At 40.0% G+C, this 71,810-nt stretch overlaps 3 protein-coding genes and 1 long non-coding RNA gene across 7 annotated transcripts; 1 reads left to right on the top strand and 3 right to left on the bottom strand.

Moving 5' to 3' along the window:
- Positions 1–625: 625 nt before the first annotated feature.
- LOC113176279 (uncharacterized) lies at positions 626–9,739 on the bottom strand. The gene is made up of 3 exons (XR_003300049.2): positions 9,610–9,739; positions 5,648–5,806; positions 626–868 (listed from the first exon to the last, which is right to left on the bottom strand). It is a non-coding gene; the product is annotated as an uncharacterized LOC113176279 (long non-coding RNA).
- A 14,588-nt stretch (positions 9,740–24,327) lies between these two features.
- On the top strand, positions 24,328–34,364 carry Zfp3 (ZFP3 zinc finger protein). Of its 3 annotated transcripts, none has more exons than XM_026380742.2 (3): positions 24,407–24,479; positions 30,732–30,910; positions 32,706–34,364. In XM_026380742.2, the coding sequence occupies exon 3, from the start codon at positions 32,714–32,716 to the stop codon at positions 34,220–34,222; it is 1,509 nt and encodes a 502-aa protein (XP_026236527.1). In that variant the 5' UTR covers positions 24,407–24,479; positions 30,732–30,910; positions 32,706–32,713; the 3' UTR covers positions 34,223–34,364. The 3 variants fall into 3 exon arrangements, with proteins under 3 accessions (XP_026236526.1, XP_026236527.1, XP_077657575.1); XM_077801449.1 differs by lacking the exon at positions 24,407–24,479 and adding an exon at positions 27,746–27,818; XM_026380741.2 differs by lacking the exon at positions 30,732–30,910 and having other exon boundaries at positions 24,328–24,479.
- Positions 34,365–34,458: 94 nt separating this feature from the next.
- On the bottom strand, positions 34,459–45,918 carry Znf232 (zinc finger protein 232). Of its 2 annotated transcripts, XM_026380739.2 has the most exons (5): positions 45,847–45,918; positions 44,400–44,874; positions 43,988–44,141; positions 41,242–41,728; positions 34,459–37,982 (listed from the first exon to the last, which is right to left on the bottom strand). In XM_026380739.2, the coding sequence occupies exons 2-5, from the start codon at positions 44,814–44,816 to the stop codon at positions 37,934–37,936; spliced, it is 1,107 nt and encodes a 368-aa protein (XP_026236524.2). In that variant the 5' UTR covers positions 44,817–44,874; positions 45,847–45,918; the 3' UTR covers positions 34,459–37,933. The 2 variants fall into 2 exon arrangements, with proteins under 2 accessions (XP_026236524.2, XP_026236523.2); XM_026380738.2 differs by lacking the exon at positions 34,459–37,982 and having other exon boundaries at positions 39,901–41,728.
- Positions 45,919–56,298: 10,380 nt separating this feature from the next.
- Positions 56,299–61,690, bottom strand: Znf594 (zinc finger protein 594). The gene is given in 4 exon segments (XM_077801259.1): positions 56,299–56,306; positions 60,157–60,586; positions 60,746–61,074; positions 61,186–61,690. Coding segments are annotated over 4 exon segments (1,272 nt in total).
- Between the last annotated feature and the right edge of the window lie 10,120 nt (positions 61,691–71,810).

Raw genomic sequence — 71,810 nt, forward strand, 5'->3', positions numbered from 1 at the left:
TCATGCTGAATTGTGAAGCTAATGCAGAGAGTCCCTCTGCCTGTTTTTGTATCTCACCACCAATAAATTCTGTTTTAGAAACTTTTTCTATTTTAAGGTTCTGGGCTATGGCTACATTGATTTTCATAATTCCTACATGTGGCACCAGACGGAGGCATGCAGGGAAGGGGAGTCTTCCCAAGCCCTGCTTTCTCTCCAAGAGGGAAGAAACTACAGACACCCATCTTGGGTCATTTCCCAGGCACTGGCTGCAAAGTTTATCCTCTGTTTCCGAATGGGTCAGGGTGAAACAAGGAGGAGGCTGCCAGGCAGGCATCATCTTCTCAGGCTGTTGCTTATCTCCTTTTAAGGACATTTATTTTGTTTCTGTTCTGACAAATAAATAATAGGATTTCCCATGGAGGACTGGATCATCATAGAACCTTAAGATGGGGGGCATATTCCAGTTTTTTTGTATAGCTTTGCAAGAAGTAAGAGAAGGGAGAAGATGGGCTTGGAAAGCTTACCTGTGCATCCTTGAGCTGGTTTTGTATTTCACTTAAATAAATATTATACTTTATCCTGGTCACAGATGGCAGCTACCTAGGCTGAAAGTGGGTTCAGAATAATAACCACAGGGACTGGATTAAGATTATGTTTTACTATTCAAAGCAGCATTTCTGTGTGGGACTATTGAATCCAGCAATATAAGGAGGTTCAGAGGTTAGATATTTTTGAACTTGTGGCATTGGTCTACATCACTGAAAAAGACATCCCAAGAAGCGATTCTGGCTGGGCATGGTGGCACATGGCTGTAGTCCCAGCTATTCAGGAAGCACAGGCAGGAGGATCACTTGAGCTCAGGATTTCAAACCCCTGCCCCCAGTCCCTGCAAAAAAAAAAAAAAAAAAAAGCAATTCCGATACATTGTATATCCCATTAATATAAAATATCTAGAAGAGGCAAAGCTCTACAGATAGAAAGTAGAGATGCCCCCCCCACACACACACCCCAGGGATAGAAAGTGACTGACTACTAATGTGAACAATGTTTCTTTTTGGAATGATAAAAGTGTTCTAAAATTAAATATGGTAAGAATTACACCTTCAAAAAGCTATTAAATAAAAGGTCCTCCTCCTCCTGAAAAAAAAGCAATTCCAACTCTAAATAGAGTCAAGGGGGAAAATATCCAAACCCAAACCCAAGGTGAGTTTATAGACAAAGGCTGGGTAGTGATGGTGTTATTTTTTGTACCGAGGATTGAACCCAAGGGCGCTTAACCACTGAGCTACATCCCCAGCCCTTTTTTTTGAGACATGGTCTCACTAAGTTGCATAGGGCCTCACTAAATTGCTGAGACTGGCCTTGAACATGTGGTCCTCCTGCCTCAGCCCCTCGCCCCCAGTTGCTGGGATTATAGGCATGCACTTCCACACATGGCCCGACAGTGAATTTTGGGTTGCGAATGTAGATGATGATTACTTAGATATTCATTGTACTAGTCTCTGTATTTTGGTATGTTTGAAATTTTCCATAATAACAAGTGAATTTGAAAGAAACAAAACCACCTAAAAATACTGTAAAAAGTGAAAAGACAGAAAGGCAATGGAGAAGGTACAGGCCAACCATATCAGGCTACAAGTGTCCCTGTTTAGGTGGTGAAGGTCCTTGTGAACCCCAAGGAGGTTAAGCCCAAGATCCCAGAGGGTGTCAGCTGTCTATTACCCAGGGACTCGGGCCAGAGCCAAAGCTCCAATAAGGCCCAGCCTCCTCAGTTCCAGCTCTGTCTCTGGCTTTATAGTAAAGGCCTCTTCCTCCTTCCTCTCCCTCTTTTTTCTTCCTTCCTTCCCTTCTCCTCTCTCTCTCTCTCTCTCTCTCTCTCTCTCTCTCTCTCTCTCTCTCTCTCTTTCTCTCTCTCTCTCCCTTTCCTTCACTCCCTTCCCATCCCTCCCTCCCTTTTTATGTTTTCTTCCTTTCTTTCATGTTAATAGGAGTTTTCTCAATGTTTATATTGAAAAAAAATTAGAAGACAACACATACTTGTATTGGAAAAATTAAGAAATTCAACCTTGGACTCCAATATTTGGATTTTATGTGTCATAAAACTAAGAACAAAAAAGTTGGGAACCTGAACATTGTCAACTCAGTGGGCCCCTTTCCCAACAATGTCTGTGCGTAGTTACCCTTCACCCGATGAGCTACCCTTTCCGTTTCTGTGTTGAAATTCTCACGTGTCCAGGCTCAGAATGCCCCTCCAGCAAGCACAGATGAGAGGAGAAGAGACACAGCTTAGAGAAACATGGCCTGGAGGTGTGAGCACAATAAAGGCCACATTACAACATGGTGAGGGGGGGATGTGGGGAAGGATGATTTAACAAATAAATGTTCAAGGAAATACGAGGGCCCAAAAAACATATGGAAAAAGTGTTCTCCGTGACTATATCATCAAAGAAAAGCAAATGGAACACTAGTGGGATACCATTTGTTAACTGTGAAAAGAGAAAAAAAGATTACAAATATTTGATATGTTACAATGAAGTGAAAGAGTCTCCAACCCTGCTGGGATAAATGTGTAGATGAGAGGGGGGCAAAGAAGAGGAAGTGGGCTACTGGGGAGGTAAAAAATAACCAGGGCCCATTACAAAGGAGTTCTGATTTTGCCCTTGTTTCTGTTCTGGATTAATTCCCTCAAATAGAATTATTGGGTGAAAGGGTAATGACATGGTTAACCCTCTTGAGACAGAATGCCAAAATGTTTTCCCAAACACTAATACCGCTCAGTGGTAGTGTAGGAGGGAGCCTGTGCCAGCGTTCAAAATGAACTGTGGAAATTAAAAATAGAAAAAACAACCTGTGATCCATCTGCACAAAGTAAAACAGGACTGTGGGTATTTTAAGCAGACTCTGCAGGGCAGAGCAGAATCAGAGAAAGTCACGGGACTAGTCCTGATTGTGGGTTCAGATCCTGGTTTGGACACTCAACTGAACCATAAAGAAAGCTCCAACTTTCTTTCTTTCATTGAGTACAAAGTAGAGGCTTGGATTAGCTGCTTTTTTTCTTCATATGTATTTTCTTTAGTTGTAGGTGGACACAATACCTTTATTTATTTATTTATATTTATTTATTTTTTAATATTTATTTATTTATTTTTAAATTTTCGGCGGACACAACATCTTTGTTTGTATGTGGTCCTGAGGATCGAACCCGGGCCACAAGCATGCCTGGTGAGCGCACTACCGCTTGAGCCACATCCCCAGCCCTTTATTTATTTTTTTAAATGTGGTGCTGAGGATCAAACCCAGTGTCTCATGTGTGCCAGGTGAGTGCTGTACCACTGAGCCACAACCCCAGCCCTGGATTAGCAACTTTTTAAAAATATATTTTTTTATTTAATATTTTTTTAGTTGTAGTTGGACACAATACCTTTATTTAACTTATTTATTTTTATGTGGTGCTGAGGATTGAACCCAGGGTCTTGCTCATGCGAGGTGAGCGCTCTACCGCTGAGCTACAATCCCAACCCCTAGCAATTTTTTAATGTCTCTTGGGTATTCATTTTTATTTCTTTGTACAGGAACTTTATACATGCTAAGTACTACCACTGAGCTACACCCCCAGCCTGTGAATCACTATTTTATAACTCCATAATAATAGCTTCTTCATAGCTTTAAAAGGACTGGAGTATTTAACAAGGGAATCATTGTTGATATTTATTCATTACTAGGAGCCAGGACAAGTTGGTCCCTCATGGCAGGAGTCCTAAACAGAAGAAGTGCAGCAAACTCCATGATAACTAGACTGGTTCAATGGTACATGTAAGACATCCTTTGGGAACTCTCACAAATACTTAGGGTGTGTTAGTCAGCTTTTCATCACTGTGACAAGATGCTGGAGAAAATCAACTTGGAAAGATATATTTGGCCTTATGGTTTCAAAACTTTCAGTCTGAAGTTGGCTGGCTCCATCACTTTGGACCCAAGGCAAAGCAGAATATCATAGTGGCAGGGTATGGTGGAGAAAACCTGCTCACTTCATGTTACATAGGAAGAAGAGATAGAGAGAGGGAGAGAGAAAGAGAGAGGAAGAGCCTGGGGACAAGATTTAGTCCCCAAGCCTGGCATGGTGGAGCATGCCTGTAATCCCAGCAGCTTGAGAGTCTGAAGCAGGAGAATGGTGAGTTCTAAGTAAAATATAAAAAAGGGCTTGAGTTAAACAGCCATGGATTTAATCCCTGGTACCAAAAAAAAAAAAAAAAAAAAAAAAAACAAAAAACCATTCAGTCCCCAGGGGCATGCCCCTAAGGATTCACTCACTTCAATTAGGTCCCACCTGCAAAGTTTCCACCACCTCCGAATAAGGTCATCAAATATGAATTCATCAATGGATTAATCCACTGATAAAGTTAGAGGCTTCATCATTCATTATTTTCCCCAAATCCCCATTTTATACTGGGGTGTTATAGTTAAAGCTTTGTCCCAGGGTTTCATAAACTGACTTCCAGACCACTCACGGATAATCGAATCAAGCCTTTATTGAAGCACACCGGTGGCGGCTGACCAGAACATAAAGCTGTTCCCCTGATCAGCCCCGAACAATTGCAAGGGCACTCCTTATAAGCCTGAAAACTGCAAAAGGGATGTTCAGGGGGTCTAGCCAATGCAAGCAAGCCAGGTTACAGAAGTGGGACAGTGCAGTCAAGTGGCGGGAAGCCTAACCAATCACAGTTAGCGCAGTCACCCTAGTTACAGAAACAATGCCCCATTAGGTAGTTCCGTGTTCTTAAAGGTTTCTATAGCAAAAGGAAAAGAACATCTTGCTCCAGTCATGACTCTTCTACTTGGCATGGTTGTTTTACAGGATGAAGTCATGAAACAAAATGGAGTCACATTTGCTCCTACTATCACAGGGGACCAAGCAAGTTTTCAACACATGAACTTTTGGGGACATTCCAGATCCAAACCATAATACTTGGCAACTACATTGCCTGGATTTTTTGGGCTGACATGCTGGCCAGTGGGACAAGAGCCAAGGACACATGAGTTATGTCAACATGCCTCAAATCTAACTCACCTTGCCCAGCCCACCTTTTGCACCTGCCAGTGGCACCACTGTCCTTCCAGTCACCCTGGCTCCAACCTCAGTGACATTTTGACTCCTTGCCTCCTTTGTCTGGTTATAACAACAGCCAGCCAGCGCTAACAGCTGTTCATTCATTGGGTGCTCGGGAGCTCCTGCTTGCTCAGTCCACACTGATTTCTTTTCCCTTTTGTCAATCACTGTGGGTAGGCTCAGCCCAGCACTTGATTGCACTGTTCATTCGAGGTGGGAGCTCCCAAGGGTCTTGACTTACCTAGCGTGTAACATCTCCTAGGCAAGGGCACGATCTCACACCTCTCTGTGTCTTTCTCAGTCCCTACTTCACAGCCCTGTGGGTCGCCATAGGACCTCGTTCTCTATACTGTATCTGTGTATCTAAGTTAGTATGGGTCTGGATTTGTCTTCATCTTACATTTCAGGGGAGGGAAACAAAACAGTAATTGAGATAAACAAATAAAATATATTGTATGTTAGATGATGATAGTTGTTAAGAAAAAAAATTGGAAAGGGATTTAAAGTTTGTGACTAGAGAGAGAGAGAGGATGTTGAAATATTAAATGGGATGCTTACACTTTTGAGTAGAACATAAAGGAGGTTAAAGGGTTAGCCATCAGGCTTTGGAGGAAGAGAAAATAGGCCACAAATGTCCTCAGGCAGGAGCATGTCTCGTGCCATTTAGGAACGGGAAGAGAAGATGACCAAGATGGCTGTAAGTGCTGTACCTTCTTCCTGCATTAAAAAGAATAAGAAGGAGAAGGAGAAGAATTATTGAGTTTAAGACCTCAAGGATGGCCAGGTATGGTGGCACACACCTGTAATCCAGCAACTCAGGAGGCTAAGGCAGGAAGATTGAAGATTCAAAGTCAGCCTCAGCAATTTAGCAAGACTCTATCTCAAAATAAAAAAATAAGAAGGGCTATGAATGTTGCTCAGTTGGCGAAGCACCCCTGGGTTCAATCACCAGTAAAAAAGAAAAAAAAAAAAAGAACTCTCAAGGATGCCTTATTGTGACGTAGGTTTATCTTGGGCAGCCATTGGTCCTTCACATATAGCCTCTGTCTCTCACAGTGCCTCCAATTTACCATTGAGTGGAAACTTAAAAAGGATCTGTCTCTCCACAAGGGAATGCTGAGGGGTGGTGAACACCTATAGCCCCAGTTCCTGGAGAGGGTGAAGCAGGAAGATTGATTGAGCTCATGAGCTCCAGACCAATCTGGGTAACACAGAGAGACCTCATCATTAAAAAAAAAAAGAAAGAAAGAAAGAAAGAAAGAAAAAAGAAAAGAAAGAAAAGAAAAAAGAAAGGAAAGCACAATTCTACTTCACAGATGCTCCAAGTTATACCTCAAAAAACCCTTGAAAAATGGATTAAAAAATGTGGCACTTCTACACAATAGAATATTACTCAGCACTAAAAAATAACAAGATCATGGCATTTGCAGGGAGATGGATGGCATTAGAGCAGATTATGCTAAGTGAAGTTAGCCAATCCCCCAAAAAACAATGCCGAATGTCTTCTCTGATGTAAGGGGGTGACTCAAAATGGGGTAGGGAGGAAGAGCATGGGAAGAAGATTACTTCTAAATAGGGAAGAGAGGTGGGAGGGAAAGGGAGGGAGAAGGGGAATTGCATGGAAGATGGAAGGAGACCCTCATCCTTATACAAAATACATGTATGAAGATGTGAGAAAAAAAATAGCATCACCTTAGATTGGGTAGAGAGAAGTGATGGGAGGGGAGGGGAGGGGATGGGGGAAAAAGAAGGAAAGTGGAATGAAATAGACATTATTATTGCTGTGTGTATATGTGTGACTGCATGACCACTGTGATTTTGCAACCTGTACACTCAGAAAAATGAGAAATTATATCCCATCTGATTCAAATGTATGATATGTCAAGGTCATTGTACTGTCATGTGTAACTAATTAAAACAAATAAAAAATTAAAAAATATACTCAACAACATTATTCATAATAGCCAAAATGTGGAAACAGTTCAAGTGTCTGTCAGTGAATTAATGAATAAACAGTGCGGTATATCCATAGTGTGGGATAATATTTAGCTATAAAAATGAAGTTTTGATACACACTACAACATGGAGAAACCTCAGAAACATAGTACATGTGGAAGAAGCCACATGTTATACAATTTACATGATGTTTCTAGAATAGGCAAATCCATAAATACAGAAAGTAGATGTGTTGCCAAGAGATTGGAAGAAAGGAAACTTGGGAGAGGCTGGTATCAGGTATAAGGTTTCTGTTTGGGGTGATGGAAATATCCTTTAATTAGTGGTGATGGTTGATTAACATGGTGAATGAACTAAAAACCACTGAAGTATATACTTTCAAATGGTGAATTTTATGTTATGTGAATTATGACCCAATAAAAAATGCAATTTAAAAAAGAAAAAAATAACCCTTGAAAATAAACTGTAAAAAAAAGTAACAAATGCAAATATTTACTAGTAACAAACTAGAATCAGATAATAAATAGAAAAAGCATTTGCATTCATGATAGCAACAAAAAAGGACTACAAAATAGCAAAGAATATATATATATTTTTCTTTTCTGTAGTGCTGGAATTGAACTCAGGGCTTACACAAGCACTCTATCTCTGGTCCACATCCCCAGCCTTTCCTGTTTTTTGGTGCATTTTTTTTTTTTTTTTTTTTTTGAGACAGGATCTTACTCAAGCTAGACTGGAATTTGTGATCTTCTTGCTTCATCCTCCGGAGCAGCTGGAATTACAAGCATGTGCCAATGTGCCTGGCCCATCAAATAATTTAAATAAGAGGATATATACAGTTGACTGTCCATCCTTGTGCGTTTTGAATCCTCAGGTTCAACCAATTGTGGGTCAAAAATATTTTGGGAAAAATTGCCTCTGTCTGCAATTTGGACAGATTTTTTTTAGTTGTCAATAGACCTTTATTTTATATATATGTGGTGCTGAGAATTGATCCCAGGGTCTCACACATGGTAGGCAAGTGCTCTACCACTGAGCCACAACCCCAGCCCCAGGAACTCCATTTTTAATAGAGATCACCATAACACAAGTGCTGCTGACATTGTAGCCAAAGAGCCGATGGTTAAAGACGGGGTGACTGAAAACAGGTGAAAAGCTAAGATCTGCTGCTGAAGAGAGGGAACAAGCATATCTATTAAGTACATGCTTCAGTCAACAAATATTTATGGAGCGCTTGTTCCATGCCAGACACTGTTCTAAGCTCTAAAAAGATAGCGGTGAGAGAGGAAAACACCACCGCAGATAAAAGTTCTTGCCCTCAGTGAACATTCTAATGCAGGGTGGGGGGGTGGGCAATGAATGAAACACGTAAGTAAAACATAATATGACAGATGGCAATATATGGAGAAAAATAAAGCAAGAAAAGAGTATAGGGGAAACAGTGGGGAGATTATGATTTCAAAAAAATGAGTCCTCTGAGTTTCCTTGCTCTGTTGTAGCCATCTGTCTATCTAAATTCATGTCTTCATCTATCTCCTTCCCAGATTTCAGGAATTAAAAAAAAATAACTGGTACATTTTTATAGCACAGAATTCAGAACAAAGGGTATCAGCACCCGATCTTCCCCACTAGAGGAAGGATCCTGAATTCTTCCAGAGACAATCTGTGCATCTTCAAGCAAATATGTGGGATTTCTCTGTCTTTTTCCCCCTCTTTATTTTAGCACAGTACTGTTCTGAAAACACTATTCTGAACCTTGCACTTTTTAAAAAAAGACAGTTCCATATTGGTATTTAAAAACAATTTTTTTTTGTGCCAGGTATTGAACCCAGGGGTGCTCGACCACTAAATCATATTTCTGCACCACCACCACCACCCCGCCTTTTGAAATAGAGTCTTGTTAAATTGCTTAGGGTCTTGCTAAGTTGCTAATGCTGGCTTTGAACTTGAAATCCTCCTGCCTCAGCCTCCCCAGCCACTGGGATTACAAGTATGCGCCATTGTGTCTGGCTCCATATCTGTTTTTTGCGGGGAACTGGGGAGGATGCTGGGGATTGATTAAACCCAGGGCCTATTGATGCTAAATATCTACTGTACCACTAACCTACTTCCCCAGCCCCAGCCTCCTCATTCTAAATCATTCTTTATCCATTTTATGGATATATGATAATTTATTAAACTACTTCCTCATGGATACATTTAGACTGTTTTGAAGTATTTGGTATTATGATCAAGTTTTTACTAAAAGACTTTGTACATATGTAATTTTACACACAATAAAATCTATCTGTAGAACACATTGTTAGAAGTGAAATTGCTCAGTCAAAGGGTGCATGCATTTATCCTTTGGAAAGATTTTCTCTCCTGGGATTTGTACCAATTTGAATTCCTCCAGCAATGAAAAAGTGCTCATTTCCCTACTTCCCTCAACAACAAAGTTTTACCAATTCTTTACCAGTGAGCTAGATGAAAATGTGACACATGTACCCCTGACATCACAATTTATATTAAATGCATTCATCTGCTTAGGTAGTCACAACAAAATACCATAGACATTCTCTCACAGTTTTTGGAGGCTGGAAAGTCCAACATCAAGGTTCCAGTCAACATGAAGATTCCACTCAATTTGGTTTCTGCTCAGGGCTCTCTTCCTGGCTTGCAGTGGCTGCCTTCTCTCTGTGACCTCAAATGGACTTTCCTCAGTGTCTGAGGAGAGAGAAATAGATATCTGCTGACTCTTCCAGTTCTCTAGTATGTCTTCTTATAATCCTAATCATATTGGATAAGGGCCCTACTCTTATGACCTTGTTTAACCTTAGTTCTAGCTAATTACTCTGAATTCAGCTACCATGGACTTTAGGCCTTCAACATATAAATTTTGGGGAGACACATTCATTTGGTAACACCATACTCTCTATTAGAGATTTTATTCTGGAGAAGACTCATATAAATTCAATAAATGTGAGAGCATTTTCAAAGGGAATTTAGAGCCATTAGCCATTGTTGAAATTATAATGGAGAGAAATCTTGCAAATGTAAGGAATGTGAGAACACTTTTTTAAAAAAATTTTAACCAAGGATTGAACCAGGATTGGTTAACCACTGAGCCACACCCAAAGCCTTTTTATTTTTTATCCTGAGGCAGAATCTCACTTAAGTTTCTAAGGGCCTCACTAAATTGCTGAGGCTGGCCTTGAATTTACAATCCTCCTGCCTTAGCATCCCCAGCCACTGGGATTACAGGTGTCCTCAGCCAGGAACACCTCACAGGTGTTGATCTCAACACCGACATCAGAGAATTCACAGCAGAGAAAATTCATGGGAAGAATGATTGTATAAAAACTTTCTGGGGGAGCTCATGCATTATTTAGTATCAGAGGATCTATTTGGGAGAAGACTCTATGAGTGCATCAGGAGTCCTTAGCTACAGCTTGGGTCTTATTGAGCAACAAAGAATCCTGGGGGAAAAACATTATGGATGTGAGGAGTATGGGGAACCATTTAGACATATTTCAGCCTTTCCAGCCTGGAGACTTCATGCTGGGAGAGACACCTTTGACTATGATTACAGGAAATCCTTTCATCAGAGTTTGCATCTTATTCCACATCACTGAATCCACTCAGGAGAGAAACCCTGTAATTTATTGAATGTGGCAAAACCTTTAATCAGAGCTTGACTCTTATTCCACATCAAATAATTAACTCCGGTGATAAACCCTGCGAATGTCATAGATGTTGGAAGTCCTTCAATTATAGCTCATACTTTTTTTGATCCCAGAGAATTCACGTTGGTGAGAAAGTGTGTGAATGTTATAAATAAGGAAATGCTGTCTGGCCTAGGTCAATCTCTATGACAATATCAAAGAATTCATTTCATAGAAGAATCCTACGGCTGTCAGTAATGACAGGGAAGATACCTCTAGCTCCTACTTGAGAATCTACCTTGCAAAAAAAGAGATGATGTAAATTTGAGCAACTCAAATGTATTTGTTATTTATTTTGTGATGTAAAGCCATTGGCTCAGCTGTGTATGCACCTCCTGCATTCACACATGTGCATTTTTTTATTGTGGTAAAATACACATAATAGAAAATTTATTATCTCAAAATCTTTTTTCTCTTTTGAAGCACTGGGAATTGAACATAGAGCTCTACCATTGAGCTATACCCCCAGCCCTTTTTGCTTTTTATTTTGAAACAGGGGTCTCACTAAATTGCCCAGGCTGGCCTTGAACTTGCCATCCTCCTGCCTCAGCTTCCCAAGTAGCTAGGATTATAGATGTGCCTGTCATCCATCTACCCTGCCTGTCTTCCATTCTTTCTTCTTTTTCTTTTTTTAATGTTTATTTTTTAGTTGTAGTTGGACACAATACCTTTATTTTATTTATTTATTTTTATGTGGTACTGAAGATCGAACTCATGTGCTAGGTGAGCACTGTACCACTGAGCTACAACCCCAGCCCCCATTCTTTCTTCTTAAAACTTGAACACACATACACTTCTTCTAGGAATAATTGTTCAAATGATAAACTTGGAGGGAAGGTTATCTTCTTTCCTTTCTTGTATATCAGAAGTGCACACAAGTGCCACGCCTTATGGAAAAGAAGTTGTACAGTTCCTGGAAATTAGTGGAATTTTTCATGCATCTTTGTTCTGAAACAATCCAGTTCTAGTAGGTGAGAACTTGCCCCAAAGTGGCTATGAGACTGAAGAAATAGAAGCAGATGGTTTGCACATAGTCCAATTTATTTTGGAGATTTACTGATAGAAGCATAGCCCTGGGTGGCAGCAAGACCAGTTGGACTCCCACAATTTAGGCCAGAAAGAGGGGCATATTTATTTATGGATTAGGACAAAAAGTGACGTCATCCTGGCTGGAATGTACTTGATTCATTTTAAAATGATACCAATGAGTCACTGACAGGCATATTGATACAGATCTATAATCCCAGCGACTCACAAGACTGAGGCAGGAGGATTGCAACTTCCAGGCTAGCCTGGGCAATTTAGCAAGACTCTGTTTCAAAATCAAAAACAAAAGGCTGGGAATGTTGCTCAGTAGAAGAGCACCCTGTCTTCAATCCCCAGTACACGAAAGAAGGGAAGAAAGGAAGGAAGTAAAGAAAAGAAAAAAGGGAGAAAGAGGAAAAAAATCAAAGTCAGGCATATTCCCAGAGAGCTCGAGTCTGGTTGTAAAGCTCCATATACCTCTCTAATGGTTTTGTCTATTGTAGTTTGCTGAGAAACTATGTAGGAAAAACAGACTAGAGTAATCATGGTGGTTATGACTCAAGATGGTTGCAATCATGTTAATCTGAATCCATACATTCTCACACAACATAAGCAGTTCTATGGTGTATAAGGACCTGAGCTCCTAGTATCTCTTAAAGTCATTTCCTGTCCAGAATCAGGGAAGTGGAAGGTAACTTTGAAATCATTCAAACTCCATAGAACTTACTGGTAAGTTTTCTGCTACCAAGATGCAGAAAGATGTTAATGGAAAGAATAATTCAGAGATATTAGGGCTGGGGATACAGCTCAGTTGGTAGAGTGCTTGCCTCACATGCACAAGGCCCTGGGTTCAATCCCCAGAACCAAAAAAAAAGAAGAAGAATTCAGAGATGCTGCAGGAAAAAAATCCTCATGCCTCTGAAGTTTGGAAGGGTTACTGGTACAAATGTGGGAGATGAATGCTTACTATTGGAGCTTATTTTAGTTATTTTCTGGTATTTAAAGTGAATTGAGGGCTGGGGATGTGGCTCAAGCGGTAGCGCGCTCGCCTGGCATGCGTGCAGCCCGGGTTCGATCCTCAGCACCACATACAAACAAAGATGTTGTATCCACTGAGAACTAAAAAATAAATATTAAAAAATTCTCTCTCTCTTTAAGAGAAAAAAAAAATAAAGTGAATTGAACTACCTTTGGGATGGTGCACTGTAAAGAGAAGTTTGTGAAGACATATTATTTTGCTTGAGTTAAGGCTCAACCATGTCCTAGGACAAGACTCCCATGCTACTTCTGGTACCTTCCCATTCCTTCTCAATACACACAAAATCAAAGGATATGGGTTCCCATCCAGAAACTCTTTCAAGACAGGAGAATCACAAGTTCAAGGCCAGCCTCAGCAATTTAGCGAGGCCCTGAGCAACTTAGTGAGACCCTGTCTCAAAACAAAAAATAAGGGCTGAGGATATAGCTCAGTTCTTAGAGTGCTTGCCTCACAGGCACAGGGCCCTGGGTTCAATCCCCAGCACAAAAAAAAAAAAAAAAAAAAAAAAAAAGAGAGAGAGAGAGACTGGGGATGTGGCTTAGTGGTTAAGTGCCCTGTCCAATCCCTGGTACCAAAACTGAACAAACAAAAACCAAAAACAAAAGACAGACTATAGGACCAGCACTGGAGTGAGGTAAGGCCTACCTAGGGCACAAAATTGTTTTCCACATTTTTTAATTGGTGCATTGTAGTTGTGCTTAGTGTTGGGATTTGTTATTATATATTCATATATGCACACAATATAGCGATATAATTTGGCCAATGTCACTCCCCAGCATTTACCCCCTTCCTTCCCTCCTCCCACCCCTTAGTCCATTTCCTCTATTGATCTCTCTTAGATTTTCATGAGATTGTGGACACCTTTCTTTTTCTTTTTTTCCCACCAGTTGCTGAATACAACCCTTGAGAGAAAACATAAAACCCTTGACCTTCTGAGTTCAACTTATTTTGCTTAACATGATGGTCTCTAGCTCTAGTTCCATCCATTTTCCTGCAAAAGACATAATTTCATTTTTATTTTTGGCTCAATAAAACTCCATTGTATGTATACACCATATTTTCTTAATCCATTGACCCATTGATAGACATTTAGGTTGGTTCCATAGTTTGACTATTGTGAATTGTGTTGCTAATTGTGCTAACATGGGCATGTCTGTATCTCAGGTGCAAAATTTAAGGAGGCACTCCTTTTTGCATATCCCTGAGAGTGAGGACCACCTTAAAGATTGTGAGTCTGTGCCCTAATTGCCCTATCCTAATCTTGGTTTTGGACAGAAGCTCTGAAGCCTGGATTACTTGCTGAAGAAAATGGAAATGGTCTCTGGCTCTTGCGGATCTTGGAATTGCTGGATCAGGGAGAAAGGGATGGAAGGAGGACACAAGGGAAATGCTTGGGAGGAAGTTGGTCAAGGGAAGACTCAATCACAGAGGTACAGCTGGATCTCCCATCTTCAGGGTACCAGTAATGAGCCTTCCTGTATTAATCCATTCATTCATTGAATATCCATGATATTAGACACATTTCTAGTGTTAGAAATGTTTTGGTCAGACTCTTTTCATGGAAGGAGTGAGGTCTTTAGAAGCTACTCAGATAAATAGAGTTTTATTATAAAAGTACTTTGCAGTAAAGAGTTAACTCAGTAGCCCTGGGCTGTCCAAACACTGACTCTTCCAAAGATCTTCAGGACTAGCCCTTGGTTGGTTCCTGGGAGATATCTCTTAAGCCTTTAGACTATCCCTCCTGATAAGGGTGCCTCTCTATGCCTAGTTTATGATAACAATAGAATGTGTCATAAGTACCTGTTTTAGTATAACTAGGAGTTCTGGCCAGGCTGTATTATTTAACTTTTGGAAGGGTCTGAAGACTGAATAGCTAATATCTATCTTGTGGGTACTCCATATTTATGTGACTAACCTCTGATAAAAATCCTGAACTCTAAGGCTTGGGTGAGCTTTTCCTGGTTGGCCATAATTTGTATGTGCTGCCACACATTGTTACAGGAGAATAAAATGTGGTCTGTGTGGTTTCTCTGAGAGATGACAACCAGTGTTTAGTTCCTCCTGGACTCCATCCTATGGGGCTTTTTCCTATGTGAATTAATCTGTATTCCTTTCATTGTAATAAACTGCAATCCTGAGTATGGCCGTAAGTATTCTGAATTCAGTGAGTTCTTCTGATGAGCCAATTAACTTGAGGGTGGTCTTGGGGACCCCAGCATAGGCAATCATGCAAAAGAACCTGGGAAAAGTTGATCAGGCAGACTTTGGGACATTTTGTAGCTACAGCAGCTCAAAGGACTTCAATTGCAGGAATTTGCAAGTCTTCACCTTAGTCCTCCACTTGACTTCCCCATCTTTCAGACAGCACTGAAAGAAGACTCAAATTCATAGTATGTTTATCTTTATCACCATTGTCCCCCTCTTATTCTACTTGAGATGCTACTGGGTCTTTAAAGACTCAGGAGTTGTCTTTGTATCTGTCACCATCTTCTCTATGTGATTTTAAAAAATTCTTTCCATCTATATTTCTTTTTCTACAAAGGTATTTTTAAAAAACCCAGATTCTTAAAATGCTGTATTAGACTGTGTTTGGCAATGAGTAACAGAGATCCAAAATAACAGTGGCTTACACACAATTTCATTTTATTTTTCCTCTCCCAAAGAAGACCAGAGGCAGAGAATTCAGAGTTTCTAGGGAGCCCTAATAGTCACCTTGGATCTAGGCTGCATCTAACTTGCACTCTAACATCCTTAGACTGCAGCCTTTATCTTCAGGTTCAAGCTGGAGCTCCCGTCTTCATAATCATGATCCAGGAAGGAAATGGAAGAAGTTCCCTGCCATCTGGCTCTCCAGGAATTCCCTATAAGCTGCCATTTCCATTCATATTCCACAGGTCAAGGCTTAGCCATATGGTCACCCTCAGCTCAAGGAAGGGCAGGAATTGTACTTTTTTTTTTTTGGAAATGGACAAAATACCTTTATTTTTTGTTTATTTTTATGTGGTGCTATGGATTGAACCCAAATTGCCATATTCCCAATGAAACCTCCAGGATTCAAAGAGGGGTAGGCCATTGCCAGTCTCTGCCACAGTTGTGTTCATATTTTCTTTCCTGTTTCCATCACAACCATGCTTCACTGTCTCCTTTACAAACAAAAATGGTCTATCTGATTTGGGATATCAATTATGATGTTACTTATTATAGAACATATACTTAAATACTGTTACGCTGCATACATGTTTTAACATGTCCCTCGATATAGAAATAATTAGAAAAAAATCTAGAGGGCTAGGGGTATGGCTCAGTGGCAGAGTGCTTGCCTAGTATGAGTGAGGAACTGAATTTGATCTCCAACATTGCAAACAAACAAACAAACAAAACACTAGAGGAGGCAAACTAATCCGCATATTGAATTTATTATTCTTATTTATTTTTTGAGATGGGGTCTGGCTATGTTACTGAGGTTGCTCTCCATCTCCTAGCTCAAGTGATCCTTCTGCTTCAGCTGCCCAAGCAGCTGGCACAAATATACCACCCTGCTTGGCTTGTATATTGGATTTTATGGATTCTATAAATTGTAAGCACCTGGTTTAAGACACCTCAACTAGTAACAGATGCATCAGGTGGACAGGTGCCCTGAGACTTAACTTTTTCAGCTTCCTTCTCATCCACTTCTCCAGCCACAGATTCTTATTTGTAGACTCCTGGCGCCCCCTACTGCCCAGAAAGGAAACTCTCTTTATCACGCCGCACGGACAGGATATTTAAACCTACAAAGATATCTTTTTTTTTTTTTTTAATTTTTTAATATTTATTTTTTAGTTCTCGGCGGACACAACATCTTTGTTGGTATGTGGTGCTGAGGATCGAACCCGGGCCGCACGCATGCCAGACGAGCACGCTACCGCTTGAGCCACATCCCCAGCCCCATACAAAGATATCTTTAGCTTTCGAGATTAAGTTTACTTAATTCCTCTTCAGATACTCTTTTGCACACAAATAGCCTTTCTTTCTGCCATTTCCTTCCAACTCCTGCCTGCCTGCCACTTTTGGGAAATCTCTTTGTCCCCTCAGTTATAGCAGCGGTAGCTGCAATGGCAATTGCCAGTGAACACAGGCTAGCGCCTGGTTCGTGCTAGGTGCTTGTCATGGAGCATCTCATTTAATTCTCACAAAAGCTCTATATACTAATAGTATTCCCATTTTTCAGGAGAAGAAACTGAGACTCAAAACTCAGGTTACCTTCCCAGGTACACAGAGCAAATAGGTGATAGAAACCCAAGCACAGTTCAGGGCTGTCCTCAAAACCCTTTACAGGGACTTCTTAACCTTGTAAAACTCCTCCCCCTCTCTTTTTAGAGATGGAGCCTTGATATATGTTGCCCACATTGGCCTCTGTCTCTTGGACTCAAGTTATCCTCTTGCCTCAACTTCCCAAGTATATGGGACTACAGACACATAGCACCATGTACCACCATGCCCAGATTGGAAAGCTTTTTTTTTTTTTTTTTGAGGTGTTGGAGTTGAACCCTGGGCCTCCCCCATGCTGGGTAAATGCTCTATCACTGAACTATACCCTTAGCCTGGAAAACTCTTTTTAAAAGTACCAATACTTGACTTGTCCCCAATTTTTAATGTAATGGATCTGGGGTAAAGCACCGAGCATGAGAATCAGGGCTAATCTAAGCTGTACTGCTAACTTTAGTGGTGAGCCAGAGAGAACCCTGGCTCAAAAAATATATGTTGAAGCCCTAATCCTCAGTATGACTGTAGCTGGAGATAGAACCTTTAAAAAGGTGACTAGTGTTAAATGAGGTTATAAGGCTGAGGCCCCAATCCAATATGACAGGTGTCCCTATAAGAAGTGCAAGAGACACCAGGAGGGTGCACACATGGAGAAAAGGCTGTGTGAGACCACAGTGAGAATGTAGCCAGTTGCAAGCAAAGGAGAGGGGCCTCAGGAGTAACCAAATCTTCTGACAACTTGGTCTGGGACCTCCATCCTCCAGAACTGTGAGGAAATTAATTTTCTGTTGTTTAAATCACTTAACCATGGGGTTGGGGTTGGGGTTCAGTGGTAGAGTGCTCACCTGGCATGTGTGAGGCACTGGGTTTGATCCTCAGCATCACAAAAAATAAGTAAAATAAAGATATTGTGCCCAACTACAACTAAAAAAATAAATATTAAAAAAATTAAATAAAGGTATTATGTCCATCTACAATTTAAAAAAATTTAAAGAAATTACTCAACCTGTGGTACTTTTCTATGGTACTTTGCATGGACACCTTTTTTTAAAGCTTTCCAGGTAATTCTTAGGTGCACCTAGCCTGAGAATCAGGGCAAATCTAAGATGCTCTGCTAATTTTGGTGGTGAGCCAAAGAGAACCCTAAGAGAAAAGGCAGCCTAGGAATCTGGGGTGCAAAAGGACGAATAACCTTCAGATATTTTGAAAGAATGCACAAGGTCCTCTCAATAACTCCATCTGCCCCCTCATTTCCTTTTATCCTCCATTCTATTTATTCAACCTCAGCACTTGAGATAAATCAAATATTTTTTATGCATCCCCCACTTTTTTGTTTTATGGTTAATATTGCCAGACCATTGTTTTATATTGTTCATTGCAAGGACATGCTATTTTATTTGCTACTGGTTGAATACATTTTTGTAAGTTGTTGGGAGAACTTACTCAACATTCACAACAATATTCTAAGGGTAAATAACTAAGGTTTCAAACAACCAAAATTTCTTTTAGATTCAAACAACCAAATTTCACTTCATTTCATTTATCTCTCTCCTACCTCCTTTCCTTCCTTCCTGGAGATTGAACCCAGGGGTGCTCAACTACTGAGGTACATCCCTACTCATTTTTTATCTTGAGACAGGGTTCATTAAGTTGCCCAGTCTGGTCTTGAACTTGGGATCCTCCTGCCTCAGCCTCCCAAATTTCTGATAGGGATGTGCCACCATGTTCAGCTCCAAATGACCAATTTGAAAGTGGGATTTGTGAGTACATCCTGTATGTATGTAGGGTTAAGGATATCTGTATACTATGTGTCTCAGCACATGTTCACTGAAATAGTCATCATTAATTCTCTTTAGTGTGGATTTCATCATTTTGGGCTTGTTACTTGGATATTAAATTGAATTCAAATGTATAGGTTTGTGTCTATAAATTTAGATTTAGTGATTTCCAAAATGCATCAGAATCATGGGGGATCAAAATATATATAACTCTGCCCGCATCCTGGACCTTCTAAATCAGTCTCCTGAGGTGGGTCCCTGGGTTCTAGAATCTGTAGCCTGCTCACTGGTGGCCTGGCTTAATCTGTGTGGTATTACTGAAAGCATTTTATGTGATGTTCAGTAATTTTAAAGCATATGATATATAACATTTTATACACAGATGTGAAATAAAGCCAATCCCCTAAATTAAAACAAGTTTCCTCCCTCACCACCTTATGTTGGAGAGAGTACCTGCTGGGCAAGTACTCTATTGCACAGCTACACCCTCAGCCCCACACAAAATATAAGAGTCACATCTGAAAGCATGTGAGAAAATTGTAAATGATTCACAGTATTCACTATAAAATCAATAAATAAATGCCACCTGCTTTGTGAGTTTCATGAGAATGTGGTAGTTGTTTTCATCTACTTCTGAATCACCTATGGTGAGGTGGATTTGTTGTCATTTTAAAATGTACTATTATGTCAAGGAAAATCCAAGAAAAAGCCTAAAGAGACAAAAGTGTAATGTAGTATTCTGAATGGGATCCTGGAACAGAAAAAAGACATTAGGTAAAAACTAAGGAAATCTGAGAGGTGTAGACTTTAGTTAATATCAAATATCAATATTGGCTCATTAACAAATATACTCTTTTTTTAAGAGACACATGAAAAGATATTTATTGTCACTAATCATCTGGAAAATGGAAATCAAGACTCCAGTGAAATATCATCTCACATGTTAGAGTGGCTATTATCAGAAAAACAAAAGGTCATTCTTGGTGACGATGTAGAATAATTGGAACCCTTGTACACTGTTGATTGGAATTTAAAATGGTATAGTTTCTTTGGAGAAAAGTATGTAATTCCTCAAAAATTAAATATAGAACTATCACATAATCTAGGAACCTTAATTCTAAGCATTTATCCAAAAGAATGAGATCAGTATCTTGAAGAGATATCTGTACACCCATGTACATGGCCATACTATTCACAATAGCCAAGATGTGAAAACAACCAAAATGTTCACCAGTAGCTGAATGAATAAAGAAAATGTGATAGATACATGCAAAGGTATGCTATTCAACCTTGAAAACAAGGAGGTCCTGCAATATGTAATACCATGGATAATCTTGAGGATTTTACACTAAATGAAGTAAGCCAGTCACAGAAGGAAAAGCACTGTGTGATTCCATTCATATGTGGCATCTAAAATACTCAAAATTATAGAAGCAAGCAATAGTATGGTGATTTACATGGGCTGGAAGAGAAATAAATGGGAAATTGCTATTCAAAGACTATAAACTAGGAGTTATGCAAGATGAAAAAATTCTAGAGAACATAAGCACAATGTGCTTATAGATAACAATACTGTATGTATACATAAAACCCTGTTAAGAGGGCAAATCTCGTGTTAAATATTCTTGCCAAAATTTAAAAACTCAAAATATTATTGCCAAATTTGTCAAGTTGATGAAATGAAAATCCATAAATCCAAGAAATTAAATGTAATTAAGAATTACAATAAAAATTACACCCTGGGACATTATAAGCAAACCAATGAACACTAAAGAGAGAAACTATTTTCAAAAATAGCTGAAAGAAAGAGTGTATTAAAGTAGAAGAGTAATAAAAGTGATGGTTAGGTTTTTTTTTATCAGAAAGGGGGGACAAATGAGAACATCAAGCCAGTCTATCATCAGAATGACAAATTTAAAGGATTGAAAGGAAATACAAAGCCCATCAACCCATATTTATATACCGAGCAAAAATATCAAATATCAATATTGGCTCATTAACAAATATACTCTTTTAAAAAATATTTATTTACTTTTTAGTTGTAGTTTCACATAATTCCTTTATTTATATGTGGTGCTGAGGATTGAACCCAGGGCCTTGCACATGCTAGGCAAGCATTCTACCGCTGAGCCACAACCCCAGCCCTCAAATACACTCATTTAAAATGTTGCCAGGATTTGAATATAGTTTGCTGCCCCCAAATTCATGTTGAAATTTAATCCCCATTATGAGACTTTAAGAGGTAGAACAAGGAATGACCCTTAAGAAGGATGTAACTCAGTATCTGAGTGCAAGGTCCTGGGTTCAATACCCAGCAACACACATATATATTTATGTGTGTGCTGGTGCCTTACATTAGATCATCCTCAGTCCTGCATTATGTGCCTGTGGGAGAAGGGATTTTGAAAGACTCCAAGGTTCATAAGGTAGGTGCAAACCTTTTGGTCATTTCTTCCAGAATCTTAACAGTGGCTTACACTTATAATACTGTTAAATCCAAGAGGACTGATTGCTGATACCAATAGTTTAGTACCTCTTGGAATATGGGCCATAGGTGACTGAAAATATAATTATGAACAGCACTAGGCCTAAATCAGAGTTGCAAACTAATTTGGGAAATGATGTGGTTATAGCATAAGGAAGGAGTACTGTCAGTTCTTCTAGCTCTCCTTCCCACACCTTCCACAGACAGAGGGAACAGAATGCAAAAGAACAGTATGTGTTTTATCTGTCATGTACCTGTCTATTAATTTAGAAGGGTAGTCAAATTTCCTACCTACACTTTTTTTTTCAGAAAGAACAAAACTGCTAATACTTAACTATAAACTAAATCCATGGAAGTCCTGATCCTGTTAATAAACAAATATCAGCCCCCACCCACTCCTACTTATCTTCATACACACTGAAAATGGGCACAGCATTTGTGGACCATATGCCCTGGTCTCTTTCCCTCAGTAGAATCCTATTGCTACAGATGGCTCCTAAATTGGCTAGCATAATACAGCAGATGGTGGGCAGGGGAGTACTCAGAAGGAGACAACATATCCTTTTCCTTTCTAACCAACATACAAAGACTGATCAAGTGAAGCAAGTCAATGTCTGGGTTAATGATTCACCTGAAAACCCTGAAGGGCTTGTTATACAGACTCTGGGCTCTAACTCAAGAGTGCCTGATTCAGAACTATGGGCAGAGCCCAAGAATCTACATTTCTAAGAAGTTCCCAGGTGATACTAATGCTGCTGGTTCAGAAATCACACTTTAAGTACTAACCGATGCCATTGATTTTCAGTGCTGGTTGTATGTTATAGTTGTCTGCAAAGTCCAAAACAAAACAAACCCATGCTCAGATCATATTTTGGGTCAATTTTAACAAAATCTACTTGGGAGGCACCAAACCTTGGTATTTTTAAAGATTCTCAGGTGATTCCATTATGCTGCCACCATTTTTTTTTTTTAGTTATACGTGAACAGAATGTCTTTATTTTTTTAATTGATTTTTATGTGGTGCTAAGGATGGAACCCAGTGCCTCATACATCATGCTAGGCAAGCACTCTGCCACTGAGCTACAGCCCAGCCCTGATTTAGACTCCTAAAGCAGATGCTCACTAATGCAGGTGTGCTAGGAAAAAAAGCCAATAGAACCAGTTTTCTTGGTTCTGTGGCAGAATGTTTTTGTAGTCTGGGCATTTTTCCTTTGGAATAACATAGCTGGCAATGATCATGATGGTAATTGATTTCTCTTGGATCATGACTTAGAGTAAGGTTTGAGCAGAGTGAAGAAGATTAAAACAGCAACTGGGGAAAATGGTAGACAAAGTGGTAGGGAAACAAAAAATTATTTTTAGGTGTAAGTCAAAGACCTTTGGAAAGCAGATATCATAAAAACTATTTTAGGGCTCTTTAATATAATCTTCCCACTCATTGTTAGCAGCCTGGGCAAGGAAGCTAGACATTTTGACTGAATCGAGGTCAACAAACTTCCCAGGCAGTTGAAGATAGTAAGGAAAGGTAGTTAAGGATATTGGTGCAAGAGTGGCTAAAGTGAGGGACCCTGGAATCTAGTGCTTAAGTCCGAGGATGAACTCAAGAGAAAGTTTTCCTGTTTTTTTTTTTTTTTTTTTTTTTTTTTGTTGTTGTTTGTTTTATTTTGAGACAGGGCCTTGCTAAGTTGCTGAGACTGGCTTTGAACTTGCAATCTTCCTGCCTCAGCCTCCTGAGCCTGTGGGATTACAGGCTTGCACCACCGTATACAACCTCCTTTCTGCTATTTCATGTGCTGAATATATAACATAATATTCCTTTCCGATGGTAGAAACTCCTTTTCCTATTTCACAGATTTGTGATGGGGCAAACACAGAAGTACGTCTTCACCGGTGGGACAGATAGGAGTCCTAGGCTTGGCTAATTCCAATATCCTTTTCCCCTGATTTGTCTAAGGGAGAGCATCAGATCCAAACAGGACCAATCATATGCTTCCCGCAGGGCTGGTGTTGAGGCAACATTCTTGGGGATGAAAGGCTCCTTCAATGTAGTGAGCTTTGAACTGAAATCTGAAAAACAAGAAGCTTGTTGTACAAGGTTACAGAGAAAGAGCAGAGGAAGTGAGAAACATAAGAGGCAAGAAGGGGCCAAGCTTGTTCAAGGTAGATATATATGAAGACCAAAGTAGATATATATGAAGGCCAATTCTCGCTGCTTAACAGCTCTCTCCCCTCCTTTTTTTTTTTTCTTTTTGAGCAGGGTAAAGGGGATTGAACTCAGGGGCACTTGACCACAGAGGCACATCCTCAGCCCTTTTTTTGTATTTTGGTTAGAGACAGGGTCTCACTGAGTTGCTTAGCAAAGCAACTGCTGAGGCTGGCTTTGAACTCGCGATCCTACTGTCTCAGCTTCCCGAGCTGCTGGGATTACAGGCGTGCGCCACCGCGCCTGGCTCCCCTTCTAGTAAAACCTAGGTAACTCACTCAGCTTCCAGATTTATGTCCAAACGTCCCTCCCTCAAGCCCTCCCAAACCTCAGAGGTCTCCCCTACGCTCCCAGCTGGAAATCGGCCCATTGCTAGGACCTAGCGGACTGTGTTTACCAGACCCCCGGAACCCGGGATAGGGAGTGATGAGAGAGGCCTGTGGGTTGGAGGAGCTAAACTGGCCGCGCAAACCGTCCTAACAAGGAGGTGAAGCGGATTCCCAACTCTACCAGCTCACAGAAGCACTTTGGGGAGCGACACCAGGGCGCAGAGCGGCCGCTCACCAGGCGGAAGTTGATCCCTGGAGCCGTTCTAGGAAACCCGGAGGACCCAGCTCGTCAGTGATCGTGGGACTGAAAGTGGGCATCGCCTTTGCCTGGTGCACAGGGACGTTCCAAGGAGACAACTCAGGAGGCGGCTGCGGAGTGGGGCTTGGGTTAGGGTGAGGACCCGCCGAAGGCAAAGCTGGAAAAGGCACGGAGGCGTTGGCGTGCTGACCACCTGTTCCTCCGGCGAGTGCTCAGCGCTGCGATAGGCTGGAGTGTCGCCCGGGTACCGGAAGTGGCCGATGCCCGTCGCCAGTGACACCAAGACAACAACTGCAGGTTCTGCGCTAGCTGCCGAGCGGCACCGGGAGCCGGAGCGGAGTGAACGTGGGGCGGTAGCGGCCAGCGGTGAGATCTCATTCCGTCACGGCTGGGAGGAGGACCACGCTGGGCTCCCTCCCCACTCCCCAGCCCGCGAGCCGAGCGGGAGCCCGGGGTTTAGGCCCGTTCCTGACTCGGGTTTGCTGTGACCTTGGACTTAATGGCTCTCCCGGGGCCTCCATTTCCCCACTTGCACACCGAGAGGGTGGGGCCTGGGCACTGACTGGAATTGTCCCAGTTCTGGTTCGATGCCTGTCAAACCGCGGGAACGGGAGAAGCCGGGTCAGAGGTGGGGACCCGTGGGAACTGTGCTTTTCCCAGACATTCCTTCGCCAAGTAAACCGCTGGGATGAAATGGCGGGCAAAAATTAAGGCCCCTTTGGTAGACGGTGCCCTGTGCTGGCTGACAGGGTATTGGTTAGTTATGTAAAGGAGATGGCATTGAGCATAGAGTTAATCGAGCCCTCTTGATTGTCAATACCAGAGGGAGTCCAGAGAGCTAGGACAACAGTGCCTTATGTTAAATATCCAGACTGGGAGAAGGAACTTATTTTTACAAATGGTTATTGAGACCAGCTATGTGTCAGACACTGTCCTAGGCTCTTTAAGCATGAAGAGAATGAAATCTCCAGTTAGCCCCCAAGAATGTCAAAAGATGCACTGTGTAGATAAAACACTTAAACAAATTAATTTACCAGGTATCTGAAATGTGCTAAGCATTGGGAATACCCACGAATAGAATGTTATCCTTGCTCATGGTCTAGAAAACAGACATGAAAGTAATAATACAGTGGGGGTAACTGCTACAAGATGAAGGAGTATCTGTTTGTTTTAAAATCTGGGGTCAGGAAGACAATGGAAGGAACTGTGTGTGCTTCAGCTGAATCTCGAAGATGTTTGTTAAGTGAACAAGGTGGGCAATAGTATTACAGGAAATGGGAATAATTTGTTCTCAAAGGCAAAGAAACTTTAAAGATTGGGGAAATGTTAGAACTGCAAGTCACTGAGCATAGCTGCAGCTTCCAGCTGTTTTCAGAGAATGAGGAATAGGAGAGGGGGAAGGGAAACAGGCCTGATCACAGGGGCATTATGAGCTATTAGAAGAAATTTTTATTCTGGAGGCCTTGGGAGGAATAAACAGGAGGTGACATGGAAATTATAGTGAACAAAGAGTTAAGAAAAGGGCCAGTGAAATGCTGGTTCAGAGGACCAAGAGAGAGCCTCCTTCCTGCAGATGCTAGTGAAGATTGGGGAGGAGATAGTCCTTGTACTAGATATTGAGTATTGGTGAACTTGCCTTTCTGAAGTTAAAGGAAAACATTTGTATCAGTTAAGGTTATTATTTTGTTTGTAAGTAACAACATACAACTCAAGCTGATTTAAAAATATGCAAGTATAGCCAGGCATGGTGGCACCCACCTGTAATCCCAGCAGCTCAGGAGGCTGAGGCAGGAGGATTGAAAGTTCAAAGCCAGCCTCAGCAATTTATTGAGGCCCTAAGCAATTTAAGAGACCCTGTCTCAAAATAAAAAGGGCGGATGTGTGGCTCAGTGGTCAAGTGTCCTTGGGTCCCATCTCTAGTACCAAAAAATAAAAATATGCAAGTATATAAACTCTTATGAACTGGAGGTCAAGAAGTATGGCAGTTTCAGGCCCAACTTAACCCAGTGGCCTTCCTCTTAGTTCAACATGCCTTCATCTATAAGCTGATAGTGTGATGGCAACAACGGGTCCAGGCCACAATATATAGCAGTCTCTTCCTGTGGTTCTGTCAGGATGGCAGAAACAATTTCCAGAAGCTCCCAGCAAACTTCCTCAAAATATCATTGATCCAGATGAAGGCATATGTCTATTCCTGAACCAGGAATTCCTGAATCCTGCTGTTTTGGAACCAATTATTTCAAGGTGGTTGGTACCTATCTGGGTAAATTCATTTGGGGTGCACTCCTGGAGGTCTTGGGTGAGGTAAAATCTCCTGAAAAGAGAATAAGGCCACTGGAAACTTTCTTGCTCTATTATCCCACAAAGTAATTTTGATAAGATTGTATCCTCTTATACATTTGTATGTTGATATCCAAAATGTTTCCATTTATTATCATAAATTTTAATCATTGCAAAGGATATTATTTTTGGTGGATTATACATTTTGATATTTAAAAATAAAACCTTATGTCAGCTTCCAAGATAACATTCCCTTGTTTTCATGTGCTTCTAACAATATTCATTTTTTCTGTAACCGTTTAGCATTCCACTCCTCTCTCTACCACACCCATTCCCTTCATTTGCCTTCCTGTCTCACATAGTTATCTCAACTATGTCCTGGCTAACATTCCCAAGTTCCTCACTCTCTCAGTCTTCCACTACACATATCTTCCCAGATTCCTAGTATGTTCCCAAGATGCCAAAAGTTCTGCTGGGAAAATTCAAGAGAGCAAGCCAATTGGCTCCTCTTATACTGATGCTCCAGGAGATTGTGAGGGTTAAACAAAATGATGTCTGTAAGTTGCTCAGCACACAGCACATAGTAAGTATTCTTCACTCTCCACATCAAATTGTCAGTGCATTCTTGCTTATCTCTTTTTACCTTGCACATGCTATATTGAAGTAAAAAATGTTCTTTCTTATTCTGCCCATTCTTCCTGATCTCTGAAGCTTTGCTTGCCCATTTTCTTCTCAGAATGCTACAGTTGCAATACATTTCAAACTGAGGTACACAAACACTTTTTATAATATCTATGGGCCTGTGGATTGTGATTGGAAACCAATTTCTAGATTGTTGACTTCAGTTTGTATCCTCGCCTAAAACCAACCTTCTTGAGAACTACTGGCCTATGGCCTGCAGACTTCTCTTTCTCAACTCGTCTTTTACAATTGCTCTTTTCATCTTTTATAAAAGGAAGACACACCTCTCACCCATCTCCTCTTAAAAATCTCTGGTGTGCCATACAAAGGTATAATTTGTTGAGAGATGATTCTTAGACCTTTTATAGGGCGAGCTCCAATCCTTGCTTTCAACAAAAATTTAAAAAGACCTACTCAGGTTCTCAGTTGATAAATTACTTAATAATGTTTTACTACAAATCACAGTGTGGTTTTTGATACATAAGTTCAAAGAATTAACTGATATTGCTATCAAAGAGATTGTTGTAAACTGATTTAGGCAATTTGGGCAATATCAGGTCTGGGCACAATAACTAGGGTAAAGATGATAAACAATAGAAATGTGGTTTTTCAAATTTCTTTCTTTCTTTCTTTCCTAGAAATGTACTTTTAACTCAGAAAAGACTATTTAGAGCTGGGCATGGTAGTGCACGCTTGTAATCCCAGCAACCTGGGAGGCTGAGGCAGGAGGATCACAAGTTCAAGGTCAGTCTTAGCAACTTAGGGAGGCCCTCAGCGATTTATTGAGACCCTGTCTTAAAAAAAAAAAATAAAAAAGGGCTGAGGATATGGCTTAGTGGTTAAGCAGCCCTGGGTTCAATCCCTGACACACACATACACAAAGAGAGAGAAGAGTATCTAGTCAATTGTATTTTATCTGTCCTGTCTGTTCTCAGGAATTTAAGGTAGGGGAAGGACAATCAAGAGGAAGGCAGGACCTCAGCAACTTAGTGAGACCCTGTCTCAAAATAAAAAGTAAATGGTAAAGTGACACTGGGTTAATTTCCCAGTACAAAACATAAACAAATAAAATGAAATAAAGAGGAAGGTAGGGAGCTGGCAGTAATGATTATAATCGTGATACTTCCCATAGACCAAACATTGGGTAGAGATAAATGAACCTTATTAAGAGTGGGACAACTTTAGTCATTAAGACTAGAACTAGCTGGGGATCAGAATCCTCTGGGCATAATTGTTAAAAGTACTTTGGTTTCCCTAGAGATTCTTATTGAGAGATCAAGGGGAAGGATCTGGAAGTCAGTATTTTTAACAAGTTTTCCAGTTGATTCTTTCATAGCTAGTCTATTTTCAAGCCAAGAAGAAGCTTTATTTAAGAAGCATTTATCTAACCAGATCTTCCTACCATGATTGCAGGCCTACTAAACAATTTCCAGTGTGTGTGTGTGTGTGTGTGTGTGTGTGTGTGTGTGTGTGTGTGTATCTCCTCATACAGATTTTCATCTAGGCAGAAAGGAGCTTTTGAACTTTTATTTCTCACTGTTAGGCATCTGGTGCATGTATCAGTATTTTGTGCATGAAGTTTTCTGAGACTGTTGTCCTAGGGTTCAGGAAAAAACAAATTTAGATCTGCAGAGTTAAGGACCCTCTTCTAAACTCTGGTAACACAGTGAAGGTCTGCCTGTCATCCCTCAAATTGAGGACCAAGGGTAATCAACCTCCATTCCTCAGGTGGTATCTGAATCTTCAGAAGCAGTAATTTCAGATTTAGAAAAGTAATCAGTAACAGAAAAACTGGAAATTCTATTTGGGAATATGAATTTACCTATGAGAAATGGAGTATTTCCATATGAAGATGAGGTCTTTGCTTCTGGGAAAATCAATAAAAAAAAGACTAGCTTTGATTTGTATATGATACCTACAAAACATTAACAAATGACACTAGTATTGTGTTGCTGTCAGAATTCAAAGTAAAAGAATGGTCAGATGCTCAGATTTAGTTGTGTAAGACTTTAGAATTTGAATTTTGAATTTGGTTTTGAAGTTGGGGTAGATATGTATCTAACTTCTATTATATCTAGTTTTACTACAAATAAGTGATTTTCTATATGGTATGGTGCAGATATAGGTTCTACAAATGCTGACTTTGTAAAGAACTTTGTAAAGATGAGAGCTGGGCATGGTGGCACACACCTGTAACCCTAGTGGCTCTGGAGGTCGAAGCAGGAGGATTGCAAGTTCAAAGATAGCCTCCACAACTTAGTGAGAGCCTGTCTCAAAATACAAAATAAAAAGGACTGGGGATGTGATTCAGTGATTTAGCTCCCCTTGGTTCAATCCCTCTTGGATGGGGACTAGAATATGGAAAATAAGCCATCATAGGAGATATAAAGGTAAGAAGGAAAGGCCAGAGAGGTGTTGGAAGTAGATAGGGACTGAAATACTAGCTTGTGGAATTTGTTCTTAGTGGCTGTTAGAAATTTATTTAAGACAATAATTCCCAACTCAGATGTTACCATGGATGAATAAGATAGCTGAATTGTCTATAATGGATCTTTATAATTTTACAGATGCATATTTATAATTTTTAAAGATTTCAACAAAAAGGATTCCTAATCTTGGTGTCATTGCCATCTGTTTAATTACTATCCCTCAAATTAAGGGAGGTCTGGGTTCAATCTTATATTCTTTTCTTTTTCTTACACTTGTATCTAATTAAACACCAAATCTTCCAGAATTTGACCTCTTAAATATTTCTTCAGTCTTTTCTATGACTATTGCCCTAGGTAGATCTCATCTCCTCTTGTCTTAATGACTGCAACAGCCTTCAAACTGATTTGCCTATGCCAAGACCTAGAAGCATCACCATCCTTTCTACTTCAGCTACTAAATGACCACTAGTGCACATCTACTTGATAAGCTCATTTGACCAGAGACACTTCTTAGAAAAAAAAATTCCATGACTTTGCACTGTCTAAAGTATGAAGTTCTATACCTGCCTTTCTTCCCATAAATATCACCTTCCACAATTAACACTTTTATTGATGGGAAGATTGTACTCCCCAAATTTGCCATGATGCCCAAATACACTGCCCTAAGCAAAGGGCCACTTCAGTATTAGCTCCAGTTTGCTTATCATCTGAGCAAAGTTCAGGCTCATTTATCTATTATTTGCACTCCACTGCTGTGATGGGGACAGCTAAATTCCCAGGATATTTTTATTAGAAATAAGTTTGACTTCGTAAAATAATGTTTTCTATCTGGGTGTGGTGGCACACACCTGTAATCCTAGTGACTTAGTAGTCTGAGACAGAAAGATTGCATATTTGAGGTCAGCCTCAGCAACTTAATGAGAACCTGTCTAAAAATAAAAAATAAAAAGGACTGGGGATATACAGCTCAGTAGTAAAGTGCCTCTGGGTTCAATCCCCAGTATGAAAAAAAAAATAATAATAATAATAATAGTGTTAAAGATTAAAAAATGGCTTAAGCAAGGCAAAAGTTAGTCATTTAGATAAAAAAAGTTCACAGGCAAGCATTCCAGGATTAATATGGCAGCTGTGAGAGTCATCAGAGATCCAGGTCCCTTCCAGTTCTGATCCCCAATCCTATGTATATTGGTGTACTCATGGTCTAACCTGGCACTCCATCACTCCTCAGGAACAGCAATGGAAGAAGACAGTGAAGAAATGCATCCAATCAACCTTAAGAAGATTTCCCAGTAGCCTCGTGTGCTTTAATTTGCATCTCACTATCATTGGCCAGAATTTGTCATGTGGTCAGAGTCAGCCGCAATAAAAGCTGGGAAATGTATTTTTAAAACTATGCTCATTACCTCTGTAAGTAAATTCATTATTCTGTTATGAGGAGATGGAGAAGAATACATATTGGGATAGGCAATTAAATATTTTTGCCATAGATTTTTGGAAATTTAAAAAAATCTACTCTTTAATTAATCTATAAAAATATTAAGAAAATTCTGTAAAAGGGCTGATTTTATGATTATTCATTTTGTGGTTACTTAATTTGTAAAGATCAATATCTTTGCCATATGTAAAAATAATAACTAATTTCAGAATATAAAAAAAACTCACTAAATGAAAAGACAGAATGGATATAAAACATTCAGGATAAGTTTGGAATTTCTTTTCTTTCTTTTCTTTTCTTTTTTCTTTTTTTTTTTGTACTGGGGATTGAACTATGTCCCCTGTCCTTTTTTATTTTTTAATTTGAGATAGGGTCTCATTAAATTGCTTAGGGCCTTGCTAAGTTTCTGAGGCTGGTCTCAAACTTGCCATCCTCTGATCTTAGCCTCCCAAGTCACTGGATTATAGGCTTGTGCCACCTGTACCCAAATTTGGAAATTTTACAAAAGTATACTAAAATTTACTTGAAAAAGTATGAGACTAGATAAGAAATATCTGAAAAAGAAGGCTAATGAGAGAGAACTTTCTCTAACATATATAAAATTTTTTAAAATAAAGCTTAATAATTTAAACAGTTTGGTATTGGAGAAGAAATAATTTAGTAAAACTGAACAGAATATAGACATTGATCCAGAGCTGGGCACAGTGGTACACACTTGTAATCCCACCAACCTGGGAGGCGGAGGCAGGAGAATTGCTAATTCTAGGCCAGCCATGGCAATTTAGCAAGACCCTGTCTCACAATAAAAAATTAAAAGGGCTGGGGATGGAGCTCAGTGGTAAAGTGCCCCCTGGATTCAATCCTCAGTACCATAAAAAAAGCCCCAAATATATATACACACTTATACTATGGTACAAGTGTCATTTTATTTTTATTTATTTATTTATTTATTTTTTTAATACCTTTATTTTTTTATTTTTATGTGGTGCTGAGGATTGAACCTAGGGCCCTGTACATGCTAGGCAAGCACTCTACCACTGAGCCACAACCCCAGCCCAACAAGTGTCATTTTAAATCAGTAGGAAAAATAATTATTTAGTAAATGGTATTGATATGATTCACTAGCCATCTGGAGAAAATTTAAGCTAGAACCTTACTTCATCCAAATGTAGGGAACTAGGGGTAGTTAGTTACTTATGTGCTAGTTATAGCTAAGTTACATTAACCTTTTGAATAAGTAACCCCAATATACACTATACCCTGCTCCACATAGCTGGTGATAAACACAGAACTGGACTAAGACCAGGTCATCTGACTGCTCATTTTGTGGTTACTTCATCTATAAATCCCAAAGTTATTTCTGTTGACATGGTATCCTTGTCCCTTTTCTTAAAATTTTCCATATACCCCATCTATGAATATGGCTATCATTTTTCCTAAATGTTTTCATTATCAACCTCATGTTCTATTCCAGTTCACTGTTAATGTTATAGAATATTTATCAGTATCTTTTTACCATCCATTTCTGATTTCTGTTTTTAAATCTTTGCCTCTGATAAGTTTTCTCTTCAGTCAGCATCTGCTTCTGAGCATGTCTATTATAATTCTAAATCTCTGTTTTCACCAACAGCATCCTGTCATTTCACCAAATGCCAAGACTGTTTTTGAGTGCTGTCAGCACTACATCAAAGCTCTGTCCCCCTGTGCTCATTAGCTTCATTTAAATATGAAACAGCTACTTCATATATTTATTTTCTTTCATTTCAGATTGTGAGATGGGGACTGAAAACAAAGCGGTGATTAAGGAAGAAATTTTTGAAGAATCTGAGCTGCATGGGCCAACATCAGAAAAACTTCCAAAAGTGGTTTACCAAGTTCGTGGGTTTGGAGCAGCTTGTGAAGAAGACATATTAGAGGGACATTCGAGAGAGTCCTCAGAAGACATTACACAACAGATGTCTCCCCAGGAGAGAGATTTTGCACCAGGGTTGATAATCTTTAAGAAATCACCCTCAAGTGAGAAAGACCAACAGGATAGTGAAAGTGAGAGAGGCTGCAGTCCTACTCCTAATCTGGTGACACATCAGGGAGATGCTACAGCAGGGAGTGTCAGTACATTTGCTACCTCTGGCCAGAATTTTATAGAGAATTTAGAACCTAACAGAATTCGGAGGACATCTATGGGGGAAAAGCCTCATTCATGTAAAGAATGTGGGAAAGCCTTTAATCAGAACTCACATCTCATCCAGCATATGAGAGTTCATAGTGGAGAAAAACCCTTTGAATGCAAAGAATGTGGAAAGACATTTGGAACTAACTCAAGCCTTCGAAGACACCTGAGGATTCATGCTGGAGAGAAACCCTTTGCTTGTAATGAATGTGGAAAGGCCTTCATCCAGAGTTCACATCTTATCCACCATCATAGGATTCACACCGGAGAGAGACCCTATAAATGTGAAGAATGTGGTAAAGCCTTCAGTCAGAATTCAGCCCTTATTCTACATCAGAGAATCCACACTGGAGAGAAACCTTATGAATGTAATGAGTGTGGGAAGACCTTTAGGGTTAGCTCACAGCTTATTCAGCATCAGAGAATTCATACTGAAGAAAGATACCATGAGTGCAACGAGTGTGGCAAAGCCTTCAAGCATAGCTCAGGCCTTATTAGACACCAGAAAATTCATACTGGAGAAAAACCCTATCTGTGTAATGAATGTGGGAAGGGCTTTGGTCAGAGTTCTGAACTTATTCGGCATCAAAGAATTCACACAGGAGACAAACCCTACGAATGTAACGAATGTGGGAAAACCTTTGGCCAGAACTCAGAGATTATTAGACACATTAGAATTCATACTGGTGAGAAGCCCTATGTATGTAAAGAATGTGGGAAGGCCTTTAGGGGGAATTCAGAACTTCTTAGACATGAGAGAATTCACACTGGAGAGAAACCCTATGAGTGTTTCGAGTGTGGGAAGGCCTTCAGGCGGACATCTCACCTTATTGTCCACCAGAGGATCCATACTGGAGAAAAACCCCATCAATGTAATGAGTGTGCAAGAACCTTTTGGGATAACTCTGAGCTGCTTCTCCACCAAAAAATTCATATTGGAGAAAAGCCTTATGAGTGTAGTGAGTGTGAGAAAACATTCAGCCAGCACTCCCAACTTACCATACATCAGAGAATTCACACTGGAGAGAAGCCTTATGAGTGTCAAGAGTGTCAGAAGACCTTCAGTCGGAGCTCTCACCTCCTCCGACATCAAAGCATTCATTGTATGGAATGACCTGCAAAATAGAAAAACTTTTTTGGGAAAGGCTAACGTCAGACTTATTTGTCATAATATTCACACATCCCAAATTCTCAGATGAAATGAAAAGAAAGAACCTCTCTTAATTTCAATAGTTGGTTGAAAAAGGATGAGGCACTTTTATGAACTATTCATTGAGAAGTTTTATGTACTGGGTTAAATCATAAAAGCTGTCTCAGGCCTTAATTCTCATTTGTCCCTTTTCCCTTCCCTTCTTTCCTTCTCCCCCAGTGGGTTATATAACATTAGGGGTCTGTATCTGCCATCTGCCCTACATGGTTGCTTTTCTAAAAAATGGGGGAACAGGATTCACCACCTCCTAAAAATTACAGAGTTGACTCATTGAATTTACGCCATGAAAAACATGTTAGAAAGTCATGACCTAGATGACACATCTCATTCTTGTGTCCACTGTTTAGCCTTGGAATAATTTAGCATGCTTCTATTAATAGCCTCAAAATCTCCCAGCTATGCTATCAAGTTCCCTTAGAAGATGGCAGCATTAATGAAAAAGCAGGAAGCTTGGGTCATTTCACATTTCCTGCTAGGTTTCCTCATTCATCTGAAGAGGGTATCATTGAAGGAGGAAACTGACAGTCCATTTACAGAATTGTAAGTGAAGGCCATAGGATCCAAAGGGACTGATTAGGCAAGGCCACAGGATAAACAGTTGAGGCCAGAATACTCAGCATGGGCAAAGGGTCTCCTTGGCAGCTATCCCCACTTCAGGGCTGCTCAGACTGACTGCTACAAGAATTCTGCTGCGTTTGCTTTTGGTCCCAGCTTCTGCTGCTGCTGCTGCTAAATAAGGAAGTATCAAAGAGAACTGTGTGGTTTCACATCTACTAGTCATCTGGCCACAGTAACGAGCTGGTTCACCTGACTAACCAGGCCTGGCTTTGCCAAAGCACGTTAACACTCATAACCTGGATCCCACTGCTGCTGGTTCTGATGGGCTGAAATATGATAGCTTCTTCTTGGTCTGATGGTCTTGAAATTTTCTGTTTTCAACATCTTTACATGTTTTTTGTATTCTATATGTCATTTCTTCTTTAAGAAGACACATCCTTCATTTTTCATGTCTTTTTCTATTTTTGGTACTGGGGATTGAATCCAGGGGCACTCAACCACTGAGCCATAACCCCAGCCTTTTTTGGTATTCTATTTAGGGATAGGTTCTCATTGAGTTGTTTAGGGCTGGCTCTGAACCTGCGATCCTCCTGCCTCAGCCTCCTGAGCCTCTGGGATTATAGGCATGCACCACTGCGCCCAACTCACGTCCAATTTTGAGGCAATGGGTGATAGTAGGAATTGCACTAATGGGGCATGGAGTCTGGTCTGAGAGTTAGACCTTGAATAAGGCACTTCACTTGCTGCTCTCTAATTTTATCTGTAAAATGAGGGGAGTTGAACTAAATGCTAAATGATCTCTGACACTTCTACCAACCCAATAATTTTTTGATTTTTTAAAAAAATCTAACTTTATAATCTTCATTGTTCTATTCTTCAATCACTATTAACACTAATACTAATCACCAATATTTATTGAGTATTTACTATGTGCCAGGCACACGCCTGACAGTACATTTTTATTTTCACAACATCTCTATGATGTGGATAACCTTTTTTTTTTCCCTCTTATGGTTTTGGGGATTGAACCCTAACCCTCATGTATACCAAGTAAGCAGCACTTTACCACTGAGTCACATCCCCAACCCTGATGTGGGTATTCTTTTAAAAAGAACACTTTATTGAAATATTATTTATATATATATACAATCACCTTTTATAATTTATTCAGTTGAATGATTTTTAATAATTTATAGAGCTGCCCAATCATCAATAATGTGGGTATTCTTGCCACAATTTATGAGAAGAGATAGCCAGGCAAGATGATGTATGCCTGTAGGCACACTTACAATTCCAGCTACTCTAGAGTTTGAAGCTGGAGGATTGTTAGTACAAAGTCATCCTGGGCAACTTAGGAAGGCACTTTCTCAAAATGTTAAAAAAAAAAAATAGTGAATGTAGCTTAGTGGTAGAGCTCTTACCTAGCATATGGCCTTAGGTTACTCTCCAGCACTGAGAGAAAAAAAAAAAGGGGGGGGGGCAGAGAGGAGATGTTAAGTAATTTACCTGTGCTCACACATCTAGTAAGTGCTAGTGTCAAGATTCTATCTCTGGTCTGATCTGTTCTCTTAATCACTGTGCTGTATTGCATATACTTATTTGAAACCATTTGCACATTTTTATTACTAATTACTACATAGATTTGAATATAATGAATTTGAATCATGTCCTTGGAAACAAGCTGGTCACAACCAAAATCCATTGGTGAGGACTGGCAGTGTAGCTCAGTGGTAGATCACTTGCTTAGCATTTGTGAAACCCTGGGTTAGATCCCGGCCCCACAGAAATAAACAAAACCTCCCCAAATCCACAAAGTGGGTTTATTCTGTACACCTATAGTGTCTCTCCAGGTTCACAGCCTTGGTTTGATAAAAGGGTTATACAAATAAACAGATGATTGCACAGTTCCCACATCGTTCCAGGTATCTCTGTTTCTAAATACCTAATTCTTAGCAGAAGTGTTTGTTTTGTAGTGCTGGGCACTTTCTAGGCAAATACTCTACCACTAAGCCACCATCCTGCTCAAGGTGAAATTCTTTGACTTAGCTCTTCCCTTAGATGATGATGGCTCCTTTGTTACTCAAGCTCAAATTGAGTTGTGTTGAGAACATCTTTCTCACACAAAACCTGGATGTCACCTAACTTCTGATTTTTGTGCTTGCATAATTTATTGCCACATTCATCTCTTGGCAAGTTCTGATACAGAACTTAGCACTCTTCAAGGTCTCCCCCTAAAGATTCTACCCATACCAACAAACACATGAGTAATAAGGATTCCATTGATGATGCTGTGTGAAAGGTGGAGAAAAGTTCACATTGTACATCCTTTCAGACACTTTTTTTCCACATTTTAAAAATTGGTGCATTATAGTTGTATATATTGATGGGATTTGTTGTTACATGTTCATCCCATCACACATTTTGTTCTCAGCAGTTCCTTCTTGGCTAAACGTAAAGTTTTTTTTTTTTCCTTTTTTCTTCTTTTTCTCTTTTCTGTCTTCCCTCTCAGGGAATCAGCCACCTCAGTTTCTTTCTTCTTGCCAGATACCCAGTCCATATACCCACACCCTCTGTACTTAGCTCAGTTACCTTAAACCCATCACTAAGGAAGGAAGAGAAGGCCCTTCAGTTAGCAATTCACTCATGTGAACGTAGTGACCAACTTTTTAAAAAATTTCTTTTTGTAGTTTTAGATGGGCAGCATGGCTTTATTTTATTTATTCATTTTTATACAGTGCTGAGGATCAAACCCAGTGCCTCACATGTCCTAGGCAAGCACTCTGCCACTGAGCTACAGTCCCAGCCCCAGTGACCAACTTTTGTTGTAACTGAGTGATTTCTTAAGATGGGGGAGGTCTCATGTCATCCTCAGGAGAATGTTCCAATTTGTTGTATAGTGCTTTCCCAAGAGGAATTCTGGTTAGTGAAGTCATCTCCATCTTGTTGTGTACACCATGCACACATCCTGTAACTTCATTTTCTGTCCTCTTCATCTGTCCCCCAGTCATCTCAGGAAGATTTCTCAATTTTTCTTGTTTGCCTTCCTCCTCCTTCAACTTACTTGGGAGTTAATATCTGACCATAAATGTGACTGGTTGTCATGATTCTGTGCAAGTACAATATGTAAAGGAAAAATCATGAATTAATTTTAGACCCATTAAAAAAAAAAAAGAAAACAGACTTCATATCTCAAAGTCCTACCTAAATACCCAGAAATATCCTCCAGAATTTTAGAAGCTATGTCTGTGTACATTTTCTTCCTTCCAGAACTCACTTTAGGTAAATAAAGTATGTCTATAATTTTCCTGTATGATGTCTAATGTTTATCATTACAAACTGCATTATATTTCATTATAGCCTTAATATGACTTTGTGTCAGTTTCATCCCCATCCTGTAAGTTTCACCTCTACTCAAGTACCCCAAGTTGCTGTGATGTTATTTTAGCTTCTGATTTTGCATACATTGTTCACTCTGTCCTTGACCTGTTGCTTTGTTTGATGAGTTCCTTTATCTTTTATGCTAGGACAAGAGTTACCTACTGTGTGTGTGTGTTTCTTCATCATTAACAATGTAAGATATTCTGGGTCATCTGGATGGTCCAGGTTTTTTTATACCTATTACTGAGATTTCAGGATTGCCTTTGCTAGTTGTCTACAATTCAATTGTATAAGTGTTCTAGTGACTTCTGGTCCAAGGCAAGTTACTAAGGCTGTTAAATCAAGAATCTTTTGAGAATCAGAAAAGCTCTCCCCAGAAAAATGTACATGCAAATTGAAATTTGTGAACCTTCTGTAACCCATTCTTGGGACTCCTATGGTCCTTTATGCATTCCTAAAAGTGAATTCTTGAATTAAAAAATTACCAAGTAACTTCCACAATAACTTCTGCTTGTCTCTTAGCTTTTGGAAAGAAATTGTCAAGATGAAGCCCTGGAAATGGGCGGCAGCCGGAGCCTCAGTAAAAGCCCAGTGAGAAGGGCAGGGACGATTCTCATCATAGCCTGAATAAGGAAGCCTCAGGGAGACGAGTCAGTATGCAATCATCCACCAATTGCTATAACGTGACAGCAAGGTGCAGGTGCCCTAGGAGCCAAGAGACTTGTGGGAACTTGAATAATCTGGTGGTGGTCAGCACTGTGAAGCACTGAGTTTGGACTGCAATTTCTCTCAGGTATTCTCTCAACAGTAGTTTCCTGTCAGGACATAGACCCAATGTTATGGTAAGTCCCTGTTAACTTTTCCCCCTACCTCCCAGCCCCTCACTCAGGGAAAGGACTGTTCCTTTTTCATTGTAAGTTCCAAATCACAGCATTTGAATTAGAATGAACATATAAATCTGTGAATACATGGATGGACAAGAAAGTAGGGGGGCAGGGTCTTACAAATTAGTGACCTGAATTCAGGCAATTTTTATCTCCTTTTTCCCTCACAGACCTCTTTACTCTGTTTATTTGATGCTGCCTGTTTTTAAGGTTGAGATCCCTGGGAAACACCTTGAAGTGGAGTGTGTGGTGGAAGTTTGCTTGGGAAAGCCTGGGAACACCCGAGAGCAAAGGGGCCACAGGATGGGCAGAGGGAGAAGTTCATAGTGATGTAGCTGCAACAGAGGCCTCCGGCAACCCCTCAAGAAGTGTGGGAAGATTTTTCAACAGTGTTTCCCAGTTCTCACTGCCGGCTCTCTATACCCTTGAATTACACGCTGGGAAGGGTTATAAGCTCTGCTGAGGCACTTCCCTTTTGTCTAGGACCCTCCTGGGAGAGTCGATGTCAGCAGGCAGCACTACAGACAGCTGGGAATCCTGGCAATGCACCCACCACACTGTAAAAACTATTATTAGCTTATGGTTCATACAAAAACAGGTCATGAGCTGGATTTGAATTTGACCCTTAAGAGATGTAGCTTGCTGACCACCTTGTTGTCTCAGTATGTTTATGTGTGAGAAAAAAAAAACTTGTATGGTGAAGCCAGGAAAGGTTTTTCCAAGGAAATAACATTTAAAGAGATCTAGATGAGAGCGTAACTGACATAATCATAAGGTGGAAAATATGCAGGGGGGGCAGAGAACAAAGATGGAGGTCCTGAGATGGACATGAGTTTAAAATATAGGCCAATGATCAATTTATTGACTCCTAGCTTCAATCCACCATTCTTTGTTCTGCTTTACTACAGCTGGACCTGTAAACATTTCCCCTTTGTCAGGTGGTACAATGGAAGGTTTTGATAATTAAGGGCATTAGACAAGAGTACAGCTGCCAGCAGCGTCCAGGAAATCCAGTGGCACACACTGATACCTCATCTAGTGGCTTCCTGCTCATCAGTCTTGGACTGCTACATCTCAGTGAATGTCAACCATTCATCCAGTGGGCCATAGCTAGTGCTGTTGGTAAATATTTAACCAACTGCATACCAAAAAATTGTTGATTATTGCATTTGCTGATTGTTGCATCACAGCTAATTTTAGTGCAGATTTAGGCAGTGATGTGCAAAATTGGCTCTTGCAAGCCTGTACAGACTGGCTCTAGTATGCCTCTGGATTAGTACAACCTATCCAGTGAGGTCTGAATTTAGTTTTGTGAGGTTGGAAGGGGAGCTTCTAAGTTTGCTTCCATTGGCCTTAGAGGTAGTAGCTGTTTCTCATTCCACTATTCCTATATCCTTTAGTAGATCATACCCTTTACTAGTTTATTCTTTATATTAAACTTTCCTTTTTCAAATTACTAGTGTGGATTCTGTCTCCTGCTTGGACGTTTGCAGATGTGACCCTCTCCAAGGAAGTAGACCAGTGTGCCCAGGACACTGAGCAGTTATGCTGTGCTAGCATTAGAACTTTACTGAAGTAGGCATTACTATCCTTATTTTATTGGTGGGCAGCTAAGAGTCTGGTTCAAGATCTGCCAGAGAGAAGCAGCAGCACAATTTGGCTATTACTTATAGCCAAAGGTATCCTATGGCTATGTTAATTTTAATAAAAGGACATGAATTAATAAAATCTTCAGTTGACACTACATGGACAGTTTTTCCTAAATCAAGAAAGACACAGGAAAAACTTTAAGATGCTTATAACTTTTATGAGATCTAGTCTTAAGTAGCTTAGACAAAAGTACAAGTCTGTCTGGAGACTTTATCATCTTCAATACACTGGGAAGGCTCTTTGCTAGCATGAACTCTCTGATGTCTAATAAGCTCTGAACTCCATCTGTAAGCTTTCCCACATCCTTTACATATAAAAGGTTTCTCTCCACTGTGAATTCTCAGGTGCTGACTAAGATATGAGCTTTGACTGAAGGCCTTCCCACACTCATTGCACTCATAGGGCTTCTCTCCTGAATGAATCCTCTGATGTTGAACAAGATGAGCACCCCACCTGAAGGCCTTTCCACATTGACTACATTCATAGGGTTTTTCTCCAGTATGAATTCTCTGATGCTGAATGAGGTTTGAGCTCTGATTGAAAGTTTTCCCACAGTCACTACACTTATAGGGTTTCTCTCCAGAATGAATTCTCTGGTGGATTACAAGATGTGAGTTATAAATGAAGGCTTTCCCACATTCACTACATTCATGGTCTTTCTTCCCTGTGGGAGTTTTCTTATTTGTGACAACCATCTGTCTGAAACTTTTCCCTTGAGCAGGGGACCACTTCCGTCTCTTTGCTTTGGAATTTTTTTGCTGCTGTTCTAAGGTGCCCTCAACTTCAGAGGTAGCTTCAAATGGAGAATTGTCAGTAGTGAGTTTTTCTGAGAACACTTGTGATTCCACTTTGGTAATGGACAGCTGTGGCAGTGATCCTTTGTCCTTGGGTTTTGGGCCATCTTCTGCAACAACTGATGGAAAATGTAAAAATACCTGTTCTGGATATATGGAGAAATGACACTTAGATTAGAACTTATATTTCTGGAAAGAAAATAAAAGGTTAAGAATATTCACTAAATAAAATCTTCAGCTGACACTAAATTAACAGTTTTTCCTAAATCAAGAAAGACACAGGAAAAACACTGGAAGGATATTTACTTAGATATTATCCATGGTTATCTCTTGGTGATGTAATTATGCATAGGAGAGGGTTTCTTTTTGTTTTCTCCCCCACCCACTCCTCACTTATCTGTCCCTCCAGATAATTTTTCATTTTTCCAGAATGAAATATTACAGTCTCATTTGCAAAATAAATTTCACCAGGCACAACGGTACACACCTATAATCCCAGCAGCTCAGGGGGCTGAGGCAAAAATCAAAGCCAGCCTCAGAAATTCAGCAAGACATTAAGCAACTTAGGAAACCCTGTCTCAAAAGACAAAAAAGGTTGGGGATATGGCTCAGTGGTTGAGTGCCCCTGGGTTCAATTTCCGGTACACACACACACACACACACAAAAAAAAAAAAAAAAAAAAAAAAAAGAAGAAGCAGGGTCTTTTTAGAATTTAGTCAAAAATAAGAAAAAAAAAAGTATTTTCAAGGAATTGGGGAGTGGTCAACTAATGTTGAGAAGGAAGGGAAAAACAAAGAAGAATCATTAGGATCAGGAGAAAGGGATGTTCCTAAAGACAGATAGACTGCCCTTCTCAGCTCTGTAAACTCATTCATTCTCCTACCCCATAATTCTTCAGCCACTAAGGAGGATCCTCACATAGCTGCATGGATCTCCTTGCAGGGAAGACTCATCAGCTCCCTGCCTCCTACAGCTTGGTGCTCTCTGCCTTTCTCTTTGATCTGCTCCTTAAAAAAGGAAGAAGAGGCCTGGGGTTGTAGCTCAGTGGTAGAGTGTTTCCCTACCATGTGTGAGGCACTGGGTTCAATTCTCAGCACTGCATATAAATAAATAAATTAAATAAAGGTCCATTAACAACTAAAAAAATTAATAAAAAGGAATAAGAGAGTGCTTTGCATTTTTGTTTTTAAATATCTGTATTAGTTATGTTATTTGTCTAACACTCCCTATGGTCTAAGGAATACAAAAAGCAATTGCTTTAAAATCACTAAAGATCATTTGATTTAAAAAATCCATTTTTTTCCAGATTAAATGCAGTGGTTAAAGAAATCTGAAATATGCTTGCTATTATAAAAAAGGCACATGATACCTAGCTTTTTAAAAGTTAAGTATCAAGCTGATACTGTTTAGTAAACAAAACAAAGAAGACAAGAAAGAGTCTGGAAGAAAGACAAGGAGGGAAGGGGAACTGGGAGATAAAACATACTTTAGCAGATTACTTTCCATTTCTTGTTTTTCCCTTTTGTTGTAGTAAAATTCAATTTTTTCACATGCTTGTTTGGTAGTGGGATTGTGGTGCTGAACCAAATATTGAATAGAACCAAATACTGATTAGCAACAATACATTCACATGATGCTACAGAGGTCAGCAAAGACAGTTTACAGTCCTGAGGCTCTAAGCTTTCTGTCTCCGTGTTTAGTGTTTGCATTAGAGAAAGAGGTGAGGATGTTTGTGGGCATGTATGCAGGCCAAGAAGAAAGTTTTTTCAATTAATCTGAAGGAAGAAGGTAAGTAGGTACAGACATAAAAGTTTCAAATAAGGCTTTTAGATGGTAGAGTGTACATGGCACATAAAGGTAATGACAGGCTGTGTCTCACATAAGAGTGCTTTATGGCTTAAAAAAATGTGTTGTGGGAGACATGGGGAAACCAAAAGAAAAGGATCTTAAGGCTAGACTCTAGTTCATGGCAGAGCTATTTTGAACTAGGTGTCAAGAGCAGTGGAGATAAGTCAGGCAGTGAGTAAAATATTTTGTGGTCCTGCTTTAGGGATCCTTAAAGCTGAGAAATACTAGCCAGCCTTATAGCCAGATAAAAATATAAATATGATTTAATTCACAGAGTTATCTTATGAGGTAGGTCTTTTTTTGTGTGTGTGTGGTGCTGGGGATGGAACTAAAAAGCTTCTCACATGCTAGGCAAGTGCTCTGCTATACAGCTACACCCCCAGCCCTAAGGTACCTTATTGTAATCCCAATTTTATAAGTGATGAGATAGGCTAAGTCTCTGACCTAGGAGGCAAGACTTGTGAGGCCATGATGAGCATAGAAAACATTTGAGGACCTATATGTCCTTTTTTATGTCATTTCCCCTCTTCCCTCCCCACAGAATTCTGCTTCTCACCACTCTCTGGCAAAGGCTGGGTCTCCTGAGATTCACACTTGAGCTGGGTCTCTTTAGGTTGGACCTGGATGCTTGGTTCCTCCTGGGCTGGTCCCAGAGATGCCTTCTTCTCCCACGGGTCTTCCTGTGCAGGTCCATCTGCAGGGCCTGGAACCTGGAGGTGATCAGGCACCACTCGGTTTATGGGGGACCAAAGCTTCCAAAGAGACTTTAGAGAGCCTCCTCAGAGTCAGCACAGGGAAAGGAAGAGGAGCTAGAGTCTCTTTCTCATTCAGAGCTTGAGGGTGGAAAAGACAGAGATAGAAACACATACTAACTGCTCTACCTTGGCAACTCCCCCTATTGCTGCCCCTCTGTCCAGCCTGAAAGTCATTGATCTGGTTCCCACAACAGATCAAATCCCCCTTCCCACCTGCAGTCCTGGTTCAAGTCCTTTCTCTAAATCTTCCAAGACAGTCACAGCCTCCTCTCCACTCTTTGGGTGATGTTCCCGCACCCAGGACCGGAGTTCCTCAGGCAGGATGGTCAGGAATTGTTCCAGTACCAGTAAATCCAGGATCTGCTCCTTGGTGTGTCTCTCTGGCCTTAGCCATTCACAACAGAGTACCCGTAGTCGGCTCAGGGCCTCCCTTGGACCAGGGGTCTCCTGGTAGCAGAGCTGCCTAAAGCGCTGACGGAAGATCTCTTGGCTACTAGAGTGGTTCCCAGGTAGCCTGGTCTCATATTCCCAAGACTGTTCCTCTTCTTTTGGCTTCAAAATAACAATCTTCTCTTGTTCCTGTGTATCCTGAAGGGCCAGAGTTTTAGCTGCTGTTAGTGGTACAGCCATAGTAGCCTGGACTAGCTCTGCAGAAAGCCCACACCAGCTGGAATCTTTCAAGGGCACCCTGTAACATAAGGAATCATTCATTTTTTTCATCCATTAAACACACACTCAACATCTACAAAGAGCCAAGCCCTGTACAATTCTCTTTCCTCTTTCTCCTTCAATCCTTGCTAGGATCCTGCTCCACTAAGTCACTGTCTTTGAGAAAGTTGCAATCTGGTAGAGACAGACATGTAAAATGTTTTTCTACAACTAGATAAATGCCATAACAAAAACTGTTCTGGGACCCACAGAAAGAAATAACTATGGGAAAGAAACCAAGTCTGAAACAAAACCCACATTTCCAGATTCAAAGTCCAGAGCTGAGCAGCTCTCTGTGCATGGTGTAGAAGAGGAAGACCCCTCCCAGATGGCCCCTCCACCCTTCCTCAAATTTCTGAGGTAGTACTACAGCAAAAGAAAAATGTAAAGTCCTTTTAAGGGTTAGATCACATATAAACGTTCAGGATTCCTGCAGGATTGTTATGGGACTTTTAGAAAGAACAGACTTAGGGGTATAATGTCCAGCGTCAGGATATCTAACAGGGCAAGAGATAGATGCACCCAGTGGCCACTAAAGCAGCATACACAGTTAATGCTGGCGGAAAAGACAAAGGCGTTCAAACGCACAACCAGCGTTCCAGAGTGATGCCTCAGCGATGCCAACGCCCAGCTGAACTCTGCCTGGCGTTGGCAGGTGCACACCCGAAAGCCCTGGGGAGAGGCTGTGGTCTACGCCAGTTATAACAAACCATCTCCACCCTTCAGTTTTCCCTCTGGGATCTCCAGAAAAGAGAAGAGGGACCCCAAGATCGCCCAGCAGGACCCTCCCTGACAAGTGACGCATAGCGAGGGTGGGTGGGGAACCAGACCCCTCTGCACAAAATCCCACGAAGCTGCCTGCGAGGTCTGTTCTCTGTAGGGCTGCCGCTATCTGCGGTGACCAAAAAAGCAACTGGAGTTGGATCTCCAAGTGCCCAAGGCCGAGACTCACCCTACAGAGGCGGGGCGTCCATCAGGCACTGCCGTGCACCGCGCAGTCCCAGCCCCAGCCGCAGCCGCGGCCGCAACCCCCAGCCCCAGCCCCAGCCCCAGCACCAGCTCCAGCTCCAGCCCCAGTTCCAGCCCCAGCTCCAGCTCCAGCTCCAGGTTTGCGCCTGCGCGTTTAGTAACGAGGCCTCCATCTCCCAGAAGCCTCCGCGCCGCCTGCGGCCTCTGGTAAACTCCGGCGTGAACTGACGCGAGTGGAGCAGGCTACAGACTTGCCTACAGTAAGCCTGGACTTGAGGCTGCCAGGCCCAGCGAACACCTCTTGCAGTCCCTGTGGAGGCGAAGGGGAGGTGGGGGTGGAGGCGGAAACCAGGGTACCAAATTTAGCGGTCTTCTATTCTCTGTGAATTGTAGTTTAAGGGGCAGTGTAGGGTGAGATAAATGACTGGGAAATTCTACCCTTGTGTATCGCCTGTTGCAACACTTGCTCCTCTGTTATGTTTTCCATTTAACTTCTTTCCAGACTTTTTCAGAGAGTCACAACCGAAGAAGGAGATCCCTTCAAGGAGAAAATATTTGCCAACCAACTACTACAAGTCCTTTGGGATAAAAAGCAATTCTTGGGACATAGGGTGGGAGTATGAGGGAGGAAAAAGAAAAATTCAAAGGTTCTAGGAAGGTAAGGTGACCATTATGAAAAGGAAAAGTACAGAGGACCAGATTAACTAGGGAAAAAAGTGCACTAGAATATGAGCAAGCCAGCAAAAATAAATAAATAAATAAATAAATAAATAGCTATTAGATCAAAAGAAGCGCAAAAGCAAAATTAGAAACCATCTAGAAGGCAATGCAAAGAATACTTAATGCTGAAATCTGTGGGACCTAGCAATAGCTAATCTTGAAAAAGACTTCATTTTCTCCTTTAGAAAGAAAGATATAAAAGAACTCAAAATTCATCTAAAGAAACTTTAAAAACATACTAAAATAAGGAAAATTTAAAAAGGAAGAGTGAATTAATAAAAATTACAGCTAATGGAATAGAAAAATTAAAAATAGTAGATGGAGAACCGGGAGTGGTGCACGCCTATAATCCCAGCTGCTCCGGAGACTGAAGCAGGAGATTTGAAAGTTCAGAGCCAGGCTAAGCAAGTTAACTAAGCCCTGAGCAATTTAGCGAGATCCTGTCTTAAAAATAAGGGGATATGGTTCTGGTTAAGCGCCCCTGAGTTCAATCCCTGGAATCTGCCCCGGCCCCAAAAAAAGTAGGAGTAAATTCAAATGCTGATTTTTTTTTTTTAAAGAGCATTAAAATAGATAAACGTCCCAGCGGCTGGGGAGGCTGAGGCAGGAGAATCGCAAGTTCAAAGGTAGCCTCAGCAAAAGCAGGTGCTAAGCAACTCAGTGGTCGAGTGTCGGTGAGTTGAATACACGGCCCCCTGGCACACAGAAAAATGATAAACATGTTTAGAGCCTGACCGAGGAGAAGCAAAATTGCAAACAATAGGAATGTATAAAGAGGAAAGAAAATGATAGTAGTATCATCCTCTTATAAATGGAATTTTCAATAAAAACTAGAAACTTATAAATTTGGACTTTTTTTTTCCCCCTTGCTTTGCTGGGGATTGAATTGGGTGCTCTACCACTGAGCTATATCTCCAACCCTTTTTTGTTGAAGTTGTTTTGAGACAGGGTCTTGCTAAATTGCTGTGCCTGGCTAAATTTGGACATTCGTCCCAGCATTCTTGGAACAAGAATCTATATGAAAATCTGAATCTGGGTTGGGGGTGAGGTGATATAAAAATGTAGTTTACTGTTGGCATGGTGGTGCTTGCTGGTAATCCAAGAGACCTGGGAGGCTGAGATAGGAGGATCACAAGTTTGAAGCCAGTCTCAGCAAATTAGGCCTTAAGCAACTTAGTGAGATTTTTTCTCAAAATAAAAAATAACTGGGAATGTAACTCAGTGGTAAAGTGTCCCTGGGTTCAATCCCCAGTCCGTCCCCCACCCCATGTAATTTCCTGTTTTCAAGAAGCTAAACATCCTGGCAGTTGGGAATGTGAGAAAACAAGAGTACATGGCAGATTTATAGTAGGGTAATATCTTCTTCGAAAACTGTGGGATTGGAGAAATGAAGAATTTTGGCTTATTCATTGAAACAAATTATGCTTCAGTGTTTGAAATTTTCTTAAAATGAATACTATAATAATAATTTTAAAAAATGTTAAGGCATTTCCCTTTGAAGAGCTGAGTGTTTGCCCAATAGAACCAGTTAGACATGTTACCTGGATTTAAATAAAAAGTTAGCAGTTTAAGTGATAGGGACTCCAAATGCTACAGGGGATTCGTAGGGCCTGAGATAGTGAACTGGACCTTAAATAGGTGGCTATTTAGGGAAAGTGATTAGACCAGATCTTGAGCTGAAGAGTTTTATGAAACAAGAGACAAGTTAGTATGGGACAGACGAGAGAGGGTGTAAATTCCAAATTAAGGCCTTTTAATTTAAGTAATAGGCAACCGTTGATTCTTTTTTCATTGTGAGTTTACATGTTTGTGTGTGAGAGATGATTAAGCAGTGTTTTAGGAAAAGCAAATAATTACATGGCTTAGAAAGACAAAGAGTTTCAAGGCTATTATAATACCAGGGCTCAAAGAGATCCTGCTGTACCTTCACTCAGGATTTAGAGGTACTGCCAGACATTCTGTATGGGTATAGTCTTCTTAATCACACATACACAAAACTAGTCATTGGATACCTTTCAGAAGTAATCTAGAGAAACCATTTTACCCAAGAGATAAACTCCTGAGACAGAAAAAAAACAGTCCTTCCAGACTTGTCTCCTGTTGTTAAAGGTACTCTTCACCATAAGGATTACCTCATGTTCAACCATACAGGACAAAGTCATATTGTCACGTCCTTCAACAGAACTTTAAGCTTGTTTTGTAATCTCATCAGCTTCAAAAGTAGGGGAAAAGTCCCTCTAAATGTTTCACCAGATTTAGAAACTGGAAGAAGAAGTGATTTGTCCTCTGGCTCTAACCAAGCAACATCAACTTATTCACCTGCTGTATTAGACATCCTCAACTGCTGTATTCAAACTAATCCTAAGCTTCAGAGATGGGTTGGAAGAAGGGAACTAGATAAATAATTCAGTAATGAAGGTCTGGGATGTGCTTGGTGAAAGTAACTTTGATAGAGTATTGGAAGAGGAACCCCAATGTGTGTGTGTGTGTGTGTGTGTGTGTATGTATGTGTGTGTGTATGTATGTGTGTGTGTGTGTGTGTGTGTATATATATATATATATATATATATATATATATATATATAGTAGATGGCCTCAATGCCTTTATTTTATTTGTTTATTTTTTATGTGGTACCAGCGTTTGAACCCAGTGCGTCATGCATACTAGGCAAGTGCTCTACCACTGAGCCACAACCCTGGCCCCCCCACAGACAACTTTTTAAAAAATATTTATTTATTTCTTTTTAGTTATAGGTGGACACAATACCTTTATTTTACTTTTATGTGGTGCTGAGGATCAAACCCAGAGCCTCATGCATGCCAGGCGAGGGTTCTACCTCTGAGCCACAACCCCAGTGCCTAGACACTCTTTAAATAAAAATTTGGCTACAAAAGGAGATGATATGAAGAGTGGGGAAATGGGGTCAAGGGAGGTGTGGTTGAATTGTGTATGTATTTAAGACAGAAGACATTTGGGCACAGTTTTTATACATTTGAGAAAGGGCAGTGGGAAAATACTGAAGATACTGAATAGAGTTGGGATAACTGAATAGAGGGAGGTCTTGGAGTAGGATGGGAAGAACAGGTAGAAAGATGATCCCCAAACAGGAAAAAGGGAACTTCTTTTGAGAAGGGAGCAAAGTTGGGGGTGAATGAATATGAGAGATGGGTCAGGGATAAGGATGGGAACAGAAAGTTGAAGATGTTTCTGTGTGAAAATGTTGAATTTTTTTTCCAGAAGTAAGAGATCAGGTGCTAAGATTAGGTGGTGAGTGGGTGGTTAGATGTGTAAGGAGAGAAGGAAGCTATTAAGTGGTTATTATAGAAAATGGAAAATATTGCTGACTAGAGATTGTGTTGAGTGCCCAAAGAGGTGCAGACACCTAGGTACTGTGGTTTTCCTTCCTTAACTCAGGTGCAGGTTCAACAAAGAACAACTAGGACTGTCCATGGTAAGTTTGTGTTTTAGTAAGGCACTGTGACTGAAAGACAATGTGGAAAAGTAAATGAGGCAAAAGTGCAGTTGACAAAAGAGTGGTTAAGTGTTGGACAGTGTTATCTAATAGGGAAAACTAGAAAGGGATGATGGGTAGGGTAAAGTGGGAAGGTCACTGGACTGGAAACCCTGATGAGTAAGAAGAAGGCAAAGATTAAATTACACATGATGCTGTGCTCCTTTGAAATAATTCAGATGATCCAGAGATACTTTTCCAATGTTCAATAATTTACCTTCAGATATGAAAAAGGTGAGATTTCCTCATTCTTGATCATTAACCTTCTCAAAAACCAGCTAAGCTGGAGCTGGGGCTTAGCGGTAGCACACTTGCCTGGCACGTGTGAGGCACTGGGTTTGATTCTCAGCACCACATATAAATAAATAAATAAAATAGAGGTCTATCAACAACTAAAAAATATATTAAAAAAAAGTTAAGCCACCAATAGCAATTAAAGTTCTCTTACTATCAAATTTGTGGGAGTTTATTGATCCAGTCTCTCAATATGTTAAAAAATATCTTAATCCTAGGGCTGAGGTTGAAGCTTAGTGGTAGAGCACTTGCCTAGCATGCGTGAGGCACTGGTTTCAATCCTCAGCACCACATAAAGTAAAATAAAGACATTGTGTCCACCTATAAAAAAAATTTTTATTTCTAGTCTCTCCAAGAAAATCTTTATTTAACTCTTCCATAGTAAAATTCTTAGGTAACTATTAAATTTGCTTCTTCAAGATACAGCATGGTGGGCTGGGGTTGTGGCTCAGTGGTAGAGCACCTGTCTTTCATGAGTGAGGCACTGGGTTCGATCCTCAGCACCATAAAAATAAATAAATAAATAAATAAAAAATAAAGATATTGTGTCCACCTACAAGTAAAAATATATATAAAAAAGTATAGCATCCTTGAAGATTGTATGAATTCTCCCTACCGCCTACCCAAAGCTGCCATTTATTAGATCAAGCCTCTTCTGAATTCAAGAAGGATCAGGAAATAGAGAATCTTTAATCTTCCAAGGATTCTGAAAGGAATATTTCCTCTCTTTTCCTTCAAAGTGCCTTAGATAATCACTGCATACAGGAAACACTGATAAAAATAGCTATGATTTTTTGAGTGTCTTCTTTGTGTTTAGAACTATTCCACTACTTAACAACATTGTTTCATTTAATCTTCACAGCAGCCCCAGAAGGGAGGCATCATTATCTTGATATATATATATATATATATATATATATATATATATATATATATATATATATGAAGTTTTTAAAAAATTTCTATTTATTTTTTTAGTCATACATGACGGTAGAATGCATTTTGATATATAATACATACATGGAATGTACATACATCAATCATATTGTCTATTCTATTCTGCTATCCTTCCTATCTTATCTTGATTTTATAAATGAGAAAATCAACTCAGAAACATTTTTAAAATCTGTCTAGGGGCTGGGTTTGTGGCTCAGTGGTAGAGCGCTTGCCTAGTATGTTCGAGGCCCTGGGTTCCATCCTCAGCACCACATATAAATAAATAAATAAATTAATTAAATAAAGATATTGTGTCCAACTACAACTAAAAAATAAATATTAAAAAAATCTGTCTAAATTACCCAGATTAAATGACAAAGCCTGGATTTTAGTATTTCAGATTTTTAAGTGCTATTATACTTTAAAATCCTACAGAAGAGATTTAATTACAACATCCACCCTCACATGGGAGACAGCTGGTCCTGTGAGTTTCTATACATTTCCTTTTCCTAATTAAATTAGCTACTTTTTGGGCTGGGGATGTGGCTCAAGCAGTAGTGCGCTCGCCTGGCATGCGTGCGACCCGGGTTCGATCCTTAGCACCACATACAAACAAAGATGTTGTGTCCGCTGAAAACTGAAAAATAAATATTGAAATATTCTCTCTCTCTCTCTCTCTCAAAAAAATAAATTAGCTACTTTTGTATCTAATTTTGAAGGAACAGTTCAAACTCCTTAGTCGACATATTGACCTCTATTCTTTTTTAAAAAATTTTTTTTAGTTGTTGATAGACTTTTATTTTATTTATTTATATGTGGTGCTGAGAATCAAACCCAATGCCTCACACATGCCAGGCAAGTGCTCTACTGCTGAGCTCCAGCCCCAGCCCCTTGACCTCTATTCTAATGGAAAGCCTCAGGTAGACTTTTGAATTAGACTCTCTCCCAGGAAGGACCACCTGCCCTAGAGTTCAGTATATCATACCCATCTTAGTATTCCCTGGTACAATTCATATTAAGGATAAAGATGGGAAAAGCTATTAGACTCCAGATGCTGCTAAATAGGAGTAAGGACACCATATATGCAAGTTTCTCCACGTGTAAGATTTTCCAGTGGTGTGGAATCTCTGGTGACAAAGTAAGGGGTGAAGTGTAATTAAAGAGTTACCCCTGTTAAGAGTTCTGATTTATTATGTGAGAAGCATTGAGGGAGGATATGTCTATACATTCTCTGAGGCTAAACTGAGTCAGATAAAAATTGTTCTTAGTAAGTTTGGAATTTTCCAAGTTGCTGTGATGGCTAAAGGTAGATACAACAGTAATTATATATAACAAACATCTGGGAGGCTGAGATAGGAGGATCATGAGTTCAAAGCCAGCCTCAGCAAAAAGCGAAGAGTTAAGCAACTCAGTGAGACCCTGTCTCTAAATAAAATACAAAAAAGGGTTGGGGATGTGGCTCAGTGATCAAGTGCTCCTGAGTTCAATCTCTGGTACCAAAATAATTATAATAAAAACAAAAAAATATTCAAACATCTTCATCATTACTATCTTCATATGGTTATGGTCAATGCTGTGTGGTTACTCTGATGATGTTAGACCTGAGCTCTGACTGAAAGGTTTCCCACACTCATTACATTCATAAACTTTCTCTTAAGTATGACTTTTCTGATGTCTGGGCTCCATCTGAAGGCTGGATCTTCAAAAAATGATAGCTATTTTTATAAGTGTTTCCCCACTCATTACATTCACAGGGCTTTTCATTGCATTCATAAAATTTCTTCCCACTGTGAATTCTTTGATGCTGAATAAGTTGGGAGCTCCCCATAAAGGCTTTCCCACATCCACTACATTTACAAGGCCTCTTGCCCCTGGGGTTTTCTGGTATTCTAATTAGAATTTAGCTTCATCTATAGATTTTCCTAGAGAGACTATTTTGACAGCTCATTTAATTTGTGACCCCCTTGTCAGTTTTTTCACCTTTTACATAATTTTTGTTGTTGTTTTGTTTTGGTGGTACTCGTGGAGTTTGAATGCAGGGTCTTGTGCATGCTAGGCAAGGGCTCTACCACTAAGCTAGATCCTTTCCTGCCAACTCCTTTTTTTGAGAGCCTATGTTGCTCAGACTGGCCTTGAACTCCTGAGCTCAAACCTTCCTGCTGCCTCAGCCTCCTAACTAGTACTATGGCGCATGTGTACCCAGCTTTCTGTTATGATCTTGATGAAGTATGAAGGCTATTTTCGTGGCCTGAACAATTTTGGATAGGTACACTCATAATAACATTTCTGGACATGGAAAGTGGAGACCCTATTCCTGAAACCAGGTAATTGGAACATAAGGTCCAGTTAGTGAGTCAGATAACAAAATTTACATTTCATCACTAAGTGAAATTGTGAATGTTTTCTCTTGGAACCAGAATATTTCTAAATGAACAATTTCAAAACTGTCACATTTTTCTAATATTCTTTTTTTTTAATTTTTTATTCGTTGATAGAACTTAGATTTATTTATTTATTTATATGTGGTGCTGAGAATTGAACCCAGTGCCTCACACATGCTAGGCCAGCACTGCCACTGAGCTACACCCCCAGCCCAATTTTCTAATATTCTTATCTCTGCCAATGCCCTGTCTCAAGCTTCTAACCTTAAATTATTCTTAAGTAATTTCCCTACTGCACTGAATAGTGTCCCACCAAATTCATGCTGCGTGACTTTGTTACCTAGTCTTATTTTGCCTCAGTTTCCTTATCAGTAAAAAGCACTGAAGAGATTTTGTGAGGATGAGTTAATATGTATAAAGTCCTTACGATAACATCTGGCTCACAGAACTCAATGAATAATACTTGAAATCTTGTTACTTGATTAATAACCTTGAAGATTATCAAGATAATCCTGCTCTTATTTAAACTGGAATTAGTTGTACATCACTTTCATCATATTAGTTACTGTTCAAATATCTTTAATTTGCCAGGGGCAGTGACACATGCCTGTAATTCTAGGAACTGGAGAGGCTGAAGCAGGAGGATCACAAGTTCAATACCAACTTAGCAATTTAGCAAGACTGTCTCAAAATTTAAAAAATAAATAAATAAAACAAAAAAGGATTGGGGATGGAGCTAAGTGATAAAATGCCTCTGGGTTCAATCCCCAGTACCCCAAAACCCCAAAACCAAAAACATTTAATTATCCCTAGTTATTACTGTATTATATCTTTAGCTAGGTATGGTGGCACATGCTCAGGAGGCTGAGGCAGAAGAATCACAAGTTGGAGGCCAGCCTGGACAACTTAGAGATCCTGTCTCAAAAAGGGCTGGGAATATATCTCAGAGATAACGTGCCATGGGTTCAATCCCCAGTAGCCCAAGGGAAAAAAATGTGCGGAACCAGATTTTGGAGGTGGGGGGTACTGGGGATCGAACTCAGGGGTACTCAACCACTGAATCACATCCACCGCCCTATTTTGTATTTTATTTAGAGACAGTGTCTTACCGAGTTGCTTAGTGCCTGGATTTTGCTGAGGCTGGCTTTGAACTCAAGATCCTCTTGCCTCAGCCTCCTGAGCTGCTGGGATTAAGTCACTGCACCCGGCTGGAGATAGGATTTTGGGGGAAGTGAAAATACTATATTGATGCTATAATGGTGGATATGTACCATTATACATTTGTTCAAAGCCATAGAATGTTCAATACCAAGAATCTAACCCAAAGCAAACCATGGACTTTGGGGGATTGTGATGTACCCTTGTAAATTCATCACTTGCAACAAGTACACCACTTAGGTGGGGGATATTATGTTGGGTGAGGCTATGCATGTGTAGGACCAGGGTTATAAAAAAAAATTTCTAACTTCCTCTCAGTTTTGCTGTGAACCTAAAATTAATTCAAAAGCCCAAAGTCCTTTAAAATAGAAATGAAACAATATGGGGGAATGCTATGGTTTGGACTCTGTCCCTTCCACATTAATAATCTTGAAGCTCCAACCCAAAATGTGATAGTATTTGATCATTTGACTCTGTCTTTGGAAAATAATTAGTTTAGATGAATCACAAGGGCGCAGCTGTTACATGAGGGCATGGTCATGATGGGATTAGTGCCTTATAAGGAGAGGCACCAAAGAGCTTTGGGTCTTTCTGCTACGTATGGGCAGGGAAAGCTGACAGAAGAGCTCTCATATCTCATCAGAACCTAACCATGCTGGCAGCCTGATCATGGACTTTTAGCCTGTAAGAGGGGAGAACTTTGGTGGGGATGAGAGAGTAGAAGAATCCCATGTCCAAAAGGTAATGCTAAAAAGTCTGGAAGGAGCCAGCAAGATATCAGTCTGTCTCATTTTATTTCCTAGAGGTATCTCTAGTAAATGGGTGGTGAGGAGGATATTTTTTGAATGCTAGGCAGAGTCTACCACTGAGCAACACCCCTAGCCCAAACCTCTTTATTGACAAGTTATTTCAAATAACAGAACAGAGACAGTTGGGTATCCCAGAGAGAATTATTTGTAATGTCTGCTTAAAAGAAAAAAAAAAAGAAAGAAAGAAAAAGAAAACAACAACAAAAAAACAACCCACACCATAATATTCTTCCAACTCAGGAGGAAGTTCATTTTGTGAAGGTCAAATAGTCCCCATGGAAAACTTCCCAGTCTCTGAAGAAGATCCTTACCCAGAAAGCCCTGACTTCCTTCCCTCTCCTGCACTCAGTTTTCATGAAGATCCCCTTTTGCATTGACTATTGGTCCAGCTCCCTGGGGACAGTCCCCGACCCGAGTGTATCCCACACAGTCACTGGTGCAGAAATACCAGTTGTCTGGGAGCCAGGCTAGGCAGAGCTATTGGCTGCTGCCGGGTTTCTGTTCTCGAGACTAAAAGGCTCAGGGGTCACTCTAGTTAAACTGGGCTAACTGGGCTGCACGAAACAACCACACAAGAGACACAAATACCTTTTTCTTTGGGGTCGCTATGACGGCTCCTCTGACCTTAAGGGTCTGCAGAAAGAGAGACAGCGAGAGCACGAGCTGACCCCTTTTATTGAGGAGAATCTATTCAAATGAGGCAAGGGGTCAGGTTTCAGGGGGCTGAGTCTATCTTCATGATGTCCACTGTCAGCAGGTTGACTGACACCTGGGTAGGCCACACCCAAGGGCACAGTAAGAGAAGGGGACACACACAAGGCACTTTCATGGAAGAGTCTATCCTAAACAGGGCAAGGGGTTATATTACAAAGCAACAGGTGAGCATAGCTGCACCCATGGGGCTGTAGGAAGATACACCCATTTCTGTGACTGAGGGCCTCAGCACCCAGCTGGGGAGTGTAACTCAGTCACCCATAAGGTTGGCTTCCCACAGGCTGCAGTGCTGGGAGTGGGGAGCATGCTGAGAGGATGCAGGGCAGGGTGGCGCGAGTTGGGGGAAGAGGGGTTCCAGGGACCAGACCAGACCGCGCAGGGTAAATAGCTACCCCTGGACTGACACTGAGTCTATTCCTAGACAAACCGGGGGAAGGGAGACACACTTCTGGACCATGTGAGCAACGTCTGTCCAACTGAGGGTTTGGATCCCACCTGGAGGCATGACCTTATGTGGGAAATGCCACATCCGAGTCCAGGAAGGGCCTGGTCTAGTGGCGACAGGTAGATTATAGTTGATGTGCTAAGTTGGCTGTGGCCTGTAGAAGCACAGTGGAAACACTTAACACCACCTGGCAGTTTATCAGGGAAGGTGACCAGAGTCTGTGAGTCCTGTACATGAGAAAATCTGAATTCCTTTCTTCCCTCCTAGTTGTGGGTCTTGGGGTTAATTTGCTTTCTTGGGATCTTAGATTCCTATTTATAAAGCAGGGACAACACTAGTACCCACCAAATAAGACTGAAATACAAGATAAAGTTGGTGTTAAGTGCTTATCACTGTAACTGACACATGGGAGGTTCTAAAAAATAACAGAGCTAGGAAGCCAGTAGCCATCCTGATGGGGATGTTTGTAGAAAGGCCACAAGACTAGAAGGCAGTGCCTAGGCCTGCAGAAGATTGAGGAGTAAATGTTTGGTTTATAAAGGAAAGGTAAGCACTTTGCAGAAAGGCCTTCCCAACTATGTCAAACTTCGCATTTTGGTATCATATGCCACTCCTTTCTGGCAATTATCACAGTTGTAATTTTATTAATTATTCTCATTAATCTCCCCTCCATTCTTTTTTAAAAAAATATTTTTAGTGTAGATGGACACAATACCTTTATTTTATTTATTTAAATGTGGTGCTGAGGATCAAACCCAGTGTCTCACACATGCTAGGCAAACACTCTACCACTGAGCCCCAGCCCCAGCCTTCCCCTTGATTCTTAAAACCTCCATCAGGACAAGAAACTGTTGTATATTTCTGTTCACTCTTTGTAGCCCTCAGTAGACACCTAGTAGAAGCTTAATATGTCTAGAATAGGTGGAAGAATGGGGCCAGATCAGAATACATGTGTCAATTTAAGAACTTTTGACTTCAGGGCTGAAATTAGTGGAAAACCAATGAAGAAGCTTAGAAAGGGGGTGTCACTGTCAGATTTGTCTTAAAAGAAGATAGTTTAGGCTGCCCTGAGAGAGGGGTTGGAAGCAGGAAGACATTTTAGGAGGTATGATATAGAGGTCTAGCCAGTAGTCTGTCCTCCCAGTTGTGAAAACTAAATTGTCCCCAGACATACCAAAGGTCAAAAAAGGGCTAGGTATGGTGACTCATGCTTATAATCCCAGCAACTCAGAAGACTGAGGAAGATGGATCACAATTTTGAGGCCAGGATCAGCAAATTAACAAGACCCTGGATAAAAAGGGGTGGGGATGTGTCTCAGTGGTAAAGCACCCCTGGGTTCAATCCTCATACTCCCCCACAAAGATGAGAAACGTGGACTGAACTGGCGATTATTGAACATTTATTTCCTTTAATGAACACACACACATTCTTCCCTAAAACTGATAATTTTATTTCCTATGAAATATTTATTTTACATGAGGTCCCACATTTCAATTGTACCCATTCCTCAGATTATTAGACTAATTTTCTCTCAGTTTTGGTCCTCCTGGAGTTTAGTCTGTTCCCTTCACTACACCAGATTGACCCTCTTGAAGATTCATCATTCTACAGGCTTCTAGCAGACTCTGGACACCCCTTGAGATGATACATGGCTATGCCCACTTCACACTGCAATACTTGTTTAAATGGCTCCAGGAACTGGCATCCTAAATATTCTTGGGTTTCTCAACTATGCCACTGTGGACACTTGGGGACAGATAATTCTTTGTGTGTGGGGGCTGTGTGCTAAGATATTAGCAAACCTGCCCCTGGTCACTAAAGGCCAGTAGTTTGTCCTCCCAGTTGTGAAAACCAAAGTGTCCCCATGCATTACTAAACTGTCCCCTAGGAAGAGGGCAGAATAACCCCAACTGAGAACCACAGACTCCCTCCTTGCATCTCATAAATACCTCTATTATGGAAAGGTATGAGGTTGTGTTGCTCCTTGTCTTCATTGTCCCACTTGGCAGTTTTCTTATCTGAATACTTATGTAAGCTAATATACACTCTACCAGCAGGTCAGAGTATAAGAAATATTTGATGATTGAGTCTGATTGCACAGTCAGGGCCTATACAATTAAGCATGATATAATTGCCAATTTCAATTGCCTAATTTGACTGGCTTCTTTCTAGAGTTCTATTTAGACTCTCCAAATCTCAAATAAACTGTTCTGGCTAAAGAAAAAACTTTTCTCTTTATCATCTGATCTTTCAAAAAGTCATCTAAATCTTCTGACACTGTCTGGTTCTATTCTCAGTACATGCTCTTCTCCTGACTCTTTGCTCTTTTTGATTTTCTGACACTACTCATAAGTCTCCAGTCTTTTTCTTGGGAACATGGGCTTAGCTCTGGTGTCCTACCTTCAGCTATTGTGTGTGTATGTGTTTTGGATGGGGGAGAGTGCTGGGGATTGGACCCAGGACCTGAGCTCTGATTGAAAGTTTTCCCACATTCTCTACATTCATATGGTTTCTCTCCTATATGAGTTTCCTGATATGACAAAATTGGAGGCAAGTAGGCAAGAGCTCTACTACTGAGCTATACCTACAACTGTCGAGTCATTTCTATTATCTTTTTATTTCATATAAATCAGTGGATTATCCTAATTAGCATTATGACATATGCATGAGCATATTTTTTGTAAGAAAGAAGGGGGATACATATAAAATATGTACATAAAGATCCCAAAGAAAGATTTAATTACTCTATAAAGTACTTAAAACAGATTTATATCATCTCTGAACTAGGTTAGATTGAAACAACTCCTTCCACAAAGAATTTAGTTTTGGGGTTGCTGCCACAGTAATTTCTAATGATTTTAATGTTAGGAAATCCCCTAACACATTCTTGGGTAGTTATACCCTTAGGACCATACTCCAGTGTCGTCATGGAAGCAGAAAAAGGCTATTTAAAAAAAATTATTTTTTAGTTGTAGTTGGACACAACACCTTTATTTCACTTGTTTGTTTTTATGTGGTGCTGAAGATCGAACCCAGTGTCTCATACCTGCGAGGCGAGTGCTCTACTGCTGAGCCACAACCCCAGCCCAGAAAAAGGCTATTATGCCCAAGAACTTTTAGCTTTTCCACTTGATTACACTTGTATGTTTTTTACTTAATAGGATTTTTAATTGTTTTCTGCTTTCAGAATTTTTTCCCAATAATTAAAAAAAATTCTCTATAGTTTTCCCACATTCAGTACATTCATAAGGTTTTTCTTCCTTATGTTTGCTAAGATGTAGTCCCCAACTAAACTTTGTCTACATTCATTAGGTTTCTCCTACCTGTTAGAATAAGTCCTATTTGAAGACTCTCATAGTCCCCAAATTTCTTTCCAGTATGAAGTTTCTGATGTTTCAGAAAAGCTGCACGCCCACTGAAGGCCTTCCCACAGTGGCTACATTCAAAAGGTTTCTCCCCAGTGTGAATTCTCTGATGACTAATAAGGTGTGAATTCTGACTGAAGGCTTTCCCACATTCAGGGTACTTGTAGGGCTTCTCTCCAGTGTGAACACGATGGTGTTTAATAAGATCTGAGCTGCCCCTAAAGGATTTTCCACATTTATTGCATACATAAGGTTTTTCTCCACTATGAACTCTATGATGTCTCATCAGATCTGAGCTCTGATTGAAAGTTTTCCCACATTCTCTACATTCATATGGTTTCTCTCCTATATGAGTTTCCTGATATCTGACAAGGTTGGAGCTACCTCTGTAAGTTCTACTACCCTGATTACACTGTGAAGTGTTTTCCTCTTGGTGAATTCTCTGCACTTCCCTAAGTTCCTCATCCTTGCTGAAGACTTTTTCACATTCTTCAAGTTTGTCTCCAGTATGAAGTCTCTTATGTTTTAGAAAGGCTGTGCGCCAAATGAAGGCTTTTCCACATTCTTTACGTTCATAGGGCCTCTCACCATTGTGGACTCTCTGATGTTGAATAAGGAGGGACCGCTATCTGAAGGCTTTTCCACATTCACAGCATTCATAGGGTTTCTCTCCTGTATGAATTTTTTGGTGTGTAACCAGGTGTGACCTCTGGCTAAAGCCTTTCCCACATTCACTGCATTCTTAGGGCTTCTCTCCTGTATGAATTATCCAATGCCGAATTAGATCTGAACTTGCCTGGAAAGTTTTTCCACATTCAGTACATTCATAAGGTTTTTCTTCCTTATGTTTGCTAAGGTCCAAGTCAGAAGTGGAAGCTTTTTCACATTCAAGTTTCTTTCCAGTATGTAGTCTCTGATGTTTAAGAAAAGCTCTGCATCCAGTGAAAGATTTCCCACATTCTTGACATGCATAGGGTTTTTCTCCACTGTGGAGTCTCTGGTGTTCAGTAAGGTGAGAATGCTGCCTGAAGGCTCTTTCACATTCATTACACTTGAAGGGTTTCTCTCCAGTATGAATTCTCTGATGTGTAACTAGGTGTGAACTCTGACTGAATGTTTGTCCACAGTGGTAACACTCATAGGGTTTCTCATCAGTGTGAATTCTGTGATGTATAATAAGATCTGAGCTTTGATTGAAGGTTTTCCCACATTCACTGCACATATAGGGTTTCCCTCCATTATGGATTCTCAGGTTTAGGAGAAGGTTTGAATTTCCCTTAAAGGCCTTTCCACACTCTTTACATTCATAGCTATTTTTGCCACTGTGAATTCTTTTATGTCTAACCAGATTAGAGCTCTGGTTGAAGTCTTTTCCACATTCATGACATATGTATGGTTTCTTTCTGGTATAGATTCTCTGATGTATGGTAAGATTTGAGCTCTGATTAAAGTCTTTTCCACATTCATTACATACATATGGTTTCTTCCCCATGTGAATTCTCTGATATATGATCATGTTTGAGCCCTGGTTAAAGATTTTTCTATATTCCTTACATTCATAGGTCTTGTTTATGTTATTAACTTCCTGATGTTCAGTCAGTCTTGACTTCTGTTTGAAGGTTTGGACACAGACCTCATATCTATGGGATCTTTCTCCTGCGGAAAGTATTTTTTCTCCCTGACATCCATGGCCTTGGTCTCCTGCCTTGTATTTTTTGGGGATGAGATTCACTTCCTTGATAACTCTCTCTTAGGATGGGAGATGTCTCACTGCATCTTCCAAGGGGTTTATCCAGTGCCTCAATATCTGGTCCTCAGGATCACGGGTATTGACTAACTCACATTCCTGGGAGGTGAGCCTTTGAAGTCTTTCTGGTGAAGCTCTTACTGAATCTTTTTCTTCCGATATTTCTTTTTTTTTTTAAGTATTTTTTTTTTTAAAGAGAGAGTGAGAGAGGAGAGAGAGAGAGAGAGAATTTTTAATATTTATTTTTTAGTTCTCGGCAGACACAACATCTTTTGTTGGTATGTGGTGCTGAGGATCGAACCCGGGCCGCACGCATGCCAGGCAAGCGCGCTACCGCTTGAGCCACATCCCCAGCCCTTCTTCCGATATTTCCATCTTTGATTTCCACTGTTTCACCTTATTTATGGTCTCAGAATCTGAAATGATAAGCATATCATTCTATATTCTTATAAAAAATCACCCTTATCTGTCTTGGAAAGTGTAAGAGACAGAAATAAAAGAATTTAAAAGACAATGCTTTCTCCCACCAGAGCTGGGTCATACCTTATTTGAAAGACTCTGACTGTCACAGAAACACAAACCCTGTTGGTGGAGATTTGTCAGGGTATATTGGGAGCTGGTCTTAGGGGGTGGCCTGAAGGGTGGTAGAAAAAATACATGGCAGGAGGCTGGCAGTCCAGAACTGGTCCACAGGAAGTGGTCTGTAGAATGAGGAGGAACTCACTGGATGGTATAGCCAGACCACAACTGGTTTACAGCAGCCCATTAGAGTAATTGCCAGCAGGAGTCTTAAAAGTTAATCTGTTGGCAGCATACCAATATATATATGTGTGTATATATATATATATATTTGAAAGCACACTGGTACCAGGGAGAGGTTCTTTTCTCTTCCTGTAGGTATTCACTGCCCCTTCAGTATTCTCTATTGACTATATCTTGGGTCATCTGGCAAAGGAGAAATGTTTATAAGGTTCATACCAACTAACACAAGCAAAGCAAAGACAGGTGGATTTGAAGTTGAGAGTCACTACATTAATAAATGGAATACTACCCATTCATCCCACTATATCATGACAATATGAAACAATGCCTCAAAATGAAAACATATGGTTATCATTTCAATAGAAATTGAGTCTCCTTTTCTTAGACCTGGCATTTTTCTTTCTGGCATTGTGATAGAATTGCTTCCTTTTGGATGACAATTTTATATCCTCCTGCAATTTGGTGACCGATTAACTTATTGCTTTTGAGTGTCTATATTATCAAATCCTGATCTCACCCAGTCACAAAATATAGTTCTAAGCTTCTTGGAGAGTCACTTCAGTTTGATCCTGCTGATTTGAACTCTCTAATCCTTAATCTTAAAATGAATTAGAAGTAACATGGCAGTGATTAAGAGCATGGACTGTAGGGCAAGTTGCTTTGGTTAGACTGCTGGATCCACCACTGGCTGACTGTGACCCCAGGAAATTCACTGGACCTCTCAGTGTCTCAGTGTTCCTTACCCATAAAATAGAATACTAGTACTTACCTCACAGAGTTGTTAAGAGAACTAAATGTATGTAATAACTGGTTAAGTATCCCTAATCTGAAAATACAGAATCTGAAGTGCTATAAAATCCAAAACTTTTTGAAGCCTGACAGGATACTACAAGTGGAAAATACCACACCTGACCTCATACAATAGGCTGAAATCAAAACATAGGTACACTGGAAATACTGCATAAAATTATCTTATACTTTTGTATAAGTGTATATGAAATATAAATGAATTTGGTGTTTAGACTTGGTCCCCATCCCCAACCTATCTCATTGTGTGCATGCAGATATTCCAAATCTAAAAAATCCCCACGTCTTAAACAGAGAAGTGTCCTAAGCATTTTTAATAGGGATACTCAACCTGTACATATAAAATATTTAGAATAATACTTGACATATAGAAAACTATATAAGTGCCAGCTGTTGTTATTGCTGCTACAATTACTATCATTATTATTTGCAGTACATTGAACACAGGGATTTTTTGGGGGGATGGTACTGGGGAAACCAAAGGCATTATGCACCCAAGACAAATGCACTACCACTGAACTACATTCCCAGCCCCAAACCTAGGGCTTTGCATATTCTGGGCAAGTTTTCCACCACTAAGCTTCAACCCTAGCCCACTATTATTACTATTAATCTTTACCCTTTAAGCCCAAGAATTATCATTAAGCAATGTGCCCCTACCACAAATCTCCATATTCAGCCTGGATTTCCTTAAAGGGACAATAAAATCAATAACTGCAAAGAATTGGTTTTGTCATAATTTTCTCATAACTTATAGTACCTTTTTTTGATATATACTGTGTGGAATTCAGTATATATCAGAAACAGTTGATTATTTAAAAGATGGTAAAGGCCTTTCTCAAAACCCACTAAAAATAATTAAAACAACAACTGAGATAAATTCTGCTTTCAATAAAAGGGCTGTACATAAGTGTTTCCCAAAGTACCATATCCCAAAGGCACACTGAGTGAACTATAAATGGAGATCTATAGATACTGGGTAAGGGGAAGATCACAGAGAATATAGGGATTGTCTCCATGGAGATCTACTTTGCCCTATCAGAATGTCATGGGACAGAATGCTCAAGAAGATACCATTTCTGGCAGTAACTTTAATCATGTTCTATAGCTAAGGAACACTGTCAGAGGTAAAGAAGCAGATAGAGTGGCTGTCAAGTTTTATTACAAAAATGTGATCTAGAGGGCTTCTTATTATGTCATATTGATTTCTTGGAAACTAAAATCTGGAGGGAGACATACCTCTAGATTAGATGAGAGGGTCTTGTGGCAGCAAATCCACATGTAGGCTTTGACATGCCCTAGCTCAATTTCCTCTGCCTCTTCTCACAGTTCTTTTTTTAAAAATATTTTTTAGTTGTAGACAGACATGATAACTTTATTTTGTTTATTTTCTTATGTGGTGCTGAGGACCGAACCCAGTGCCTCACATGTGCTAGGCAAGAGGTCTACCTCTGAGCCACAACCCCAGCCCTCATATTATTTTTTAATAGAGAGCCTCTCATTCATAGTTGAATAATAGTAAGATAAACCTGTGGGATAAATATTTAAAAACAGTTCTTTGTTTTCTTTTTTCATTTTAAGAAAGGAATATGTGGGCTGGGGATGTGGCTCAAGTGGTATTGCGCTCAAGGCACTGGGTTCAATCCTCAGCACCACATAAAAATAAAATAAAGATATTGTGTCCACCTAAAGCTAAAAAATAAACATTTTTTAAAAAGAAAGGAATATGAGTAACCAGCAGATCAGAAGCATACATCTATGAGGAATACCAAAGGAATTAATAGGAAGTATTCAGCAGAGAATTCTCCATTATCTTAAAGAAATTATAGACATACATCATTATTTAAATACAAGCCTGATGTGCACACACATAATCCTAGCTACTCAGGAGATTGAGGGAGAAGATCACAAGTTCAGGGCCAGCCCAGGCCACTTTGCAAGACCTTCTTTCAAAATAAAAATATAAAGGGCTAGGAATGTAGCTCAGTGATAGAGGGTCCTTGGGTTCAATCCCCAGTACTACAAACAAACAAACAGAAACTTAAAGAGGAGACATAAGGATTTAAAACATATTATAGATTATAAAACAATAAAAAGAATTGATCAGTAATTTGGCAAAGCTGAAGAAAGAAATTGAAAAGCATTATATAGATAAAATTCACATAAGGGAAAATAAAAATAACCCCTATAGGTTTATAATAAGGCCTTGAGAAGTCATATAAAATAGCTATAAATGTGCTTATAGAGAAAACTAGTCAATATAGAACAATAATCAACTACACATTAAGTGGGGCAACTTAGCAAGACCCTGTCTTAAAATAAAAAATAAAGAGCTGGAGATATACAGTGGTATAGGGCCCCTGGATTCAATCCTCAGTCCTGGGGTGGGAGTGAAATTGGGCTTTCAGGAGAAAGGTAGTAGGAATAAGCATAAATTGTGCTAATTTTTCTATCTTTCATAATGAAATCAATAGATATAATCTAAAATAGAAATGACTCCAAAATCTTAATGTTTTTCCATAACTGTGTGTGTGTGTGTGTGTGTGTGTGTGTGTTTTACTGGGGACTGAACCCAGGGCTTTGTGCACACTAGGCAAGCACTCTACCTCTAAGTCAATACCCAGCATGTTTTTAAAAAATTTTCAGACAGAGTCTTTCTAAATTTCTCAGTCTGGACTTGAACTCCATATCCTCCTACTTCAGCCTCCTGAATGGCTGAGATTACAGGTTTGAGCCACTGCCCAACCCAATGTTTTTGTTGATCATAAAAATTTTACAATTATAAGAAAAAATAACAAAGTAAAACAAGGAGAATACTCCCCCATAATCCCATTATCCTCCACCCAAAGAGAAATACCACTAATGTTTTGTCATATTGGTATTTATTCTTCTAAACTTATTTCTGGGCATATTTTTTTCCTAATATAAAAATAGGACCATATTATAAGTGTTCTTTTTGTTTTCATTGCCTTACTTCTGATATTTGAGGCAGACCTTGTAAACATTTCTCTTTTGCCATTTGGTTTTATCATAGAGGGCACTGGGGGAGTACTGTAAGGCCATATAAAGATAAAGGATTTACTTTTTCTGGTACCAGTAAGCTGTTTTGGTTTTGGTGATGCCACCAAATCAATATATGGGAGGCTTGATGGCTTCCTGTGTGCCAGCTTTGTATTGCCTATGCCCTCCAGTGAGTTTTTCTACCATCCAGCAGACCTTACCTATGGACTACTGTGGCCTACCTAAATTTTTCAGTGAATTTCTCCCCCATTTGATAGGCCATGCCCATAGACATCTCCTCCAAGTTTCTTCATCAGCAAGCTACGTGTTCCACTGATTGGTGCCCACATCCTCCAAAAAATAGTCTGAATCTCAGCTTTAGGGTGGGGGAGTACTCTTCTAAGCTCTTGGTTCTTTTTACTCTCCTTTGGTCCTAGAGATAAGGCTGCTTTCTGCACTATTTATTTTCTTAGACTCCTCTTTTAGTAGTTAACTGTCTTTTAAATTAATTAACTAATTAATTTTTGGTACTGGGTACTGAACCCAAGGGCTCTCTACCACTGAGCTACACCCCCAGCCCTTTTTATTTTTCAAGTTGCTCATGAACTCACTAAATTGCCAAGACTGGCCTTGCACTTTTGATCCTCCCGCCTCATCCTCCTGAATTGCTGGGATTACAGGCATGCATCACTACACCTGGTGTTAACTTTACTAGTTAAAAATTTTTTTTTTTTTTTTTAGTTGTAGATGGACACAATATCTTTATTTTTTTAATGTGGTACTGAGGATCGAACCCAGTGCTTCACGCATGTGAGGCAAGCATTCTACCACTGAGCTATAACCCCAGCCCTAAAAATTATTTATATTAAACATTTCTTGTTTAAGTTACTTGCATAGTTTTTGTCTCTTCACTGAATCCTGATTGATAACAGACCTATGGTTTATTTCATTTGAGAGTTAGAACAAGGAGAAGATGATATAAGAAAAGTTATAAGAGTACTACAAAAGGGAGAAAAATTATTTGGGAATAGTCCAAAAAGGACTTCTCTATTCGAATCATTACAATCAACCTTTGCCCTGGGCAGTTTTGGCAAACTACCTACTCCATGTTCCACGTGGCTCTGCAGAGATGAATGGCCACACACTCAAATTTTTCTCTAATTCTACAGATGAAAGGAATCAGAAGTAATTTAAAGAAATCTTCCCCTCGGAGGATGTCCACAGTAGAAGGCAATCACATCTGAAACACGGCTCATCAGAGGTGAGTCCTTCTGTATAATTCAACTCAGTTGACTAGGAGTTTCTGAGGAAAAGCTTCTATGTTTCACATCATTCATTGATTTGTTTGCCTGTTAAACATTACCTGAGCAACTCCCATGTTCCAAACATTGTATAGGAAATCGGGAATACAAAGATAAATATAAGATATGGTCCCTGTTTCTAGAAACTTGCAGTGAGAGGGGGTTATATATGTGTAAATGAATAATAACAAGACATTGTGAACATGCTACAAATAGGGTTAGCACTGTTTACTACAGAAGAGCCTAGAATCAACAGAACATAACTGCATACAGGGGAAAGCAGAGTCAAGAATGAATCAGCTTTCTGACTTAGGCAGTGGGTAGGATGTGGTATTTAGTGAAGACAGAGGTCAGATGAGAAAGAGGAGGATTCAAAGCAGTTGAAAGTAGTTTTGAATGTTTGCAGATGAGTTTACTTTTGGTCACCTTTTGGCTTCTGATACACAGATAGTACAAACTTTAGCAGAGTCCAGGAGCTGTCAATTTCCATCTTCACAAATAGACATCGTTGAATAACAAGAGAAAACATCTTGTCTCTGAGAGTCAAAGAAATTGGGAATCTCCAATTCAACTGATCTCCTTCAAAACTTCTCATGTTAGCTGGGCGTAGTGGCACACGCCTGTAATCCCAGCAGCTCAGGCGGCTGAGGCAGGAGGATCGAGAGTTCAAAGCCAGCCTCAGCAAAAGTGAGGTACTAAGCAACTCAGGGAGACCCTGTCTCTAAATAAAATACAAAATAGGGCTGAGATGTGGCTCAGTGGTCAAGTGCCCCTGTGCTCAAAACAAACAAACAAACAAAACCCCTACAAATAAAAACAAAAAACAAATCCAAAACTTCTCATGTTTTATTTTTAAACCAAAACTCAGAAATCAGAGTGTGTGGATTCTGTGTTAAGGATCAACCCTTACCTAGTGAGACCAGCTCTGCCTCCTTCTTAAGCATGTCTTCCTTGGACAAATTTCCACCAAGTGCAGACCTAGTGCCCAGCATTGTTTTGTGATTCATTCACAGTCACATTCCACAGCATCTTAAATTTCTGAAATGGGGCTGGGGTTGTAGCTCAGTGGTAGAGTGCTCACATAGCATGTGTAAGGTAATGGGTTCAATCCTCAGTAAGCATAAAAATAAATAAAATAAAAGTATTGTTTCTAACTACAACTAAAAAAAATTAAAAATAAAAATTCCTGAAATGGAAGTTCTTGCTCAATAACTATTCAATACAGTGTGAAAGTGGGACTCATACCTTCTCTTCTCTTTCTAAATCTCTTCTATTTCTTATGTAACTCTTGATCCCAGTTGATAATCTTCTTACTACAAAAATGTGTGAAAAAGAGGCTGAAGCAGGAGGATCGCAAATTCAAAGCCAGCCTCAGCAGATTATCGAGGCATATAGCAATTCAGCAAGACTCTGTCTCTAAATAAAATATAAAGGGCTGGGGACTTAGCTCAGTGGTTAAGGGGCCCTGGGTTCAATCCCTGGTACCAAAAAAAAAAAAAAGTGTGAGACCATGTGATAAAAACATCTCACATCACCCTATCTTTGTGATGAATCTTCATTTTTTATTGTATTTCCTTTCTCCTTTTTTTAAAAATTTTTTTTGGTACTGGGCATTGAACCTAGGGCCACTCAACCACTAAGCCATATTCCCAGCCCTATTTTTTATTTTATTTTTATTTAGAGACGGGGTCTCACTGAGTTGCTTGGCGTCTCACTTTTGTTGAGGCTGGCTTTGAACTTTCAATCCTCCTGCCTCAGTCTCCCAAGCCACTGGGATTACAGGCGTGTGCCATTGCATTAGGCTCTAATATTTATTCTTTAATTGAGCCCTTATTATGAACCAGGCACTTTACCAGATGGCTAAAGTTCTGTCCTTGAGAAGCTTGTGATGGCAATTATAGACAATGTCAATTAAGGGGGTTAAGTGCTCAATAAGTATGTAGTAAGTATAGGGTTTGTGAGGCCTTATAAGAACAGCACAACCTTGAGGCAGTGGCACAGGTAAGGAAATTTCCTGCAACTGAGGCCTAAAAGGAAATTTGAAATAACCAGTCTGAAAGAAAAAGGAAGGGCTTTTCCTTTTGGGGATTTAGGGCAAAGGACAGCCTATGTCGCATTCATGGATGTGCTTCATGACTGAGGTCCAGAGTACAAAACAGTAAAAGCAGCAGCTGGCACAATAATTGTCAAATTATGGAAGGTCTTGTAAACCAGGCTGGGGAGTTTGGACTCTTCCCTGAAAGCAATGGGAAGCTCACAGGAAAATAACCAGATTTCTTTCTTTAAAAGGCTGTTTTGACGCTTTAAGGAAAATGGACTGGTGGGTACAGGTGAGAGCTGGTATATCAGTCAAGAAATTACCACAGTAATCTATGTGGGAGAAAGTGAAGGCTTAATGATCTACTGCTAGTAAGCATACTGAGAAGTTGGTTGAATCAATATATTAAAGAAGCAAAACCAGGCAAACTGATGATATCCTAGATGGAGGGCATGAAGCATTAAGAAGTATCCAAGGAGCTGGGAGTGGGCACACTACTCCCAGATACTTGGGAGGCTGAGGCAGGAGGAGTCCAAGTTCAAGTCAACCTGGGCAACTTAGCAAGACCCTATCAATCAATAAATAAAAGTTGGTTGGGGGGCCTTCTGGGGGGTATAGTTCAATGACATAGAGTTTGCCTGGTATGTTCAAGGCCTGGTATGTTCAAGGCCCTAGGATCATTCCTTAGTACCTCCTCCCCACCCCCCAAAAAAAAAAAAAGTATCCAAGGCATTAAAGACAGCATCCTAAGTTTCTAACTTGAGTTGACAAAGTTGGGTAACTGAATTCAAAGAGTAGAGGTGAAATAGAAGAAGTAAAGAAGTGATGAGTTCCATTTTAGATGTTATGTTGAGATACCCCTGGGGTATCAAGGAAGAAATGTTCAGGAAACAGATGGATCAATGGGTCAGGAACTCAGGTGGAAAATCTAAAATAGAGACAAAGATTTTAGAATCATCAGCAGAGAGGCTGGTGTGTTAAGCATAATAGTGATAATGATGATTGCAACTGTTCTGAACAGAGCAAGGTTTTGGAAGCAAGCAAAACCAAATCAGAATCCTGGCTTCCCTCAACCATTATTTCATCAATAGTGAAATTGAAATAATATCACTTATCCAAAGGATTAGTGTACAGATTTATATATAAAGCTGCAACATTTGTTCATAGTGTGGGAACAGTTCTGGAACTTAATGGGAACTCAATAAAAAACAAACTCTTGTATAAGTGAATAATAGGTTATCGCTCTCTTCTTCTCTCCTCCCCCCTCTCTATATATAGTTGCTGATAGACCTTTATTTTCTATTTATTTATATGTAGTGCTGAGAATCAAACCCATTGCCTCCCACATGCCAGGCAAGTGCACTACTGCTAAGCCTCAGCCCCAGCTCTCTCTTCTCTTCCTTTTGACTAAATAATTCCTGAAGTTCTTTTCTCTCTTGACTCAAATGGTACATGATACTCCAACTACTCTACTTCTTCCATACTGGCTTTACCCTTATGTCTGTTGCCAAGGCTCAGCCCCTGGTCTTTTTACATTTGCTATCTCAATGACCACAACTTCTAGCTTCACTTATCACGTTTGTACAGAATGAATCCTGAGTCTAAAACTCCTATTTCTCACTCACATTTTAGTCTAGATTTACAATGTCTCTTCAGCTCACTGTCTTACTGACAGTGTAAATCAAATCAATAAAAACGATCACCTTGGATCATATTTGCTTCTAGACTTATTTCTCTCTCTTACCATCCATTTCTATATAAACAGTCAGTTTTCATTTAACAAATATTTATCATGAACCTAGACTGAATGTTTATATTGTCCCTTGAATTCATATGGAGCCTAATCTCAAATGAGATGGTCTTAGGAAGAAAGATTTTTGAGAGGTTATTAGGTCATAGGGCCCAGCCCTCATAAGTGGTATTAGTGTCCTTATAAGAAAATAAAAGGCACAGATAT

Source organism: Urocitellus parryii, chromosome 7, assembly GCF_045843805.1.
Source record: "Urocitellus parryii isolate mUroPar1 chromosome 7, mUroPar1.hap1, whole genome shotgun sequence".
NCBI classification, from domain to species: domain Eukaryota; kingdom Metazoa; phylum Chordata; class Mammalia; order Rodentia; family Sciuridae; genus Urocitellus; species Urocitellus parryii.

Coding starts and splice junctions, on each gene's coding strand:
- Znf232 (XM_026380738.2), bottom strand. CDS start 44,816: ATGGCTGTACCACTAACAGCAGCTAAAACTCTGGCCCTTCAGGATACA. Junction 44,142..44,399: donor GACTTGAACCAGGACTGCAG/GTGGGAAGGGGG, acceptor GATCACCTCCAG/GTTCCAGGCCCTGCAGATGG. Junction 41,729..43,987: donor CCAGCCTTTGCCAGAGAGTG/GTGAGAAGCAGA, acceptor CCATATATCCAG/AACAGGTATTTTTACATTTT.
- Zfp3 (XM_026380741.2), top strand. CDS start 24,374: ATGCCCGTCGCCAGTGACACCAAGACAACAACTGCAGGTTCTGCGCTA. Junction 24,480..32,705: donor TGGGGCGGTAGCGGCCAGCG/GTGAGATCTCAT, acceptor CTTTCATTTCAG/ATTGTGAGATGGGGACTGAA.